Raw genomic sequence first — 70,939 nt, forward strand, 5'->3', positions numbered from 1 at the left:
TTTTACATCTCGTCCTTTTCCCTTTCTGATTGAACCCGAAATTAGGAAGGGAAGCAGCACTTAAATGTTCATTTTTGCCAAGTTACGCCACTTTGCGAACACGAGACACAACCGGATTCCTGGGGCAAGCAGCCCTTAAAATTTCAACAGCTCTACCTATAAATATAAGCCACCGTGAAAGGCAATCCGGCTTTAAAAGAAAAAAAAAAAAAAACAAAACAAAACCAACCATACTCTTTTTTAAGTCCCACTGTATCTGCCTGACTTTAGTGCCATGCGATGCATCTCCAGCTGGGTGGCGAAGCAGAGGCGGTGTGCAACATTAAGTCTCCTGATTCCTCTTGCTAATTTATGTGAAGAATGGGTGCAAGCAGAGAAAAAAAAAAAAAGTTTTAGTTGTCCTAAAAGATGTTTGGGGATGGGATGGTGGGGCTGGCTCGCTGCAGCCACACCATGGCCTTTTGCAGAGGGACCTTTGGTGATTGCTTGGTCCTGGTGAGTTCCCAGGAGCTGCTGCACTGCAGGGCAGTGCAGGATGGAGCCTGGAGCATCCCTTGGCTCTAAAGCAATGTCCCAGATGAAAATTAAAGGGAAGAAAAGGAAAGAAAGAAGCTGGCTGCCACCTCATTCCAGAGGTGTCTGGGCTCACCCACTACTCTCTGACGCAACCAGAGCAGCTCAGAGAGCTCGGGGGCCGGTTCTGGACATGCCCAGGGTTGCCCAGGGACAGGCTGGCCTCGGGAGTGGGTACAGCATGTTCTGGGCACTCCTCCAGGCCAGTGGGACCCCCCACCAGCCCCAGATGATGTAGTGGGGTGATGGCCACTGGCACATCCTGGCAGAGAAGACAGCGCTGACTGCAGGGCTTGGATTTAGGTGGAGAAGCTCCAAGGGAGGGTGGTTTTGCAGCTTAGTGATGCTTTTCAGTGTGCCCTGCGCTTGCATGGCAGAAATCCACCTTTGTAGCCAGAGCAGCTGGGTCACCTTGCAGTGCTAAAACCTGCTGGGTATGGTTGGGATGGGGCACAGGCTGGGAAGTGTGTGGGAGTGGGGCGGAGAGCTCAGCGCGGGGAATTGCTGCATGTGCACTGGGGTGAAGTGCTGAGCCTGGGCTGCGCGGGAGCTGCAGACAGAGCCCACACGTGACCGTCTGAATTTCAGATGATTGCTGGACCACTTTGCCAACAGCCTCTCGCAGCTCATCAGCTGCAATATCGCTTCTTCTTTTCCCTCTCTCTTTTTTTTTTTTTTTTTTTTTTTTTTTTCCCCACCCTGCCTGATTTCTAAAGCCGAAGCAGGAGGGATGAATACGACACCGAGGGTGGCTGCAGCTGCGCAGGGTTTGTATCCAAATGGTTTCCTGGAAGGCAAGTTTTTTGTTGTTGTTGTTTTTCAATCTTAAAAATATTTTTACAGCGAGTGTGTCGTATGGGGGCTGTTTGGATGTCAGGTTTAGTTTCCCATGACATGGAGTGATTAGAGGAGGGAGGGGAAGGAGGGGCTGGGTGCTGCTTGGTGTGCAGATCTCTCTGCAGCAGTATCCTTGCCTATTGATAGGAAATGTGTTCCCTCTCATCTCTGTGATAGTTCTTGGAGATTTCCTCTTTTACGTCACTGCAGTTAATAAGATGTTTAACTCGGAGCTGAGGGCAACGTGCTTCGTTACTGTGTCGCAAGGGATGAGTTCCCTCACAGACTTGTGCTGGGAAGATCATATCAATGCTGGGGAGAACAGCTGGCTTTGGAGTCCAACCATTGCTTTTCACCCTTAATGACCCTGACCTGGCTGCATCTCATTTTTTTTATTTATTATGACAATGATTATTTTCTTTCTAATACTGAGAGAAGCAACTCAGTCCTTTCTATCTGCTGTGTTGCTGGAGTCAAGGGTGCAGCTTGTGTCTGCCTGGCTGGGGACTTAAGCTCTTTTTTTCCCCTTTTCTGGGAACCACTGAAGCATTTCAGGAGAGCACCTGATGGCTTTTTGTGGTGATATTGCAGGTGCAGTAACTGCAGAGCTGGAGCCCTCTCCAGGAAAGTCCTTGATTGTGTGTTTTGTGTGTCACTGGTTGATTATAGAGTTAAGAGAGAGTGTTGCTGTTGTACATGCCTTGGCCAGGAATAGCCTCCCTCCTGCCACAGTTTGCTAGGCCAGCTCGTGGAGGGCAGGCGAGTTGGTCAATAAACGCTCTGAGCAGAGCCCTGGGGAGTTCTGAACCAAAATGGGAAGACTTGTGTCCTTCAGCTCCTCCTTCCTTGCAAAGTTGTTTTCTTCCCCCAGCTCCTTCTCTGACTTGCCACTCAAACCCTCTTCATTCTGCTGTGTTTCTCCACAAATGTTTTTCAAGCGTGACAGCAGTGAGAAGAAAGCCACGAGTGCTGCAGGAGGCTGATGCCTATCAGGACAGCCCTTCCTTGCCTGTGGCTTTGGGGACCCGTTCACTTCGGTGGCTTGGTGGCTGCAGGTGAGTTCACATCTGGCAGCTCTTGGGCTTGGAGTTGCCTCTGTCTGCCCCCAGACCCAACCCAGCCACCTATACCTATTCCAAGGCTCATCCTCAGGGCTTGAGTCAGGTGGGGTGACCACGATGTCCCTGTGTAGGTGTGGAGAGGAGAAGGGCTCCATAACCCTCTCAGGGAAATGGAGACACGGAGGGTTTGCAGGAGGAGCAACCACAGCTCTGGTGGTGGCATTTTCCAGCCTTCCATCAGGACCTGTCGCTCACAGTCCTGATGACATTTAGCTGCTGACTTGCTGTCGCTGATTTTGCTCAATAGCCCTTTTCTTTTTCTAAGACTAAAATGCTGCTTAAAAAACAACATGCCACCAATATGTTGGGATGTTGATTTGGGTTTTGGGAGGCTCACAGCCTCCCAGTTCTGCTTTTGCTCTGAGAAGGAAGCAACATGATTGGGTGCAATTTCCAACCCTCATGGGAACAGGGTCTTAAAAGATAACCCTACCACATCCCAGCTCACACCCTCACTGCTGGATGTGGGAGTTAGTTTTTCTCTCTCCTGCCATGCGCAACAGCCCCTTTTCTGTGCTTTTGCTGTGAGCTGGGACAAGGGGAATTTTGGGTGCAACTCCAGGCAGTGCTGGCTTGGCACATATCCCCAGGCGTCCCAGCTGGGCGGCTGCCCGGGGCCCCCTTCATGCAAACGGGGTCAGCAGCTGGGAAATAGCAGAGCAAAGTGCCTCCCTGGTAATTCCCAGCTGCCGTTAAAGCGGCTTTAAAATAAATTCCTTCAAAGAGCAATTCCAAGTATTTGAAGGTTTGAACTTTTCCAGAGAAGGGTTTGGGAGCTGCCAGCTACCGCCCTGCACCCTGGTACGCCGGGGAAAGGCGCCAGGGCAATTGCCCTGATTATCCCAACATCTAAAAAACACTTTTTTGATGTCTATATGATCTTTATGTATTAGCAGCATGTGCAACGTAACTGTTGGAAATGGGGCACTGCTGGAAGTGAAGTTGTGCTAAATTGGGAAAACGGGTGGCTGGGCAATGTCCTGGGCTGGAGGCAATGCCCAAGGCTCAGTGACTCTCCCCGTGCCACCCTACCTTGCCACCAGTGCTTACCCAGGGGTGCAGCACAGCAGCCGAGTGCCCCTCGCTGCACATTCCACAGCCAGCTCTGCTTGGTAACATGGGCACAACAGAAAACAAACTTTGCAGCAAGCTTTGCTCTCTCCCAGAGCCCCGAAGCTTGCTAAAAAAAAAAAAAAAAGTACTTCTGGAGCAATGTGGTCTTTTTCTCATGCTCATGAAAATTCTCATACCAAACCAGTAACTTCCACTGCCCTCTGTTCATTATTTTTTAAGGTGGTGTTAGGGGGCATTTAAGGGAAGGCTTGTCCCAGCCTCTGTGTCCCCTCCTCTCCTACATCCTGTCATGGCAAATTACAGCTTCATCCGTGCTTGTGTGGCAGGCACTAAAAGAGGGAGGTTTGGTCAACAAACTGGAAAGTTGGTCTCATCCCTGAAAGGCTCTAGATGTCCCTGTGCTGGTGCTCCCCAGGGTGATGCATTGCTGCATCCTGGCTGGTGCAACTTTTTGGTCACGGGAATGTCCTCATGGGGCTGAGTACGCTGAGCTGGGGACAGCAAAACTTTTCCCTGCACAGTGCTGGCCTCTTGCCCAAGTCCCCTCTCCAGGGCCCTGGCACCAGTGCATGTGCAGCCAGGCTGAAGGCTGGTGATTAAACCCATAATCCAGGTCACTGCTGCCCCTCTCAGTGCCCCAAAAAATAAGGATGTTGAGAGCAAGACTATATCCATCTGGGGATACTGCACCTCTCTCAGCGTTTCAGCGGGTTTGGGGATGAACTGAGCTAATTTAGGGTAAAACCACCCTAAAATAAACATTGCAGGGGGGAGGTTTTTCCCACACACTCTTCATTGCCATGGTTAAGCTGCTCGCAGTTCAAACTGATTTTGTTCATGGGCTGACCTTTACTCTGGAAGCTTCTTACTGAACTTTTTGTCATATATCTTATTTTTAATTGTTTTTTTTTTTCTGTGTGGACATGACAGAGGTGTCTCCTGAGGTGGCAGAAAATGCGTCTTGCCTCTTAAGGACAGGTAGGGAAACCTGCACATGGCACAGGAAGGTTTGCTGTGGATGTGACAACACAGGGTACAGTCCCAACCCAAAGTCACATCCCCTGGACCACACACTTAGCTCCATTTTTTTTTTTTTTTTTTTTTTTTTTTTTTTTTTTTTTTTTTTTTTTTTTTTTTTTTTCCCTCCCAAACTAATCCCTCCAGCCCCTTAGGCTTGTTGTTGTTGTTGTTGTTGTTGCTCCTCTCTGAATTCCTTCTAATTTGCAGGCTCACTGCCAGCATCCAACGCACTATAAAAAGGGGACTTGTTCTTCAAGCTTCCCTCTGGTACAGAGCATTTGCACAAATAGCAACACGCTTGACAAGTAGGTCTAATTCCCCCTGCTATTACTGAAATTCTCGTAGGGTGCTCAGGGAGTAGAGCTGCTGTCTCAAGACAAGCCAAGCTGAATTTCACACAGGGCCCTGAGCCCAATTCCCAGCCAGTGTTTAAGCTCCTGTCAGCTGGAAAAACGGAGCTGTGTGCTTTTATTTTCCTCCCCATGCAGCTTCCCTCTCTCCCTGGGAGGGAAAGGATGTGGTTGCATCCCTCTGTATCCCACCAGCACAGGTGGGATGTGGGCTGTGTCTGCAGCCCCATGTCCTGCTGAAGGCAGCCCCAGGGTCACCACCAGTTTTTGGCTGGTTCCCCCCTCCTCCCTGCCATTACAAGCAGCCGTGACACAAACTCCCTGCCAGCTTCCTTCTTAAAACTAATGAGCTGTTTGACCCTGGCAAGTCCTCTGGGAAAGCTGTTGCCAGAGCCTTGCTGCCTGCACGGATACAAACTGCTCTCGTTTCCAGCTTCAGTTTATTTGTGGATGACTCGTACCCATTTGGCCTTGTTCTTCTTGTACCAGCACTGGCTTTTAGCTCGGATGGCTCCTTTCCCTGCTCTGGTATTTATCCTCTGGCAGGCTCTACCAAGTGCCGTGGGTCTGCCAACCTTAATAACCCAGAGCTTCTGGTGGAGCATGGCTGGAGGGGGTGTGAGGGCATCTAGGCTTCCTCATTTCTGCAGTGGAGACAGCCCCAGCGACTTGATTTGCAGCTCACCCATTCAAAAGGAAAATCTACCATGCAGCCTCTCAGCATCCTCACTGGGAATGGTCCCAGTCTGCAGAAGGACAACCTCAGTTGTCCCCACCACTGACAAAGGCTCTCCAATATGAAACCGTTATCTAATTTCAGTAGCACACTTCTCTTTTGCAATGCAAACACCATTTTGGCAAAAGATGAGCTTTTTTCTTCCTGGTGCAGCCTTCAGTAGCACCTTTCCCTCTCCTTTCTGGTAGTGGCAGGGTTTGTGTGCCCATGCTAATCTCGGCCCTGGTGTTGTGGACCAGACATTTCCCATGCACAGCTGTGCCAGGGACTTGGCTAAAAGGCTGAAGTGAATTTAGAATGTGAAACTTCATGAGGTCAAAATACATGTGTGGCTCCTTACCACTGGTCCCCTTTTGAAGGTGTTAGACTATCCAGGATGGTATGGGAAGAGCTGCAAGGTGTTTGCTTTCCCCCCAGAATGATAATTTTTCACCATACTTTCCACTGCTGCATCTTTGCCATGGGTTTTCTTTGCCTTTTATGTGCTTTCTTTGGGAGCTCTGTGCTTATTCCTGGTGATGCTGAGATGCTGGCTTATCCATCCCAATTTAGATCCCTGCCTTCTCCTTGGCAGGCAGAATTTGACTGGTACCCTTGATGGAAGGAAGGATGCTCCAGGTGCCATCACTCACCAGCTCCTTATTTCCTCCAAGTTTTCCTTCAGTTAAGATTCTCTTTTTCTTTTTTCATTCTTCCTAATCCAAACTGCACCAGCATGTGTCCATTTGAGGCAGGAGTTTATATTCCCCTGCAGTGTCCTTCCATCATTCTGTGCCCTCGTTAAACCATGTGTAAATTGGCATCATCGAGGAGGAGCTGGCCTCTGCGGTTATTAGCAGGATTATTCTCATCTCCCACTTTCCAGTGGGGCTGCTGGGCTGGTGTAACACAATTCCCACTAATGCTCATCTGCATTGTCAGGGAGAGTGATGCTGATGGGGCACTGAGCATCAGCAGCAGACACCAGGAGGAAACCAGCAGAGACCCCTTTGCATCTTTCCACATTAAGTGATTTTTGGCCCCCAGCACCTCTTCTCCAGGCCATGGTTGTTTAGCACATCATGTTGGGCATTAACTTCCCCTCCTGAATCTTTTCTGAGCAGCCCGTGGGCTCCTTCACAGCTGCAGCTCCAGCATGGGAGTGCATCTCATCCTGCTCTCATTGCTGGGTTTGCTGTGTGCATCTCGATTTCTCGCTGCCTAAATCAGCATCCACAGCCTTCAGCACTCATGAGTGGGTACAGCTGGGCATTTTCTGCCTGCAGTCGATCTTCCTTGTTCCTCTCTCCCTGTTTATTTGATTTCTCACTGGATTTAAAGGAGAGGTCAGTGTGCGTTTTGCAACCTTCTCCAGTTACTAATTTCTTCGAAACAAAGGGGAAGGAACCACAAGCAATAAAGAGCCTGAGGTTTGAGGACTGGCCGTTTATTTGTCAAAGCTAGAAATGCAGTGACTGAAAAGGAGAAGAGAAAATCCTCCATGCAGAAGGACCTTATTTAAGTTTAGGCTTGTGTAGGTCAGGTTGGGGGGGAAGGTGTGGATTTTCTCCTGGTGCAGTTTTAGATGGAGCTGTTATCACTGCCATTACTGCAAACAGCATCTTAATTTTGCCTTCTGCACCTCATTTTTGTACCCCCCAGGCCTGACTTCCCTGCACCATGCCCATCTGATGCTGGGAGAGCAGTGATGCCCATCTCAGTGGCATCGTGGCACCCCATGCAGTGGGATTGGACTGTGTATGGCTAAAGGCAAGTGGGTGGCAATAAACCAGTCCTCAGGGTGCAAATGCTGCCAAGGAGGCTGGGACAGGCCATCAGCTGCCGGGAAGAGGGGATGAGGAGCAGAAGGGTGGCTCAGATGCCAAAGCCAAAGATGCTCAGAAGCCCAGAAGGGACAAAAATAGGTGTCTGGGTCAATCTAGAGGGTTTGAGGACCGCTTAAGATCTTTTCCCTCGGAAGCAGCAATTACCAGATGAAAGGGAATGTCTTCAAGCAGGCATTTTGGAGCATCTGGTTTGTATTTGGCACGTTCACTGGGGGAAGGCTGGAAGGCTGCTGGGTGGGTTGGTGGCTGGGCGAGGCAGAGGGTGTCCTTCAGGGAATGAGTCTGGTTGCTTATGAAATGCGTTTTGACACCAGGAGCATTCCCACATCTCTCCTTTTTGGACTGCATTGTCAGTAACTTCTCAAAGCGTCAGTGCTGGGTGTGAGCTGGATTTCTGCTCGTGGGAGGTTAAGGTCTCCACATGAAGTAGCAAATAGGGGGATGCACATGTGGTTTTCTTTTTAGGTTTTGCCCTTCCTCACTACAGAGGAGGCATTGGCATGTAATTACCGCCAGCTTTAATTCTGCCAGACCAACTGCCTTCCTGGCAAACCCAAATACAATAGGAGCCGAAGGTTATTGCATGCCCTAAATAAAACCATTACAGCCCTGGGGCCTCACCCAAGCCCAGACCACAAAGCATCCAGGGCCAGTTCCATTCAGTTTTTCTGAGTCTGGAAGATTTGGTTGGATGGCAATGACCCATAACTTTTATTTTCTTTTTACTTTTTTTTTTTTTAATTCTTACTTTCCCCCTGCAAAGCCACCTGCAGACTTGCAACTACTTGTGGCACCTTCCAGGAGTAGCACATCTGGTGAGTGTTAGCGAGCCTGCCAGGGATGCACTTGGTTTAGTCTTTTCTTGCTAAAATCATTAGTGGCTTTAATTGAAAGCAGAGATGGATGAAGGCACGTCACACAGACACACCACAGCATGCACAGCTCAGCCCAGCATGTGGCTGTGACCAGTGTCCTCTCAAACTGCTGCCAGATACAGCCCAATGTTCTTCCCACCCATGGGATGTATTGAGATTTCAGGTACACATAAGTACCTATGTGGCCTGGAGTAGCCATCCAGGAGCCAGTGCATCCCACTGTGCTCTTCTCCCAGTTACTGCTCCAAAATGGGATTTACTCTGAAAGCTGAGGGATCTTACTCTGTATCCCAGAGCAAATGCAGCCCAAAGTGATGCAAATGCACGACCTCACCCAGATCTCAAGAGGTAAATATTGCTTCGTGATGAGCACTCTGAGACACTCTGAGTCCATCCTGATGCAGGGACACGCCAGGCCAGGGAGGAGGTATAAGTTGGGAAAGGCTTTCTCCTCACCTCCCAGTTTAATTGTGGGTGCCTCATGTTTGCAGAAATGATGAACACTGGTCCTGCCTCTATGCAAGGCTGCTCTGGCTCCTGGCATCCCCACAGAGCTGCTGGCAGGGAGGAATTGCATTTCACAACCTGTCTTTCCAGGCTCCCACAAGATTACTGGAGGGAGAGGAATGTGCTGAAGAAAATATCCCAACTGCTGTTAAAAGGCATAGCTTTCCCTGCCCCTTTCTGGGATGGCCATTCCTTCACTGAACCAGACGCTCTCCTCCAGCTGGCAGCACCCACTGGAGCCAGCACTGTGTCACCTCCCCATATCACCCTGGGGTGACTTTGCCCTCCTGGCCTCCCCTTCATGGGCAAATAATCGAAATTGTGATAAGCAGGCTCTTTTATGAAGAAATTCTGCTTTCCTCAGAAGTGCTCCTGGGACAGAGCTCAGTCACTTCATATCTGGGCAATAAATCTCCAGGCTCTCCAGGGCACACCCACCACACAAGGCAGTAATGGGCCTGCCAGATGCTGTTCTGTCTGGGTGAAGAGCTTGCCAGCCAGTGCAGCATCTGTTAATCATTTGCCAGGAGAGCCCAGGCGGTGAGGGAGTCTCAAGTTGAATCCCTTTTGGCCAATCCTTTTGAATCACAGTGAAGGTTTCGGGGTTACCTGGAGCTGAAACAACCTGTGAGCTGCAGCAGCCTGTAATCCTGGGCTGAGAGATGCATCCCACACGTCTCAGGAGGAAGGTGAGAAATCTTTCTCCTTGGTCCTTCTTTTTCTAAGAGTTGTAATATCCTCACTAGGCTGAGGCTAAGGTTGCCCTTTTCCTTGATCCCACTCATCTGCTTTTGCTTATAAATCCTGTGAGCATCAGATGATGAGATGTGGTCCTGGGCAGTGAAAAACACTGGGGAAGCTTGAACTGGTTTGGTGCTGAGTCATCTCCTCCTGGGTGATGGCATATGGACAAGGCTAGAAGTGAGGATGGCTTTCTCTGATGTTTCTTCTCTGTCGAGTCTTCTTTCAATATTCCACAATCCCAGTCCACACATTTTGCCTCCACCAAGTGGAGCACCTCCAGGTTCTCTGCAGAAGGTCTTGTTGCATCTGGGGGCGATGGTCAGGCTATTGCACTCATTCTGATTTCTCTCCCAGGCTAATTACAAGCCTCTTGGACTCTCTCAGGTGGCTTTGGCAAGTGCTCTGCTTTCCTAGTGCCGGTGCCGAGGAGCCCTGGCCACAGCCATCAAGTCTTTCCCCAACCATTAAAAAGCAGTTACGCTCCTCGTGTGCCTTTTCATTGCCGGAAGCTGGTAAGTGGATGGATCCTACACAAATAAACTTCTCAAGGGCAGAGAGTCAAAATATCCCTGGGCTTGTTTGGTGGGAAAAGGTTAACCAGCGTGAAGTCTATGAATTGCTGCTGACCCGACTTTGTTGACAAAATACAGTGTTACTAATTGGGTTCACAGGCACACTGCCTGGGGATATTTAGAAGGAGCTTGTCCATTACAAAGGCTGAGATCTCCCTGAGAGAAGATCTGTCTGGGCTCTTTGGAGATGCGCCTAGGCCTTGGCCATGGCTCTGGTTTGGGATTTTGTTGTTGAGCATAAGATGTGTCAGAGTCTCAGTCTCCCACACTGGCCATGGGGCCACACAGATTCACCAGCAGCAGAGCTGTAGCAGAGCAGGACAGGAGGAGCCTGTCAAGAAGCCTGGGACCAGGTGACTGATTTACTGGAAGGTCTCCTTGCAGGACTAAATATAGAAAACATTTGAAGTCCCTGTCCAACCCAAACCATTCTGTGATTTTTGTGATGATTCTAATGAGGCTCCTAGGTCCGTAAATTCAGGTTTCTGCTCTCAAGCTGAATCCTACACAAGGCATCATTACCTGGACAGAAGCAGAAGCTTCATGATAAAGGTGAAGTTCTGGAGTGTGACCTGTGCTGTTGCCAGCGTGGTCCTAAATCCCAGCAGCTGTTCACTGCTGCCTTGACACTGGTGACGCTCAGTGTCACCCTACCCTCAGCCCAGTGGCTTATTTTTCACCATGACAGGGCAGTGGTCAGGGCGTGTCCCTGGGTGCCATCACATCCTTTCAGCCTCTGTCATGGCAGCTCCAGAGCTGGCTGCTCCTCTCGTGGCTGGCGAGTTTCTTCCCAGCACCTCAGGGCCCTGCCTGACGAGCAGCTTCCCTCGGCCGGGGAGCGCGCAGAACACCCACCCTGGCACCGGCCCAGGACAGAAGCTTTGGGAATCCTCCTCGACAGCATGACAACAAATGCTCCTCTCTAGCTGGGCCAGGGCTGAGAGGCTCCCAGCAGCAAAGCCTGTCCTGGTGCAGGAAGAGCTCGCCTTGGGCTGCAAGGTTTCCTGCACATGTGTGACTGAACATGCTGGAAAGCGCCTTCCCCGCGTGCCAGAGTGGTGGAAATCCAGCTGCCAGGAGATAAACGTGCCAGTGCCTGTCCTGCCGTGCTTTGAGGAGGGGGGTGGCACGTAGTGGAGGTGGGCAGGGGGCTGTGCCCTTTCCTCAGTTTCCCTAAAAAGCTGACAGTTGCCTCCTAGGTGAGGTGAGCCACATCCAGGTGGAGCCTCATACAGATTAACTCCTCCTCAAGGGTGGCCACATGCCTGTAGCCCATAGGTGAAGCTGCCTCTCTGGGATGCTCAGCCTTGTCTAATTCAAGCTAAGCCATGCAAACATGACCTGGAAGAGCCAAAGGGAGCAAGATTCATTTTCCTGTTCCTCTTGTGCAGCCTCTGGATGTGGTCTTGCCCAGGCTGAAGTGGCCCCAGGGATGAAATGGTCCATCCAGGCTGGAGTTCAGAGCAGCTTGACCGTTCCCTGAGAGCGGCCGTGGCAAGCAGCCCACGTTTCACAAGTGGGGTTTTCCCATCAGGCTCTCCAGCTGCTATAAATAACAGGAAATGTTTTGTCGTTTTCTGCTCCAGAGAAGGTCAGGAGCTGGATTCTGTGGTCTTTGGAGCTTTAATAAGGTTGGAGATTTATGCAGTGTACCCAGAACTCCCCTGAGACAGCTTGCCTGCAGCTGTTTGACTCCTTGGATGGAGAAGTCTTGAATGCCAATCTTTGACAAAGTTACCTTAGACACCCTTTATGAGCTGTCAGGTCCTGCTAAATCCTTAATGTGCTCTTCATCTCCAGACCAGATGCTAACTCCTGGATTACTGCCGAACCAGCTCACAAGAGGTTTAAACCATCCTCAGTCAGTGGTAGGAACAAGCTTTCACCATGGATCCCAGGATGGATGGATCTAGGGACACCAGCCACTAGTCTTGTGAGCTGGCTGGGAGCTCATTTTCAAAGGATCCTAGAATGTGCCCTTGTGAGACCCCGCCTGGAGAACTGTGCCCAGGTCTGGGGTCCCCAGCACAAAAAAGACGTGGACATGTCAGAGCGGGTCCAGAGGAGACCACAGAAATGATCAGAGGGCTGGAGATTCTCATCTTTGTGTTTGCAGCAGGATGGAAGCGCAGCAAATCTAGTGGAAGATCCATCCTCAAGGAGTTGTTCAGACACCTAGACGGCTTTTCTTGGTCCTGGAGAGCCTCAAGCTCAGGTCTGTGCTGCCTGTGGCCCCAGCAGCCACGCAGGGAAGAGGCAGAGCCCTGTCTGCCGCCTCTCCCATTTCCCCAGCAGATGCAGGAATGCTTTGATGTCCACTTCCCCAACCCCAGTGCCCAGCAACAGGATTAACCACCAGTCAGATGCCTCCATCGACTCCAAATAAATCTTCTAAACTCAGACAAGCACCACTCAGGGGGGTCCCAGCATTCCCCTCTTGCAGAAGGAGGGTTAAAAGTATTTTTTCCCCTTGCACCTGCCCCTCTGAAGCCAAGACTGTGTTTTATTTTTAAAGCCTAAGTTTCTTGGTGGTTGGCTCCTCTCCTGAGATGTACAGGCCAGGAACAAATAGAAAAATTGCCCGTCTGGGTGGTACAAAGAAGGTGGACAGTGTGGAATGTGCTCACATGGATTGTAAGAAAATCTTACCCCCCCCAATCACTTCTTCCTATAGCCAAGAGAGAAATGCAGCTCTAGGGATGATCCTTCAGAAATACACTGAATTTTGCTCCTTTTTGCATGTTTATGAGAGTGTTTTATTTGTCTCTAAGGAGTTTTTGGGTCAGTGTTAGCATGCCCTGTGCAGATCTCTGAAGCCTGGCTCAGTCCCACTTAAATGGTTTCAGTGAGGCTGAATTATTTTTTGTTAAAGCTGATGTGTTTACATTTCATAAGCTTTTTTTAAAACACATGTGTATACAAGAGCAGGCTTATTTATATGGCAAATTGGCCTGCTGTGTCCTTACCTGACTTAAGTGTCAAGGAAGCAGCTTTTTTTAACTTTTTACAAGCACAGTTTAAAATAAAATACTGGTTTGCTGTGCGCCAATGAATCTGCCCAAAAGAGGAGGTCAGGACAAGGTCTTGTTTTCCAACTGTAAAATGTTATTTTGCTTATTTACAGAGTTTCCTCTCACTAGCCATCATTTTAGGTTAATATGTTAACAACAACTATAGGTTAAAAAAAAATCATTTATGTTCCTCAGAGTCTTGGCAAGCCAAAATCCCAAAGTAACCAGGCTTCCCAGTGAAACAGCTTTTGAGAACTTTCCATCAGTAAAGCAGGATTTGCAGGGTGACCCATTCTACCCAGGTTTTTGGCAAGAACTCTGATTTCAAGTACCCCAGGGAAATACTCAAGAAAACCCTTTGTGGAGGGATCTTGGCATTTTCTGTTTGCCTTGGAGGAAGGATTTTATTCTTGATTTTAATCCTATGAACTGGTAACGCACCAGTCCAGCTGCAGGAAGGTGAGGGGCACTTTTGGTGGTGCAGTTCAGTGTTGGAGTGTGAGGAGATGTGTGTGGACCTTAAAGCAGGATGGGAAGGGTCAGGAGAGCCCCAGGGAGCTACAAATTTACACAAAGGCAAAGGGAAGTTTTGACTGTAGGACATAAATTCATGTTTCACAAGGGATGAGAAGCCCACGTGTTTTTATGCATGTGCTTGGAGAACTTTGCCTGTTTCTATCAAGTTTCCCTGTGGGGCTGGTGGATATGGACATGAAGACCTAGGAGGTAATAAGAGAAATGTTGACATTTACACCCAGGAGAGAGCTGGAGCAGACACAGGGTGAGGGATGGTTTTCCATCCAGAATAAACCAAAGCCCTGACCACTGGTGATTATTTAAAGACTCCAGCAGCACTTCCTGCCATGGGAAGGTGCTTGGCCCACATTCAGCCTGGGCAACTGCTCTCTGCAAAGCCAAATAAATAGGAGCCACTTGAACTTTCCACCTTGTGGGCTCAGCCAGATGCCTCATCCTGGGCCAGGACCAGGCACTGTGCCTTGGATGGGCTTTGTGGATGAGCCTCTTCGGAGGATCCAGAGTGATCACCACATTTTGGGGTTGACGGTGTGTTTGCTGTCTCTGAAGGACTCTAGTGAAAGAGTTTGATGCTTTTTGCAGCTGAGAGAGGGCATTTGGAAATGGAGATCTGTGTTTTCATACAGGTCCATGTCCTTCGGTGACTTTGGGCAGGGTAAAGGGAGGAAATTGTATCCATTAACTCTAGAAGTGTGCTTTAGATGCCACATCTCAGAGAAGCACAGTTCATGTAGCCAGGACCAGGAATCTCATCCATCAATCAAGGCCTGGTGGTAATGCAGGACTGCAATGACCATCTGATCTGCAGGATGTCCATGAGGGTGCCAAGGCATCAGAGGTGAGATGCCCATGATGCTCCACTCCTTGGGGAGGTTGGAGGTGGTCCTTTCCAACCTCAGCCCTCCTGTGACAGTTGATGTGAGATGTCAGGCAGTCCTCTGTAGGTATTTTGTTGCTTTTATTGAGTTGTAGTCAACATGATGCACATCCTTCCTCACTTCTGACCCTTGCCCGGTGAGCTGAGATGTTTCAGCAACTCACAGGAACCCTGCAGTGGGTGCTCCTCACATCCAGCTCCTCAGCATGGGAACTTTTGCAAGACTTGGCAGCAGGGCTGTTGCAGGAGTATTCCACACAGGACCCAAAAATATTGCTGTTGGTGCAGCATCAGCCAGCCTGGAGGCAGGGTCAGCTCCCTCAGAAATCAGACTGTTGATGAACAAGCTTGAGCGCATTCAAATGTTTCGTCTGATTTTCTTGGACTGCAGAGTTTCCAAGGGAGCCAAAAAGCAGGCTGCTCCTCTTGTTGACTCTGCAGACCAGAAAACTCTGCAGAGCCAGGTTCAGTGAAATAAGGAAGCTCACAATTTTTGTAGTGGTGTAGCAGAGAGGGGAAAAGCTCAGTTTGCAAAAGCTCAGATGTCTTTCTGGAGATAAATATAAGTCCAAGGTGGTGCTCTGTGCCTGTGCTCAGCATCAGGGATGATTGCTTGGGCAGCCCCAGGACCAAAATCCTTGCTTGACATCCCTCTGAATTTCTGACAAAGAAGCAAATCCCAGGACATTTCACTTGATCAAGTTCAAAAAGTGTCCACACAGGCTTTGGGGAGTGCAGAGAGAAGCTGTGCCAGCACTGAGCTGGGATGAGAGCACAGGAGACTTAAGGCAGGAGGAGAACATCACTTTAAACTGCAAATGAACCCTGAAATGACAAAAAACTTGAAGCAAGCTCACATTTCGGGTCAGGCTGGCCATGAATCAGCTCTAGAAAACGAAAGATGAAACTTTCTGACTTCAGTTCGAGTTATGAACTTATAAACTCATTTATCTGGTTTAATAGATACGAGCCAGAGACATTTTTTGAATTTAGTGGATGGAATAGCTTCCTGAAAATGAACTCATTGAAAAAGGCGTGATTTGGAGACAGAGTTTGTCTCAAATTCTCATATTGTACAAGGCTCATATTGTAACGTGACATGGAGATACCTTCTGTATATCCCAGAGCTGCTCTTGAGCATCCTCCATCCATTTAGCACTCTCTGCTAAAGTGTAAAAGCATGATAAATCACTTCCAAAAATGAAAGTTGAAAAAAACTAATCAAATTTTAAACCCATCTGAATGATGACAAATGTGCAGAAAGATTTCGCATGGGAAGGCCATGTAACCTTATTCCATTCCCCCAAGATAACAAGAACAGAGTGGCAGTGAACGGTGAACAAGTGGGGCAGCCCATGGTCCAGCTTTGTGATTTCATGGACCAGAGATGGGGGTCAGAATAGGAGTGTCTTACATGTTGGTGGTTTTTGTCAGCAAATCTTAGTAGTTCTTTTTCCAGAACAAGCCTATTTTCCCCCTCTCTGTTTCCCTTTAAAACACTGGGGATTTTTTGCCGTTGCTTTAAAAATGGCTGTGCATTCCCCACAACTGTCTTCAGGCATTACAAAAATCAGAATATCTGCCTGAAACTAGGCATAGAAATGCAACAGAGGCGTCATGCAGGCAGCTGGGCTAAAATTGGTGTCTGCTAAAGTTAGGAGAGATTTCATGGAGCCGTTGTTTGTTTTATTGAAGTGGACAGGTCGAAGACCAGAGTTTCATCAATGCCCTGACATCAGAAAGATGTGCTACTGGTCCTGGATGCTGTGGATTTTCCTCATCCTTGGTGCTATGGCTGTAAGCTGGAAGGGTGGCTGGGATGTGCTCCTGGTGAGGATTTGGTGATGTTTGTCACCAGCTTTGGAGGCAGCAATTCCGCAATGATGCTCCTGCCTGTGGTTGTGCTGGAGAAGTGAGTGAGCTCAGAGTTGATCATTTGTGTTAACTAAAAGCTCCTATTCCTACACTGTACCAGTCTCCTGGTATCAGATTTGGGGCAGGTGCTCCTCTGTGCCTGAGTTAGGTGATGGCTCCATGGGTGCACCCATCCAGATGCAGATCCCCACAGTCCTGCCAAGACTCAGACAGGGAGGCTGGGTCCAGCTACATTGGAAAGGTTGGTTTGCCTTTTCAAACCTTGCAGGGAAGTCTCTTGCTGAGGTTCCCGCAATCTTTCAGGTACCACTATCTGGTGGAGCTTGAGGGAAGTCCCTGTGCTGCATTTCTAGTAAATGGCAGCCCAGGACGTGCTAATGACAGCAGAGAGGATGTGCTCCATCTGCGTGATAAGTGACACTTAGGGGAGATCTGGAAACAGGATGGGGATGTTTTATCGACCAGCTGATAAAAGAAAATGCCAGAGAAATTCCCATGTGGGAGCACACGGCAGAGTTTCACCCCATGCCTCGGCATTGAATTACAGTGCTCATTTAGCAACCCTTGGCTGCCTGTCCCAGTGCTGCCCACAGTGCCCTGCCTGTACAGCTGCCTGCTTGTAGAGAGATGAGCTGGGAACAGATCAAGCTGAAAATAAACTTTTTAATTTATTTTTTAACTTCCCCCAAGGCAAGATCGACTCCATGGAGCCTTTGCCGAGATGGCTGTCGATGTCACAATGGCCTCGTGCTGGTGGAACTGAGCCAAACCAGTACCTGCTGACTTTGCACTGGAGCAGATGAGCCACATGTCCTGTGGCTGGAGCGGACATCTTCAGTGTCCTTTGTCTCTGCTCCCTCTGTCCCAGTGTGATCCAGCCCACACCAGGCTGGTTTTACTGTTGGTTGTCACGTGCAATGCCAAATTTAAATTATTTGTGAAGTAGCAAAAGATCCTTTGTGCTGGCTGCTGGAGTACTCTGTATATATCTGTGCCTGTAGGGTATTTCTTCTAGGATAATTGAAATAGTGTGAATTTCAGCATGGAGCCAGGTATATTAATAGGAATGGCCTCAATTTGCTTTTTCTCTGTACCAAGGGAGCTTACAGTGGGGGAACTAACTGAGCCCTAAGTCAGCACTGGGTCTTCTGCAAAGTCTCCATAGATATTCCTCAATGTTTTGTTTTCTGTTTGCAGCAGCCTGGCTCTTTAGGAAGTAGCATGAAAAAGAGATGGAGAAAAACCCTCCCAGGTTATGCTCGTGGCCAACAGGGTAAGGAATGTATGTCTGACTCCTCCCCAGGATGAAACCCTCTCACATATGCCCCTAGGAGCAAAGGGACAGGGGCCATATTGGATGGTTCTCAAAGCCAGTATTTAATCCAGACAGTTTTTTACTGGTGTTGCTTTTTCATTCACCTCCTTTCCCTTTTTCCCTGCTGAGAGGCAGAGCATGTGCGTGTGCATCCCCAGGAACATTTACTATCATCAGTCGGCTTCATCGTAAATGATGAATTTGGGCTTGCAGCTTCCTTTACCCAGGGAAGCTCATTTGCTTTCAGCTTGATTAGAGCTTGCTCCTGCACAGCAAGGGTGGCTGGAAAAAGCCACCCACGCTGGGGTGTCAAAATGCCTCAGAAACCATCCGGGAGCCAAGCGGAGCCGGGAAACCAAGCTGAGCTGGAGCAGCTTGCGTGTCTCCAGGCCATTAAAGATCACCCCTGGGGCTGGGGAGGATGTGCAGAGCACGGATGAAACGCCGCATCCTGCCTGTCCCATCCCTGCTGGATCCGGCCCTAGGAGCTGAGGAAGTTTTCCTGCTTAGCAGAGTGGGGAGGCTTCACATCTCAGCCTTTATTTAATTTTCAGGTGATAAAAGCGTCGCTTCTTCGCCTGGAGCATCAGAGCAGCCAGCGCCTTCAAACGCTCCCTTTTCTCCAGGGAATTTGCATTTCCCTAAAGACTGCACCAGATTTATGCAAAAATCTAGATGAAAGAAAGTCAAAGGCAAAGCATGCTCATGAGTAAGCTTTCCTGGGCACTTCCTGAACAGTCAGACCAACCTTTTGGCATTTTGGGGAGAAGTGATGCTAACTGCAGGTTCCTCCAGCTCCAAAACCACTTGGTGCTGACCATTTCACCTCCATGTTGTCCCAAGATTGGTATCAGTCTGGAAAGGTACTTCGAGATTGTGATATCCCACTGTTGGATTTGCTTTTTTCTTGGGTGCACCGTTCATGGGATGTGGCATTCCCTCTTGTTGTGGTGTTCAGGTGATGTTTCCACTCTAGACAGGATGGATTCCTTCCTCATCCTGCCATTCTCCTGAGCATGTGGTTCTTCTCCTTTGGTGATCTCCAGCATCACCTAGGCACAGTCCATCAAAGCCAGCTGGCTGTGCTGCATGACCTTCTCCTTGCTTTCCCTGACAGGATGGGAAGAGCACCAAGTATCATCATCTCACAGTGACTCTGACACGAGCTTTTTGCTCATGCAAATCATTGCAATTTCCCTTCCTGAGATGCCAGGGCATTTGCTGGCTTTTACAAAGCCCCTGCTGGAAATCCTTCCTGTGAATGACAGGAACAGGATTGGATGACTATTCGTCTTCTGTATCGAAAGACGGTTCATTTAAGTTCAAGAAGTGCCAAAATCTATATAGTTGGCCATCTTTTTTTAGCTGGTTTCACCTCCAGCAGTGGCTGGGAGCAGCCTTGGCATGCCAGACCATCTCTGTGTGACAAGTGAGGATGTGATTTAAAATGTGCTTGTCTGGGGCTGCAGCAGCTGCTCTCTGCTTCTGGTGTGCAGCCCAGAAAGGGACAGGCTTGATGGTAATTGGGGAGCCCAATTTTGCAGTCCAAGACCACGTTCCAAACTTCAGCACTGTAGGGCTCCAGCCCAAAGGATTTTTTCATCCCATTTTCCTAATTCTCAGAGTGTCCTGTTCCAGGAAGGGGTTTTTTTAATACCTTGGTTAAACTGGAATCCAGTTTGAGCCCTACTTGATGAAGAGGCAGGTGGGGAGCTGGGTGGAAGCTGATGTGGAGAACCCGGGGCAAGGGTCATAGTGACACCCAACCATCCTGGCCATCAGGCACTCAGAGAATCGTGGAATGGTTTGGGATGAAAAGGACCTTTAAAGATTATCTAGTTTCAACCATGCTGCCATGGGCAGGGACACCTTCCATTGCAACCAGGTTGCTCAAGGCCTCATCCAGCCTGGCCTTGAATTCTTCCAGGGATGAGGCAGCCACAGTTTCTGGGGGCAACCTGTTTCAGTGTGTCACCACTCCCGTCATAAAAAAATTTCCTTCTTATCTTCAATATGAACCTGCCCTCTTTCAATTTAAAACTGTTGCTTTTTGTACTATCACTACAGGCCCATGTAAAAGTCTTTTTCCATCTTTTTTTTTCAGCCTCTCTTAAATACATTGAAAGCCTGTAGTGAGGTCTCCCTGGCCACCAATTCCTGAGCTGGGGAAAGAGCCATGGCCACATCCTCTCCTTTTTATGCCCATCTGAGCCCAGCTGCAAGGTGAATTTCCAAGGGGCTTTGAGTTTCAGAAGTTCTGTAGTTGGGAAAAGGCCTCAGGCTGCAGGAGGGGAGGTTCAGGTTGGATATCAGGAAGAGTTTCTTCACTGAAGGAGCAACTCAGCCTTGGAATGGTCTACCCAGGGAAGTGGTGGAAACCATCCCTAAAGTGTTCAAAAATCAGAGGACTCAGGAATGTGGTTTGGTGGGCAGGATGGTACTTGGTTGAAGGATGGACTTGATGAGCTTGGAGATCTATTCCAACCTGAATGATTCTACATTTCTATGATTCTGATTTGCAGACTCTGAGCAATATGAGCTTTGAACTGCCTTAATCTTCTTCCTCCAAAGTAATGCTTGATCCTCCCTCCTCCTCCTCCCAGTTTAGTCTCCCATCTCCCATGTGGACAAGGTGCAAATGAGGTTGAGGACGTGAGGCAGTGCTTTACACACCAGGCAGGCTCTGCAGAGCGAGTGGAGATGTTGATGTCCCTCCAACAAGAACAGCTGTGACTTTCAGCATTTCATGCCCTTTGATCTTTTATTTGAAAGAAAACCACCTTCATTTGCTCTGTGAGCTCCCACAGGTGGGGGACAACTTTTGGCACAGCTCTGGGGTTTTGCGCAAGGGCAGCAGGACCAAAGGGTTTTGTCCCTGTTGCTGAGGGTGGCTGGGTCCAAGAGGGTGGGAGAGGGTGCAGGGGAGCAGGAGAGGGTGCAGGATCAGGCCATGCTGTAGCCATGCATTCAAAAACTGGCAGCTTGGAAGTACCCACCTTTGTCCTTACAGCTTTGTCAACGTTGCTTTTGCAGAGCACTTGTCCCACGGCAACCACGGAGCTCTGCTGTGGCTTTTTGCTAGAGCTAAGGAGTTTTGTGGAAGAGGGGTTTAGGGAAAACAATCTCTGCAGGACCTGGGCTTAATGGGAGGAGCCAGGAGCATGACGTGCTGGGGAGTCCTGATAACACTGCCAGACCTTGCCACATCCTACCTAAGAGCAGCCTTTTTCCCATCCCCCTTCACTTCCTCCATGGCTTTTAATTATCCTGGCTGACACTCAACTGTGTTTCCCCCAGGATCTCTCTGTTTTGTTGATAGTCCTGAGGGGACACTTCTCACCTACGTGCAGCATCTCTGTCCCATCCTGCTGGAAAAGGAACATCCCTGGAATGACTATTTCAAGGGGCAGTTTCTGCTGGTAAAGTGACATTGGCCATGGCTGGCAGGAGGAGGAGGAGACAGCCCAGGGGTTTCTGTGCAGCACTGTCCCCAGGGGCTTGGTGGCTGCCTTCAGAAGTGCTTTGGTGTCCACCACAAAGGAGAGGGCTGGTGGTGCTCAGCCCTCATGATATGCATGACCCTGTCTCCGTGGGGCGAAATGTGTAAACCAAATAGTGCAGAGCGAGATGGTTTGGGAGGACAACCCCAGGCAGCACAGGGTCTAGGTGGTGGAGGAAGCTCAGAGATCCACAAACATCATCTAAACCTGGTGCCATTGACTAGGAAGAACTGCCTTTCTGCAGAGCTTGGCTCCTCTGGACAATCCTGACTGTAGGTTGATGCCACCAGAGATCTTTCCATGGGACACAACACAGGCAGAGCATGTTCTGTCCTGTGTTGAATCCCCAGCATGTCACAGAGCACTATTTCAACATTATCTGCAGGTCAAAATCCACCCTCTGGGTAGATTTGAGTCCCCTGGAGCCCCCTTCATCTCAGCAAACTTCCATCAAAGCCACCGCAGCCAGTCTGGGCTGGGGTTATGCAAGAGGCACCAGTGACGCAGGCAGGGCTCTGGTGGCCTTGGGTCAGGGCTGCTGGTGGCCTGACGAGGTAAGACCAGGTAATGTAGGGACAACTTCCCATCAGAATCCCACCACTGAGGTGGGGACATGGCAAATAGCAAAGTTCATGTCTGGTGGGACACAGGCTCAAACTGCACCTCAAAAGGGAGGTCATGGCAACTCCTCCCTGCCCTTCCCAAGAGTGTGCTGCTGTTTCTCAAAAAACACATCCTTCTGCACCCCCCATCCCCAAACTTTGCCACCTGCCACAAGTATTGAATTTGCTCAAAATACTGTGAGAAACCACAAGAAAAAAGCTGGGCAGATGTTCAGCTGCACCAGAGTTTCAGAGTGGGAGAGACATGTGGCAGTGGCACTTGTTGGAGGACACCACAGGAGTCAGTTTGCCCGCAGTGTGTGTTTTGGGGCAAGGATGCTGCTTTGGGATTCTTTTTTTTTTTTTTTTCCAGAGATACTGTTGGAGAAGGCTTAAAGCCTGGAAATGCCCAATCACACACAGAATTGCTTTTTTTTTTCCTGATTCTTCTGGCCAAAAAAAATCCCTGAAGGATGTGAGGAGCTGGCCCCCAGTATTTGGAGTGCCTGACTTCCTTGTGCATTAAGCACCCAGAGTGTAGGGACCATCTGTCCCCAGGCAACTGAGCCTTTCACTCCTCCCCAAAAAAAACCTCTAGAGCACACCCTCTGCAGATTTGGGAGGTAGCCAGCCCCAAGCCTGTTATTACTTTTCCCAGTGGAGTTGGCCTCTCTTCCTCCCTCCTCTTTTTCTTTTTTTTCCTCCTTTCCCTTCAAATCCAAGCCAGGAAAAGGCTCTGACATCAGCACCATGGCTGCAAGCTCCTCGTGGCTGCTGGGGGAAGGCAGTGGAGGGGATATCCCGGATCATAAAACCAGGATCTCGCTGTGAGCAGGGCCACCGGTGGCTGCCTGTGAGTCCTGCACTGCTGGGGACAGGGGGGGAGGGATGGATGGAGGATGGAGTTGAGCTGGGGGGGTTCCTGTTCCCCACGGTGTGGAAGGTCTAGTGCCTTTTCACAATCCTCTGATGGTTGAATTTCTTCTAGTGCAAGAAGGAATTAGGTTAAAAAGCTGTCCATGTAGACCTCAAATTCTAGTTGCTTGGGGGCTGCATGTGAAGGGGAAAGATGAAATTCTTGTTAAAGGGCTGTTGAAGGGGTGCTTGAAGCATCATGTTTCCCTCCAGGGCATTGCCCCATGAGCTTTGGTGGAATCACAGGAATCTCAAAGTGGGCACAGGGTCCATGTCCAGGGCTTGTGAATCTGGGTAAGAGGGAAAAACAACTCCCAAAGGACCTTTGTAGACACTTTCAGAGCTGTGCCTCAGCCTCTCTTCAAAGACAAAAGGTGCAAATACAAGATAAGAAAGGTTTGATCATGTTACCAGTGCCTCTGGTGCATTCCCAGCTTGCATGCACAGTGCTGGGAAGACTCTGCTCTTCTTTTTATCTGGCTGGCTGGCTCACTGCCTCAGCTTCCCCATTCCTCCCTCTTTCCTGATGTCCTGAGTGCCTCCTGGTTGTAAATGTCCACGCCAACATCATGCTGGCATCTTTCCCTGCTCTCTAAATGCTACCACACTCCTTAAGTCCAGCTGGAGCTGTAAAATCAAGGGCTGCACAGCTCTCTTAGAGGAAATTTCATGTTAGTCTTAGTATTTACTGCACATCAAAAAGGATGTGGGGAAAGATGTGTATGACCTGATTTATCTTGCAGGTGTGTTTTCATGGGCTGCCAAGAGCCCCCCATCTCTCTCCCTCTGCACCTGTGCGTTTTTAATCCTCCTTGTTGCATTTTGCTCAGAAAACATCACATGCAGCAAGAGGAACAACCAGAAAAATAAAGGCCTTGGAAGAAAAACCCCACAATGCCTCCCAGGCAGATAGTGCCAGGCACTGCTTTGCTCCTAGCAGCAGGTACCCCACAGCCAAAGACAGTACCCAGTATGGCTTTTCCAGGACATCCCATCTGCTCTGTCAAGCTCTGCAGCTGGAGCAGGACGTGCCAGTGGCTGCTTACAGCTCTCCCCACAGATGGCCGCTCCTGCTGGGTGTTTTGTTTCCGTCGCTCTCCTCCCGGACCTTTCCTGTTTCCTTCCATGCGGATGCAACTGGAGGAAATCTCAGCTCATTGGCCGTGTCCCAGCTGCAGTCACAGGCTGGGGACGGTGCTGTGGCTCTCTTGTGTCCTGGGACCTGTCCTCCCTGTCATCACCGGTGATGGTGATGGTGGCAGCTGTGATGCTGCTCGTGCTGGTGGAACCCGGTGGTGGCAGTGGTAGTGTTGCTCATAGGGGTGGCAGAGGTGACACTGGTGGCAGTAGTTGGAGCTGGTGCTGCTGATGATGGTGGCAGTGTAGGTGTTGGTGGCAGTGGTGACATGGTGGTCGTGGTGGTGACAGTGGTGCTGCTCATGCTGGTGGCAGTGGTAGTGATGGCAGTGGTGTTCTTCCTGCTGATAGCAGTGGTGACACTGGTGGCAGTGGTGGTGCTCATGGCAGTGGTCATTGTGGTGGTTGTGGTCACAATGGTGACAGTGGTGGTGCTGCTGATTCTGGTTGCAGTGATGGTGGTGGTGACACTGGAGGCAATGGTGTCGTGGTGTCAGTAGTGATGCTGGTGGTGCTGCTCATGCTGGTGGCAATGGTGACAGTAGTGGCTTTGCTGGTACAAATCTCATCTGTGCAGCTGAGCCTCAAAGACCTGCTCCCCGTGGTCACTCGTGTCAGTGGTGGTGGATTGTGCAGAAACTTCTGCATGGTGATAACTGGAAATACTCAGAAACTTGGATTCAGTTTTCGGAGTGATGAAAGTGCTTGTTGGGAGCAAGGAGAGCAGGACTTAATCAGCCTTAAGGGGAAAGGGCTGGTCAGTGTCTCACTACATGAGCTGAAGGCAGGAGAGAGGTCAAGAAAGTGTGAGACATCTGGGTGTTTTGTTGGGTTTTTCTGAAGGTGAACTTTGAACAGGAGATGTGCTCACTCCGAGATCGCTATATTTATATACGGGTGAGATACACATTGTTTGGGTGAGTAGGAGCCTTTGTTCCCAGCCCCGCTGCTAAAGCCCATGTGGAGCAACACTTTGGCTCTGCAAAGCTTCCTTTTCCTTCGCTTGGGGATGTGGTGTGTTTGGGAAAACTTGACTCCACCATCTGTGTCCCGCTAGCTGGGTACCAGCAGCACAGCCGTTGGGTCAGGCCGCTCCATTCACTGGGTGAAAAAGATCTGACCTCTATTTTCCATCGAGTTGCCGTGAGGAAGATCAGTCTCATCCCTCTGTTGCAGGCTCAGTCTCCCTGGATATCTGGGATGAGGCCAAGACACTTGTAATGGTCTTGCCACACTGCAAGGGAATATTTCGGAAAGCCCTGTCATCCTCCCAAGCTTTGGGGGTGTAAGACAAGATGATGGCTCAGTGGTCCCCATCCCCCAGAGCAGCATCCTTCACTGCTCTCTTGTCACACCTGGTGCATGTTCATGCTGGATCTTCAATTGGTTTTGGCTGCAAAATTCTTGTGTAAGAAGCAGAAATTTCCACAGTCATGGTGAAAAGAAAATCATAGAATCATTAAAGTAGGAAAAGACCTCTGAGATCAGCTGTTATCCTAGCACTGCCAGGTACACCACTAAACCATGTGCCACATCCATGCCTGTTTTGAACACTCCCACTTGAAGTCTACCTTTTCCCTGAGCAGACTGCTCCAGTGTCTGAGCACCCTTTTAGTGAAGAAATTTTTCCTTATACCCAATCTAAACCTCTCCTGATAAGGCTGTTTCATCTTTGTTACATGGAAGAAGAGACCGACCTGGCTAAATCTCCTTTCATTGGGCTTCCCCAAGATGAGTTTGGGCCTGGCAGGCCAGCACTGCATTGCTGAGCATCCCCATCCAAGGCTTGTTCACTGTGTCCTCCCGTGCTTCCTCTAGATCCGCCGGAGCGCTCAAATCAGAAGGATTTATATTCCACTTGGCAGGTTATTTATATTAGCTGAAATTCCCTTTTCCACATTGTTCTGCCACGCTTAATATGGAGATCAGCATCGCAGCCTGAAACGCCGGGGATGATTTGTGATTGAATATCCATTAGGGATTTATTGGCTTCGGGGCTGAATTGCTGGGACGTGCGATTGCCAAAATACTTGAAACGCTTCCACTGGAGAGGAGACTTTGTGGGAAAGGAGCACTTGCTGTTCTTATAGGGAGGCGGTTCCCACTGAGCCTCCATTACTGGCAGTGAGCACACCCAAGCCAATAAAAAACCGTCCAGGATGCGGAGCACCGATGAAGCATGAACTCGGATGATGACGGGGGCAGCGCAGGCATCGGTGCTGGCAGCAGCTCCCAGTCCCACGAGGTTGCTCAACGGGTGGGATTTAATCCAGGACATGGGTAAACATGGGCACAGTTCATATTCGTGTCCCTGGCAGCCGGTTAAAATGAGGTGTGAGGTTGTTTGGAGGGAGAGAAGTTGTTTTTTGATTATTTCCCTTGTACACTTCTGGTGCTGGTGAGTCAAATCAGATTGATCATCGGGATCAGATCAAATCATTAGGACAGATGGCATTAAACACACTGGAAGCCTGAAGAGCAAAGGCATGAAAAGTAAAAGCAAAACATCCTCAAGTTCTTTGTTTCAGAGAAATTGAGCTTTCAAGATGATGGTTTGGGGCAATTCCTGCTTTGCATCAGCTCTTCTCTGAGCAGGCAACTGTGGTTGCCCATCTCTCCCACTTGCTATCCCTTTGTAGGATTTTATGCTCTCTTTTCCTTAAAATGAAAAAGATGAACCTTGCTGAGGGGATTGCCAGCTGGCAGTCCCCTTGGGAAATGTTCACTCACTGGGTGCTGGCCCTTTTTGTGGTTGTGCTGGCCGGCAGATTGGCAACTGGACATGTAGGAGCCACACAGCCAAAACCAGCCCAAAATTACCCTCCAGAAATACTGAACTGGTTCTTATGCAGCCTTGGTGAGATCGTCTTGGGGAGACGCAGACCCCACAAACAAAGTGATGAATGAGATCATCACTGAAGAAGCCTGGTGAACACTGGGGAGAGTGGGTTTCCCAGCCCATCTTGCAGCATCATTGCAGGCTTTGAGCAAAAATTCCAGCTGCTGTGGTCCAAGTGGGGAGGTTCAGCTACCCTGGGGCTTCAGCATCATCTGTGGGCTGAGCTGCTCTAAATCAGACCTAAAATGCTGCAGGGAGGCAGCTCCCACCTCACTCCAGTGCCTCAGCCAAGCTCTCAGCCTGCATCAGCTGCTAAAATCTGATTTCTCATTGGGATCTGGGAAGTCTTCCCCCCAAATGTCCCACTCATCCCCTGCAGCCCAGGCAGGATTTGAACTTTGCAGAACATACTTGCAGGGCTCTGGGATAGCATTTATCCCCTTTTTTATGGGAAAAAAAAAAAATTAGTCAGGTGTGATGGGACATAAGTGTTGGGAAGAGTCCATGATTTTAGCAGCCAAACTGGGCAAGCTCTGCTTCCCCTGGCACCTCACTTGGCTTTTTTCCTGTTGCTATTTAGCTTTTTCGTTCCTGGGTACCACTGGAGGAGTTGTTAAACGTTGTAAACGATGCTCAGGCCTGGAAGAACCCAGGTGCTGTGATGAGCTGGTCAGGGCTCAGCTCATCTCCCTCCTCCCACCTTGTCTCATTGCATAAGGGTGAAACAATCCAGAGGGGAAAGTTTCTGGCTGCTGTGATGAGAGGCAAGGAGGTGCCTGCTGGCCTGGCTCGGGTTACTTATGTGCTTATGGTCTATTTTGAGGCTCTGGCCACACGGCACTAAGCAGCCACTGACCTGGGGAAAGGACCAGCTTCAAAACAAGAGTCCAGTAGGGAACAACCTGGGGAGGCTCCAGCTGGGTTTCCTTCAGCTCTGTGGGGCTGGCAGAGGCTTTGCCTCCCCACTGGGCACATCATCTCATGGATTTGGGTATTTCCACAATGGGGATTGATTCCTTTTTTTAATTCTTCTCACTGCCATTTGAAAGCAAAGGTTCTGCGGGTTGGGGGGCCAGGCTCTGTTACTGGGAGTGATGTGCCGGCGGTGTGGGAATGTGGATGAGCAGGCAGGGAGACACATCCGTCACTAACCCTGGCAAAACCACACACACACAACCCCCTCCTCGTCCCCCTCCTCAAGATAGCTCATTTGCAGGCGGCTTAATTCTCCTAAGAGCATTAGAGGTGCATTTGGTAGACATGAGCCCAGTGCCAGGAGCATGTGGCCGATTAGCGGCAGCGGCAGCTGGTTTTGACCGCAGCGCGCATTTGGGGCGGAGATACTCACCGTGCTTTTTGGGGACACAAAGGTGAGGTCTGGGGGGTCTGGGTGGGTGTTGGGGGGTCAGCTGGCGTGGATTAGGTGCTTCAGCACCAGCAGGTGCAGCTTTTGGGTAGCATATGGGAGCAAGGCCTTCCCTTCCATGTGCTTTTCTGTTCTGCAGGTGAAATTTGAGTTACCCCCTCTGGCTTTACAGTGCCATTTCAGCTCTCCAGATGATATTTCAGCTTTAGCTTTAAATACCACCTTGCTTTCTAATCCATGGTCTCCTGTGAAGATGAGGATGGTCAGGTATGCTCGTAGGGGATGCAGAAAGTGATGGTGTCTTCAGCGGGCACCCACACCAGGCAGGGGTTTCGTTGGGAAGGAGGACACTCACCACCGCATTTCCCTTTCTCTCCCCCGCAGCCTCGCTCTCTGCTGGGATTTATGGAGGTGCTGAGGAGCAGCTGTGAGCCCCGCAGCCCCCGGCAGCCCGCCCTGTGAAGCAGCTCCCAGCCGCCTCTCCTCGTCTCGCCCAGCACCCCGACCCTCCGAGTCAACCATTCAAGGCTCCCGTGCATGGATCGCCCCAGTGAGGCACCGCTGCCGGACGCCGCCGACGCCGCCCCGTAGGCTCCCGGCCCCCTGTGCCGCCCCCAAGTACTCTACATACCCCGATGGGGTAACGTGACGGGGGCCACCCTCCCGCCACCACCACCCCCCATATGCAGAGGCCTTTCTAGAGCGCCCGGGAGCGTGCAGCAGGCATCAGAGGCAGCAGCCGCTCACTGTCGTCACACACACGCAGAGGACGCCAACACTACAGCAAAGGGATTTGGTTTTTTTAATTATTATTATTATTATTATCGTTAATATTATTTTTTTTTCTCCCCCCCCGCCATCTGGCTTTTTTTTTTCCCCCCGGGGGGCTTGTGGTGTGTCAAGGAAGCCGGCGCGCTCCCAGGAGTTGGGATTATTTGCACAACGTCTGTATATTGAGTTCTTGATCCTTTTTTTATTTTTATTTTTGAAGCGCAGAGGGGTTCTTGGGGTTTGGGTTTTTTTTGTTTTTTGCCCCTCCACACCACACTTTTCTTGGGGCTTTTCCCCTGCCACTGTCAGCACCACCTCACCTTCCCACTGTCCCCACCATGGCCCGGATGAACCGCCCTGCGCCCGTGGAGGTCTGCTACAAAAACATGAGGTTCCTCATCACCCACAACCCCACCAATGCCACGCTCAACACCTTCTTAGAGGTAAGGAGGGGAGACTGGAAGGTGGGGACCAGGGTCCAGTTGTACTTTTTGGGGCTAAAAGCTGATGTCTATGAGAGGGCAGCACATCCTCTCTGGTACCACAGCCTCTGGTGGCATCCTAGGGCAGTGAGTCCAATCATTGACAGCTTTTTAGGATGGGATGTTTTTCAAGACCCCAGGCGTGATGTTTGGGCACAGTAGAGATGGAGCAGTTTCCCCATTCCCGTTGCATCCCCTGCCAGATCACCTAGCACGTCATGTCACAGCGTTTTGGAGCAATGCACACAACCTGCCCTGTTCCTCCCATCACCTCAATAATGGCTTTTCATCCCAAATATCCCAGCATATTTCCAATACCCAGAGCCTGTTGGGTAGTGCTGGAGAGCCTGGTGTTGAAGAGCTAGCAGCTCTGTGAGTGCTGAGGAAGGTGTCTGTGATTTGGGGACAGCTACCCCATAGTCAGCACGCTGCACACAAGGAAACGGGGACCACACCAATGGGAAGGGAGAAAAATTCCCCATTCCTCCAATCTCTCAGACTTTTGGCCGGGCTGCTGAGGCTGTGAGGCTCACCACGGTCTGGTGAACGCACATGGGGAACAAAGGAGGTGGATCATTGGCAGGGATGATCTCATGGTGCCTGGCGAGCCGGCACACCGGGCACACAGTCCGGGGGCAATCCTCTCGCCGGGCAGCGAGCCATGCTGGAACCATCCCAAATCCCACGCCTGAGCCTGCAGCCTGTTGGAGTGATGATGGGATACGGCAGCGAGGTGGAGAAGGAGCCCCTGAGCCATCTGTGAGATACTGAGCTCAGCTGGTGGGGCATGCTATGACTCCCCCCCCAGCTGCTTCCATACATTTCTGCATCAGGAGTGTGACCTCACCAGGCACAAATAATTTCTCCCACAGAGGACTTGCACCCATGTCAGGGATGTTTCTTTGCCTGAGGTGTAAAATGCCTGCTGATGTGGCTTTCAAGGCTTAAAAATAAATGGTCCCATTGGTACTCGTGACTCTGAGGAGTCATGAAGATGCTGGTTAAAAATCCTACAAGGCCACGTGGCTTTGGTGTCCTGGGATTTCATGTTTCTTTCTGCCTGCCAGGCTGGATGGACCACAGGTCAAGGGTTCAGAGAAGGGGCACAGCACTGTTTTAGGGTCCATACTGCTCCACATGGTCATAGCAGGGCTCGGATGTGTTGGGGTTAACTGGGGTGCATCTGGCAGGATCTGTTCAGACCCCTCCTTCTCCTTCCCTCCCCAGGACCTGAAGAAATATGGTGCCACCACGGTGGTGCGAGTATGTGAAGTGACCTATGACAAGACCCCCCTAGAGAAGGACGGCATCACTGTCATGGTAGGTGGGCAGCAGGATGGGCACCGGGGGGGCTGCCCCAACACCACCCTTAAACATCTCACCCCTTGGGGCTGTTAAACACCCTGATAGCCCAACTCAGCATCACACTGAGGCAGGAGCAGGGTTGGAAGCCCAGCTGAGCTGAGCTGAGCTGAGCTGAGCTAAGCTGAGCTGAGGCTAGTGCTTTAAAAAGAGAAGTGCTGCCCACGCAGCCGAAACTGTGACTCACCCGGCTGAGTCGGCAGCTGCCTTCCCTGCCTGTTGCTCAGGCTCTGAAACATCCAGGGATGAGAGATCACCTGATCCCACGTGGAAGATGCGCGTGGTTCCCATTACTCCCGGTGTTATCTTATCCTGGGGGGAGGTGTGAGGGTTTTGTGCTCTTCCAGCAGCCGGCTGGTGCAGCTTGGGGGGGATGAAAGGGAGCAGGCAGCAAGCTGGGAAAGGCAGAGCAGGCAGCTGCCTGGGCTGTATCTTGGCTGAAAAGTAATTGGAGATGATGTCAGGCATGATAGCCCTGCCAGGGAGTTCAGCTCCAGCTGGGGAATGAGGCTCTCCTCATTATTTAGGGAAGGGTTTGGAAGTGCCTTGCGTCTTCTGGGGTGGTCCTCTCTGTGTAGGACCTCTTTATCTAGCTCTGTCTGTGTAATGTATATCCTAGAGAGAGAGGAGGCTCTATCTTAGATCCTCAGGGATATAGGTGGATAATCCCATGGCTCTCTAGATACAGATCCTCCAGATGCAGATGTCTCTAGATATAGATGCAATCTGTGTCTCTACAGGATGTATCTTGGAAAGATCATTGTATCCTATGTATATAGAATCCATATGTTGGAGATCATATCTGCTCACTTACACACCAAATTCCGCATTTTACCCCGTTTCTAACTGGAGCCTCCAGTCTGAGTTTCTATATCTAGGATATACATACCTCTTTACATCTCTTATCTCTCTCTTATGTGGAGAGATACATATCTAGGATATGTTTTATATAGAGAGTTAGAGAAACTATATAAGACACTGTATAGAAACTAAATAGTTTCTATAACCATATAGAAACTATATAGGGTAAATGAAGAGATATCTATAACCTGGTTTTCTATAGATAGATTTATCTCTGCAGATACAGAAATATCCCTATAATTATATCAAATCTCTCTATATTTTTGAGATATATATATATCATGGTATATATTCTCATTTGGTATACTCAGTTTGGTATATTTTTTATCTGTATCCTGATATATGTATTTGACATATAAACATATCTTGGTGCACAAGTCTGATGAGGAGCAGCTGAGGGTGTTCAGCATGGAGAAAAGGAGGCTTAGGGAAGATGTTATTCTCTCTATAACTGAAAGGAGGTTTGTAGCCAGGTAGGGTTTGGTCTCTTCTCACAGATAACAAGTGATAAGGCTAGAGGGCTTAACCTCCAGTTGCTCCAGGGGAGATTTAGGTTGGATATTAGGAAAAATTGACTCACTAAAGGGGTTGTCAAGCACTGAAACAGCCTGCCCAGGGAAGTAGTGGAGTCACCATCCCTGGAGGGGTTTAAAATAGCTGTACCTGTGGCACTTGGAGACATGGTTTAGTGGTGGCCTCGGCAGTGCTGGGTTAACAGTTGGACCTGATGATCTTAGAGAGCTTTTCCAACCTAAACAATGCCATGCTTCTATATATAGACCATACATAGGTCTGTATATGGAGAATAAAAGGCTCTGGGGAGACCTTAAAGTCCTCTCCAGTCGCTAAAGGGGCTGCAGGAGAGCTGGACTATTTACACAGGCATGTAGGGATAGAACAAGAAGGAATGTCTTTAAACTGACAGAGGGCAGATTTAGATGAGGCATAAGGAAGAAGGTTTTTATCATGAGAGTGGTGAGATGCTGGCACAGGATGCCCAGAGAAGCTGTGGCTGCCCCATCTCTGGAAGTGTTCATGGCCAGATTGGAGCAACCTGGGATTAGTGGAAGGTGCCCCTGCTGTGGCAGAGGGTTGGACTAGGTGATGTTTGAAGGTCCAGCCATCCCAAGTCATTCTACCACAAGATGATTCTGTGGTGTGGTTTGTCATTCCTGGTGTGAGCCCCTGGCCTGCCCTCTTGGCTACAGGGAGGACATGGCCTGGCAGGAGGAGATGGCCTTGCAGGACAGGCACAGGCTGGCCAGGAGGGCTGGCTCAAGCAGTACAAATAGTCCAGCGTGGTCCTTGGCTATCAAATCCCAACAGAAATCACACCACCTGTTCAAACACTGAAAGGAAGCAGCTTATTTTGCCATCTCACATCAAGGATGACTCCAGCACAGCAGCTTAGTGACTCACTCCTCAAAATCTAGGATTAGGGCCCGGTGCCCCCCACCCTTCAGGGCTCACCAGGCCACATCCTCTCCAAGTGATGCTGCCCTTCCTGTCTCTCTCTTCCAGTGCTCCATAGCCAGTGGTCATGCTCATCCTGACAAATCTGTTTTGGGAAAAAAAATCCCCATTTTGGGACACTTACCCCTCTTAATTGAGCCCAGAGCTGAGGGTGTCAAGTGCAGAACCCATTTGACAAACTTCCTCACCATGCTCCAGTTTTGAACCCCTGCAACTGAAGGAGTTGATGAAGCTCAGAAGAAGATGGGATTTTTTTTTTCTTTGTCTCTTAATAACCTTTCCTGAAGGATGGTATTTAAATGGCCCCATTTGGAGTGATCTCCCTCCCTTTGACTCTCTCTCTCTAGGGCTTTGTTAGTGGGTCCCCAAACCATTCTTTTGGTCTTCCCCTCCATGTGTTGCAGGAAGCTGAATTTCAGCACCACATCAAGTTCTGAGATTTCAACTATCTTCAAGCCACCTTTGCTCAAATCCCCTACAATGTGCTCCCACGCACTGGAATTAGTAGCCAGGGAATTTCTGTATGCCAGATGATGCCACAAAACCACCTATATCCCCACAGAGCTATGCTGTGAGCCCAGCTGTGGCACTTCTTTACATCACTGTGGCTGACACCCCACACACCATCACCCTGAATAAAAAACAACCTCTGAGAGATTTTCCCCAGAGACTTGACAGTGTTTCTCTCTTCCCAACCTTGCAGGATTGGCCATTTGATGATGGAGCACCTCCTCCCAGCAAGATTGTGGAAGATTGGCTCAACTTGTTGAAGACCAAGTTCTGCGAGGACCCCGGTTGCTGTGTGGCCGTGCACTGCGTGGCCGGCCTGGGGCGGTGAGTCCTGGCCCAGCACTCCAGCTGCCACTCCTCATGGATATAGGAGAGGAAAAACTATGTCAGCTCTCTTCCTTCCCTTCCCCAGCCCCACTTTGAGCAGGGTTTTGTCCCAGCTGCCACCTCCCCACAAAGGCAGGAGAGGGACAACCATGCCAGTGCTCCTCCTTCCTTTTCCCAGTTCCTCTTTGAGCGGAGTTTTGTGAAGCCTTAGTGGGAATAGATCAGTTGATGGGGAGGATCTGCTACCTGACCTTCTCCTTGAACTTTAAATGATGGATATCAGCCTCTGGGCTGTGTGACTGGGGAGTGACAGCCACTGCTTTTGTGTTTCAGTGCTCCTGTCCTTGTCGCACTGGCCTTGATCGAGAGTGGGATGAAGTATGAAGATGCCATCCAGTTCATCCGACAGTAAGTGGAGCAGTGTTGTGGTGTTGGGGCAGAAAGTCCCTCTTTGAGGGAATGGAGAGATCTGGCATGTCCCAGGGTTTGTTTTTTTTTGGTGACACTAGGGTTGCTTTTCTCTCCTTTGGGAGTGGGAAAACAAGGCATTGGCATGGAGCATCCTGTGCCTTTGCAGGAGGCTGGGGCAGCAGCATCCCTGAGGGGCTTTTGGCAGTCACCCCACCTCTGCCCCACAAGTTTCCTCCCCAGCTCTCCATGTGCTGGGACTCAAAGGGTGAATGAGAGAGGAAAGCTCCTGGGGTCAGTGCCTGTCTCCATCCCTGGAGGGTGCACATGGCTTCAGCCTCTGAAATCCCTTCCTGCTCCAGGCTGGGGGGCTCAGTACCCCGGCAGGGGTGATTTGGGGTGGGGGGGATCTCGTGCCACACCTCTGACTGTTCTGGCACTTCTCTGTCCCCACAGGAAGCGCAGAGGAGCCATCAACAGCAAGCAGCTGACATACTTGGAAAAATACCGACCAAAGCAGAGACTCCGATTTAAGGACCCTCATAACCACAAGAACAAATGCTGCATCATGTAACCTCAATGACCTCTTTGCCAAAATCCATGCACAGACCCCCGGGCACTCGCACACATCCCACCCCCTCACCTCCTTGCCCAGCCCTGCACTCCCCACGCTCTGCCAGGGCTGGGCTGGGGACATGGAGCATCTCCAGCGTGTTCCAGCACTCACAGCACACTCGTCTTGCTGGATCCCCAAAAAAGGCTGCTGTCTCCAGCTGTAGCCCCGAGGAGGGAAGACAGCACTGTCCTTTGACTCTTGGTGTTAGCAGGCAATGAGCTTGTGTGACTGTTCTTCATCACCATCCTCCTCCCCGCTTTCCCCTCCCGTTGCACTGAGAGGGGTGGGCAAAGGGTGCTTGGTTTGGGGTGATGCAGGCAGGGCTGTGCCAGCTGAGAAGGGATGGGGTGCAGATGTGCCAGAGCACCCCCCAGAAAAGCCTTTCCCCACCTCTTCTCCATAAATAAGGGCTGCAGCAGCAGGGATGAAGGTGGGGATGGCACAGTGGCCTCAGAGGGGAAGGTGGTGGTAGCCGGGAGAGGTGACAGGGGCTCTTAGCTCAGTGACCCTTGTGGCCGGGGGAAGGGCTGAGCTAAGACCCCCAGTACCATTCCCTTTCTCTTGGCCCCTCTGTCATGTCACCACCTCCCTGTTGCCTCAGTGCCAGCCGGGATGCTGCAGATAGAGCTCGCTGGGGACTTGCTCCAGTGAAGGCAGAGCCACTAGGAGCCTCGGGGACCACAGCAGGGCTTTGAGGTACTCAGCTTTGCTGGGATACTGGATCAGCACTGGGTCCCCCAAAGTGTGGGGTGCTCCTGCTTATAGCTTCCAAATTCAGTGCCCAGGGTGGTGAGCTCTCTGCTGTCGTGTCCCCATCCCTGAGCAGTGGCACAAACCCCAGTTCTGGCTGCAGTGCCCTGGGGACACAATGTTCCTCTCAAGGCACATTCGTGTCCTCCACCACCACTGACTGCATTTGCTGGCCGAGGGGCTGGGCTGCAGCTTTCCTAGGGGATTTTGGGTGTTCCTGGCAAGAGCACGTCACCTAATTTTGCTCCTGCCTTTTCCATATCTGCACCGAGGCACCTGGCAGCCCTGGCACACACCCAGGTGGGCTGGGCTCAGAGCTGGCCCTGAGCTGGGACATTAAACATCTCTCAACTTTCTGCTTGCAGCAGCTGGAGCAGTGGGCCACGTAGGGGGTGTGGGGGTGTTCTTTTTCTTTTAATGAGGATAAAAAGAAATTTGCTAATTAAAGGAAAGAAAAAACTTTAAAAAATACCCTGTTTGTCTTCCGAACATCCTCAGGCCTTTCTTTTTTTCCATCACTGCCCAGTAGAGCCCGGGAGGTGACCCATGATCCCCCAGACTGATCCCCACCTCTGTGTCACAGCTGGCTGCCATCCACTATCACCAGGACATCTGTGTGGCCCAGGGGATGCTCCAGGTGTCCTTAGGGACACTGCTGCTCACCCCTCAGCTGCAGAGGATCACTGTTGTTGGGACAAGGAGGGCTGATCATCCACCTCTTGGGGTTTTAGGCTGACCAGCTTAAGATGCCCGCAGTGTCCTGTGTTGGGTCTCTCCAAAGGTTTGTGTGCCTTCCAAACTAGATGTTCAGAGACCTTCTCTTCAGGGCGTTCATCCCTTGGGACAGGTGGTGAGGAAGGCTGGTTAGACACCTTCAGTACCTGCAAAAGGTTGGGGACTGCTTTGTACCACCACAGAAGTGGGCAGCAGAGGTGTTGGGAGCTGTTTCCAGCACCACTTCACCCATCCTGATGGGGGCCAACCCCACTGCAGCGCAGAGAAGGCCATCCTTTGGGATAAGCTGTGGTGCTGAGTGAGGTGGGAGTCTCTCCACAAGTGGCCCTAGAGTTGTCATACCACACACCTTGGGCCTGTCCAGCATTGTGGGACAGCCCTCAGTACCTTGAGTGTCTCCTGCTCTATCCCAGGCTCTTGATTCCCATGACTCGTGGAGAAGGCAGCACTGGTCAAAGGGTCTGTGTTGATTGGGAATTGCTTGGGCTGATAAAAAGGCCTGACCCTGTAGTAGAACACCCTGCTGGGTGGGTCCCTTCGTGCTTGGGTCTGTCCTCCTGCTGCTAAAATAGGTGCTGCTTCATCCCCAGCGACATAGGAGGTGGCTTGGCATTGTGGTGCTGACAGCTCCAATCCCTGCTAGCCAGGAAGCTTCCTGATCCCATGCCCTTCCTTGTGGGAACTGTTGCTTTATGGGCTTGGAGACATTTCTGTCCTGACAAAGATGAGTTTTCCTCACCCATGCTCATGGCAGCATCACCTGGAACGTTGCCCAGGGCAAGAGGTCCTGGGATTCAGCCCCCATGCCTTTGAGTTGGAGTCAGGCTGAGGACAGAGGAATTTGAATTCAGCCTCCTTTGGCCGCTCTTGTGCAAGCCTTCACTCAGGCCTCAGCCCAGGGTGCTGGCTTGGTGGGAACATGACGGGGACAGGCTTTGCTTTATGTAGCATCAAACCAATCACCTTAAAATTAGGGAGCTTCTGGTATAAAAGCAGTCCTTGACCTCGCCATGTAGCCAAATCCTGAGGGCATCTGGCTGGCAGAGTGACATCTTGATCATCCTCAGTTTATGAGTCACTGCAAAAAAACAAAACAAACCAACCAAATCATGCTGATTTAATTGTCCTAGATATTTTTCCTTTTTTTTTTTTTTTTTTTTTTTTTTTTTTTCCCATGGATATCTCCCCCTTAACCCTAAAATATGCTGCTTCCATGGAAAAGACACCTTGGCAGCCCAGGAGCTGCTGTTCTGCATGGAGGGCTGAATTCAAAAGTTTTTCTAGATTGGACTGTCAAATATTTGAGGAAATTTTTTTATATGGACTTGGGCTCCTTCCTCTGAGATACCAGCTCCTTGATGTTTCAGCCTAGAGAGGGTTACAGAAGCAACAGGCTGGGGAAATTGAGGGGTCTTCCAAGAGAGATTTGGGTTAGAAATCTCAAAGAAGAGCTCGAAAGTCTTGAGACAGGCAAGAGGAAAGGTTGAAGCTAAGTAAGACAACACCAGAGTGAGTCCTGTGCAGCCAAGGGCTCATGGTTTGGGCTGGTCTTGGCTTCTCTACTTGTACACTAATCCTCATTTCACCTCAAATGCCAACGTGCTGAAAGGAGGGCCTTAAAGCTCTGATGTATTTGCCAATGCTGTCACTGCTCTGGTTGTTTGCATTGAGTCCTGGAAGATGTCACAGGGAACAGACACCCCCATGGCTTTGGCTACACAGCAGCCACCTCGCCCTGCCCTTTTCTCCAGAAGCAAAGGCTCCAACTGGGTTTTATAATTTCTCACCCCTGTCCACCCCCTCACCCTCCATGGAAAGCCACCCCAGTTTGCAGGGACAAGGCTCCAAATTGGTGCAAGAACTTTGGAGACCAAAGAGATGGCAAAGCAAAGATGCCCCAACCATCAAACCAAGAGCCTGTAGCCTTTAGCCAGGAGTCAGTCGTGGCTGAGCCTTGTGTGAGGGAATAAAATAGAGCAGGAATTGGTAGCTGTGTCCTCTCACCAGTAGCACATGGCACACGTATGCCCTCAAATATCCCTTCTCTTGTTCCTTTTGCAGTCAGATGGAGCACAGGGAGGGGGTGGGATGGTGGGAAGGCAGGAAATGTGGCCATCACAAATGTCCAGCTCTTCATTGAAGAAAGTTCTGGTGACACACATTTAAAGGCTTGGCGTTTGTAAATTCATATTATGAATCTTGCAGTAAGACTGACACTGTGGTGCTTGGGCTGGGAGCTTCAGAGGTTTATGAGGAACAGATTTCCCGAGAAAGCAGAGTCTGGCTCTACCCACAATAGAACGAGTCGTTTCCTTTTTTATTTTTTTCATCGGGTTTGTTTGGTTTTTATTAGTCCCAGTGGGAAAGCACACAGGGAGATTCGTGACTTCCATGCAGTTTCCAAAGTCTTGTATCTCATTTGCTGCCAGCACTCCGGGTAGGTGCAGCTTGGCAGGTGGGTTTGGATGGGATTCTGTCTGGTGGGAGACAAATGTGGCTGGTTTCTTGGCACAGAGGTGGGGTCCTGGGCCGGGCTCTTGCAGACATTCCCGGGGAGGGGGCATTCCGCTGCTTCCCTTCAGATGATGATCTCCCAATGAACTCTCCACTTCCCTGCTGTTCCTTTCTGTGCAACAAAGAACTGCATATTTTCCTTTTTAACCCCTTGGGTGACCATAGTAGTGTGTAGATTAAGCCCAGATGACTTTTTTTTTTGTTGGATTTTGTTTTGTTTTTATTTTTTGTTTTATTTTTCTTTTTTTTTTTTTTTTTTTGGTCTGAGCCATAGCTAAATTATTGTACCCAATGCTTTTTGTATCAGATGGCATCACTTTGAATATGCAGATGAGGTATAGGATCTTGACACTTTATAACCTTTTTAAAAAGAAACTTGTCTGTTTTCTTAACATCTTGTGTAAAAAGGAAAAAAAAATGTATGCCTTTGGTAATCACTTTTTTGTTTGTTTTTTTGAGTTTTATGAAATTACAGTGGTTACACTCCAGCAGCGAAATAAAAAGCGTTCACTGTTTTGTACATCCTTGTGTGCCTGGTGCTGCTAATGGGAATTATCAGGATGTGGGAGGCAAAGGCAGAGCTGAACTCTGGCCAAGGGTGGAAGTGGATGGGGGAGTTTGTTCCAGCTGGAGAAGAGAGGGCTTCAGGAAGACCTTAGAGCACCTTCCAGTGCTACAAGAGAACTGGAGAGAGAATTTGCGAGGGCTGGGAGTGACAGGACAACAGGGAATGGCTTCAAACTGACAGAGGGCAGGTTTAGATTAGGTACAAAGACAAAATTCTTCCTTGTGAGGGTGGTGAGGCCCCAGCACAGGTTGCCCAAGGAAGCTGTGGCTGCCTCATCCTTGGAAGTGTTCCAGGCCAGCTTTGATGGGGCTTGGGACAGCCTGCTCTAGGGGAAGGTTTCTCTGGCCATGGTGGGGCAGTTGGAACTCTGTGATTTTGAGGGCCCCTTCCAGCCCCAACTATTCAATGATTTTATATCTACGGCCTAACCGTGACTGGGCACCCTGAAAATACACCCCGAGGAGACACTACACATACCCCACCTGATCTGCTCATGAAATCAGTTGGATTTTTAACTCTGCTCCTCAAGGAAGGCAAAGACCAGAGTCTCCGTGGAGGCTGAGGAGTTGGAGCTTGCACAAACAGGCTGGTAAGCAAGGAAAGCTGACACAAAATGCTCAGGAAGGCTTTTAAGCCAGATGCCAGCTTAGAAGAAGATAGAGGTGAAGCAGAGTGGTGTGGCCAGAGCTGTCCTTGGATTCCCCCAGCACTTCCCAAGTGCTCAGCACGGCAGATCCTTATCTCTTGCAGGCTTTGAACCGCAGCTGCAAGGGGCACTGCCTCCTTCTTGTGCAAGAAGCAACTGGGCCTTCAATCAGCCTAATTGCTGCCTCTCCTCTCACGCAGGAGGGCCAGGGGGACTGCTGAACATGGCGTGTGTGCTCGAGAAACACCCACCCACGCTCCTGCCTGTACATGCTCTCTCTTACCTGCTGCATTCCTCCTTGCTCTCCGTCACCCAAAAATGTGCACCCCTCTGCAGGCCAGATCCCAACTCTCCATGTTAGGCTGCTACTCCATGCACAAGTCCCTGCTCTCCCTAAGAGGAGTACTACGAAAGTTCATTAAATTGGGGGGTTCTGGAAAAGGCAGACTTGGCCATTCACAGGGATTGGCCCAGAAAAGCTGTGGATGTCCCATCCCTGGAAGTGTTCAAGGCTGGGTTGGATGGGGTTTGGAGCAATGTGGTCTGGTGGAAGGTCCCTGCCCATGGTGGCAGAACTGGATGATCTGTAAGATCCCTTCCAGCTCAAACTATTCTGTGATTCTATTCTATGATTCTCTGATCTCTCCCCAACTAGTCCTATGGTCCACAGTGCCTTAAACCATTCTCAGCAGAGGATGTTGGTACCTGCAAAGCCCATCACAGCCCCATGTTGCAGTGCATTCAGTCCTGCCAACAAAAAAATCTGTGAGATCCTCCCCCCACCTCAAGGTGGACATCCACATCTTGGATTCATCCCTGACTCCTCATCAGATCTAGGGACGACACCACAGATTCAGGAGGGACTGATCTCAGACTGTCATGGACACTCCTTTCAGAGCTCCACCACCACAGAACTCCCAGCTCACACAGACACATCCATACTGGAGATCCCAAAGCCTTGGGAGATGGCCCATGGCTCACAGCTTTCCCTCCCTGTCTGTGCTCCCAACCCACCTCAGCAAGCCGGGTCTCCACAGAGCAAGGAGGCAAAGGCTGCAGGGTCTTCAGTAAAGTCTGAACCAGCCACAGTCCATCCAGCCTCATAAGACAGGATTAAAAAATGTTTTCTGAGGGCTGCCTTGGTGCATTCTGAACCGTGATGAAACCTTCCTTTGATTATTTTGGACTGCTGCTGGCTCCCATGGCCAACACTGGCTCTTCCTGGGCACTGCACAGCTCTCATCACTGACCCCATCTACCTGCTTGGGATCAGCCCTTTGGCAACACCTCCACCTGAGGACATCCTGCTGCCTGAAAGGGTCTCCCCACTTCCCTCTGTGCCCAGGGAGCCTTGAACCATCAGCTGTGCAGGGGCAAAGGTCTCAGTTTCCCCAGGAGCTGGCAGAGCCCGTGGGTCTGGGCACACGGCGCTGGGAGGTGGGAGGTGCTGCCCTGCTTGCATTGCAGTATCTGGAAACTCCCATGCTTGTAGGGATGAAAATGTAGGGCAGGTCTCGGGTTGGAAAGAAAATTATAATGTTTGCAACAAATATAGCTGAAAAGTCAAGTGGGGAATTAGGCACTGCTTGGCAAAGGCACAGGAATGCGGATCACCAGGGGTGGGTTTTGCCCTGGGAGCTTTCCCTGGGAAACAGAACAAGGAGGGGAAGGAGAAACTCTTTGCCCAGGCTCAGAAAACAACCCCGACGGTTCAGAAAGGGAATCCTGCAAATCCCTGCTCCATGCCATGACCACAGCGAGGAGCCCGCGCTGCCTGGTCTGAGCCGCTCGCTGGGCAGAACCTCGAGGCAGAATTTGCTTTAACCATCGGAGAGGAGGAACACTTGAGTGGCAGCAGGAGAAGAGGCTTGGAGGGAGCTTGGAAAGGGCTGAGTCACTCGCTGTCGGCGTCAGCAACTGAGGAGAAAAGCGTGACTGCCAAACAGCCACCTGGAGCTTTGTCAGCTCATCCTTTAAAAAAAAAAAAAAAAAAAAAAAAAAAAAAAAAAAAAAAAAAAAAAAAAACACACTCCACTGCCAGCCTCTCCCGCATCCCACCGGAGAGCCGAGTGTGCGGCACGCAGCCGGGGAGCTCCGTGCAGGAGCAGTGCCTGTGAAAAAATGCCCTTCCCTGGCTGCAGGTGCCGGGTTCTGTTGCAACATCTCCCTCGGGGCTGGCGGGGCAGAGAGAGGAGGCGGCGCTGCTCCCCCACAGCACCCGGGCACCTCCAGGGACGTGTCCCGGCCAAGCCGGGGCTCGGTCCAGGGGCCGGGGGCGGGGGCGATTAGAGACACCTGGCGCTGGGACAGGCACGACGCAAGAGCTGCCTCCGCCCCCAGAGATAACTGCGGCTGCTTCAGCCTGACTCACCTGAGCCAGGGCATCTCGTCTGGGTATCAGGTGGAGACGGGGAGAAGCGGCGCATTTAAATGAGCTTTGATCTTTAGAGCAAACAACGCCGCCTTGTTTTGCAGCGCTCGGGCAGACGGGGGTGACGGGCAAGGACGGCCAGGCTGGTTTCGGGGGGCCCAGTTCAAGGCACTCTGTTGTCATGGGTGGGTGCTCAGCACCCAAAACAAGGACTGTGATAAAGGCCTTATCATGGAAATTCACCTGAAGCTGGCAAACACCACCCTGTGCCTCTGTCTGCAGGGCAAACCTGCCAGGCTGAGCGAGACACCGCAGCTGGGGAATGCAAAGAGGCACGACTGTGACCAGCCCAGCTGCAGCCAAGTGACACACCTGGGAAGAGGAGTCTAGTCCTCCTGTTTGCAGTTCCTCAGTTTGCTCTATCCTGTCTCCATTCTGGGAATACTTCAGGGTGAAGCTGGAGGGAACTGGGCTGAGCCCCATAACTGCCTGGCTTTGTGCAGGAGACTTCCTTCCAGCCGGAATCATCCTGTGGTCCTATGGAGATCCCAGAGAAGAAAGGATCACTTATAGCTCATGGAGCGCAAAACTGGGTCACTGAAGGAGATTCCAGAGAGATACTCCCCTTGGGGCATGTAACTCCTGACACTGCACCTGTCTCCTCCAGCTCCGTCTGTTATGGTTAAAATGTCCATAGCTGCAGAGAGAATTGTGTCCAGGCTGCCTGCTCCCCCCACAGACAGCTCAGTATCCTCTCTAAAGTGTGATAGCACCCAGTTTTATCGAATCCTGGGATCACAGAATGATTTGAGTTGGAAAGGGTCTCAAAGATCATCCAGTTTCAACTTCCTCCCCTGGGCAGGGACACCTTCCACTACCCCAGGCTGCTCCAAGCCCAGTCCAATCTGGCCTTGAACACTTCCAGGGATGGGGCACCCACAGCTTGTCAGAGGATTTCAATATCCACAACTGATCAGATGTGGATTTCAGACTCATCTCAAGCAGTTAAATCACTTTCCTACATGTATAACTCAACCTGTCTTCTGTTTTCTCTTGAGAGTGTTTCTATCATGAGATGCAGATTTACCACACTCAAAGCCCTGCAGAGAGATGTCTCTGGCTCCATCAGCTGTTGCCACATGATCCTTCATGTCCTGAAGAGTCTGAGCTGGGTCCCTGTTGGAATTTTTGGCTCTTTCTAGCTCTTGAGAATTTGGTCCCCTCACATTTTTATCCCTCAATCCACTATTGAGTCCTTTCCAGCTGGATGGGCTGAAGTCTGCACGGAAATGCAGGTGCCAAAGCATGTCCAGAAAAGGGCAGGGGGGCTGAGGGACGTCTGCAGAACAACTCTGATGAGGAGTGGCTGAGGGAGCTGAGGCCTGGAGGAGAGGAGGTTGGAGCCAGGCAGGGTTTGGTCTCTTCTCCCAAGTCACAAATGGCAGGACAAGAGGAAATGGCCTCAAGTTGTACCTGGGGAGGTTTTGATTGGATATCAGGAAAAATTTCTTTTCAGAAAGGGTGATCAAGCACTGGAACAGGCCAGCCAGGAAAGCTGAGCAGTCACCATCCCTGCAAGTATTTAAAAGGCGTGTAGATGTGGCACTTGGGGACACAGTTCAGTGGTGAACACGATGGTTCTGGGTTAACGGTTGGACTTGGTGCACTTAGAGGTCTTTTCCAAGCTAAATGATTCTATGAGTCTGTGAAATGGTTTCATGCTAAGAGGGACTGACCAGTCCCTGTATGTGTTTGTCCTTTTCAACCCCATTTTCCTCCCCTCACAGCTTCTTCAGGAGCAATTTCACAATTATTTTCAGCTCACTGGATGAAAAGACTGCACAGCTTTGGGCCAAGGATTTTCCACTGAAGAAGCAGATCCAGGCCCTGATGATTGCCCACTGATCACTACTTTTTGAGATCTGTCAGACAGCCAACTCTTAGCTCATTTAATATGTGCTCTACTGGTGTGTGGTGCTTTTCCCCCTCACTGGAACACCACACTGTACAAGTCTAACATTTTACAAGCATGTTGCATACCCAGTTATGTTTATGGGCCAACCTTATGATCTAAAATAATGACATCGAACTGGCACAACAAGACCCTTGTTCCTAAAAACCACATTGACTGGCATTTTTGAATGTTTCTGTTATTTATGCTTTCGTGAATCAGATTCTAGATCAGACTGTTTTTATTAACAATCAGCCTGTTGTTATTACTAGCCTGACATCACCCCTAGACATGTCTGGCCCACAAAGGCAGTTTTGCTGCTCAGCAGGCTCCTGAGGCTTAGCACCATGTTTGCACTGGTACCAGAGACCAGGAGAAGATGTTGGTCTTTGCATCTTGCAAAGATCTGAACTCCAGCCTTGCTTGGGTTGAGCCCGAGGCAGCAGTTCTAGATCCAAAAACTGCTTTCCTTACTTCATCCTGAAGTTTGTATGGCAGTCAGATAGAAGACAGATATTATGGCAGGCTCTAAACTCATGAGGGTTCATTGTGTCTCTTTGCACAGTGGCCAAGGAGAGAAGGTGGCTGTGAGGAGCCTGGCAGGGGACACCAGGTGAGGCCTGGGCTCACCTCCCTGAGCTGGAGGAGGGCACAGCCACAGTGACTCTGCAAACCCCTTTGTGTGTGACAGCAGAGTGCTGTGGTCTTTGACCCTCAGGCAGAGGGACAGCAGGGATCAGGCCAGGTGTGATTATAGAATCATAGAATTATTAAGGTTGGAAAGAAACCCTAAGATCACTGAGTGCAACCATTAACCCAGCACAACTGTGCTCACACCTAAACCATGTCCCCAAGGACCACATCTAAGTGTCTTTTGAACACTTCCAAGGATGGTGATTCAGTGGAGGGCTCACAGCTTTAGGAAACTGACCCTGCCCTGAAAAAATTAGGAAGCAGCAGCATCATTTCAAAACCATCAAATCCTACCCAAAATCAAAGGTGAAGCAGCTGATCTGCTGAGACCACTGAAACACATTGTCAAACCTTGCATGACCATTTCTATACAGATCCTCCTGTTGCCTCATCTCAGGCTCTTCCTGGGGCTGTTTGTCCTCATTTTATTCCACATATGCAGTTTCCTCCATAGCATGGGCTTAAAATCCTGATCTTCTTGGTCTCCTGGAAACCTCTAAAACTTCAGTGTGAAAAAAAAGACACTTCAGATATTGCACCAAACCAAATCCTGGCGCAGAGTTTCACCTCCTGGCCCTGAGCTCACTCACACCCAGCCCAGCCTCCTCCTCTCGCAGCCTGTGCTCCAGCAAGATCATTTGCACACTAAAATCCCCGCCAGATAAAGCGCCAGCCGCCCACCCGTTATCTCATTGCAGCCTGCCACAGGCGTAGAGAATCCCCGTCCTTAAGGACACAGCCTTGAACAAAAGCCAGGGAAATTTAAAAAAAAAAAATAAAATAAAATAAAATAAAATAAAATAAAATAAAAAAATAAAATAGGCTTCTCTGCAGCCTGACCTTTTATTGTCTGAACGGGGCTGCCAAACCAACCCAAACCAAACCAAACCCGCGCTGCGGGTCCTTCCCGCTCCTTTCCTTGCATCCTCCTCCTCCATCCAAGGAGGGCCTGGGGCTGGCTCGGTGCGGGTGGGACCCGCAGCTCCTGGCGGATGAACAGGGAGCCGAGGTGGGAAAGCATCCGCAGCCTCGCGGGGTTGGCAACAGGAGAAGGACCAGAGGGGACACGCCAGGTTTAAATAATCTTCTCCCCTCCAGGGCCCATACAAGATATTTCAGGATGAAAAAAAAAATTAAAAAGGAAGAAAAGATAATCCCCCTGTGAATGCCGGCTGCCGGAGGAAAAGCTTGGTTCAGAGCTGTGCTTGCCCCAGCAGAGCCTGTCTCGCTTTTGCTGCGCTCCACATTTCCCCAGCAGCCCCCGGGAGCTCCTGAGGACACTGAGGACACTCCTGAGGACACGGGCTGAGCTGGAGCACCCGAGAGCCCTTCGCAGGACGCGGCAGACCCTGCCCTCCCTCCCCGCCTGCCCCCCGGGCCGGGGCTCCTCCACATCACACAGCGCCGGCTGCCTCTCGTTAGGGCGGAGGGATAAATCCAGGGGGAGATGACAGCTCGGCGGGATGAATTCAACCCTTTCAGTTCTCCTCCCATCACACATGGCCGGGCTCGCCTGGTCCCACCATCCCCAGATGGGGAATGAACCCAAACAAATGGAGCATTTCCTCTGTGTCCTCCTGTTGGGAAGCAGAGCTTGTCCCGGCCTCCCTGTGCTGCTGGAGGTGAAGGGAGATGCCATGAGGTCTCCCCTGTTAGACAGAGAGGTTCAGCCACCTTGTCCAGCACAGACTTGCAATGCCAGCTGGCCTGGAGCACCACTTTGGTTTGAGAGGCAACTTGGGATGAAAAACTACCTGGGCTTGTGGTTTACTCCAGTGTCACTGTCCCCTCTTGAAAAACAGGCTGTGGCAGTTGTGAATGAGATTTATTGGAGCCAGTGCTCTGCCGTGAACAGCCAAAGGAGGTGGTGCCCAGCATCCACCCCTCACAAGCCTTGGTCCAGCCTGGCACAGGAGACTGGGAGGGGCTTTAAGAGCCAATGTGCCATGGATGAGGATGCCTGCTTGGAGCCTGGGTAGAGGCAGGTGGTGGAGGGGCTTCCATGGATCATTGAATCACAAAATGGTTTGGATTGCAAAGGACCTTAAAAGGTCACCTAGTTCAGACCCCACCAAACCAGGCTGATTAGAGTCCCATCCAACCTGGTCTTGAATGTTTCCAAGAATGGGGCATCCACCAACTCTCTGGGCAACCTGTGCTGGTGTTTTACCACCCTCACTGTAAGAAAACTTCTTTCTAACATGAATCTAAATTGACTGTCTTTGAGTTTAAAGCCATTGCCCCTTGAACCATCACTACAGACCCTGCTAAAAAGTCTGTTCTCTTCTTTCTTATATGCCCCTTTCAGGCACTGAAAAGGTCTCCTCCTGGAGCTTTTTCATCTCCGGGCTGAACAGCCCCAGCTGTCCCAGGCTGCCTCCAGGGCAGAGGTGCTCCAGCCTTCTGATCATTTCATGGCCCTCCCCCGGACCCACTTCAACAGATCCATGTCTATCTTGTACCCGGGTTGATAAAAGGCATTGCCCCGACCCAGGGGCAGCACCAGCACTTGGCTTTGTTGAACTTCATGAGATTCCCATGGCCCACTTCCCAAGCTTGTCCAGGTCCCTCTGGAGAGCACCATGTCCTTCAGGCACATCATTCAGGGTGGAGAGGCACAGCTCAGCCCATTTTTGCACCAGTGATTCTCTGTTCTCCATCCTGCCAAGCACAGGGAGGGGCCTCTCAGTTCCACAGTCCCAAGGGCAGGGGCTGCAGATCTGGAGGGGGAAAAAAGTCTCCTTGAGGGCTCTTCTACTCAGCATCATTTGGGTTGAAACTGCCTGGATTACTCACATAAATCTTGCTTCTTTAGGAAAATAAGGGAAAAAAGCTGGGCTGTGGTGTCAAAGCACTTTGCTGCGCCAAGAGCATCCCTGCTGGATTTGCAAAGCCTTCCCTGGGGTCTTGCAACCCCTCTCTGTCACTGGCACTTTGGGGAGACCACAGACCATCACTGGCCTGTCATGTTTTTGGGGACTGCCAGCCCCAGGGGTGGTGGAGAATGTCCTCTCTGCAGACCTACACAAACTACTCTGAGCCCAGCCCTGCTGCTGTCCAGGGTGGACAAACAGTGGATTTACCCCCTTCTGAGGAAAAAAAAAGGGCTCATGACCATTTCTCAGCTCTGACCCCTGAAAAGAAAGGGGAACCCTCACTATAAGGCTGTGCAAAAGCTCCCCAGAATTGTGCTTTGGTTTATGGTGCATTTCCCATGGCACCAGACTTGTCTAATAAAAAGCGAGAAAAGATGTAGGAAGATGAAAGCCTTGGGTTTGGGGTTAAGTCAGGGTGGGATACATGCTGGATTGGGAAGGAGGAGCTGTAGGATGTGGCTTCATGATGCTCAGTTACATTTGGGAACACCTAGTTCCTTCTGGAGGCATCTCAGACCCTGCCACCAGTCTGGGGAGGAAACCACCGCTGTGGGTTGGAGGATGAGGCACCAGATGAGGACATGGATGCAGAGACAGAGAAGGCTGGAGGCTTGAGCTGCAGCCTCAAACAGCCACTGATCTGCTGGTAAATCAATTCTCCTCTTTTGGAGCAGCCTGACTCCTTTTTGGAGCACAGTTTCACTTGGCTGTTGTGTGCAGTGGCACAGTGGGGTTGGCTGGGACAGCCCAGCCCAGAAGTGGCCCAGCCACTTGTGGGGTATCAATGACCTCTCCAGGAGCCCTGCAGCACCGTCACACCCTGGGCTTCCCCACATGGCACAACCAGGGAAGGGTCCTAAGGCAAACTCCGTGGTCTTAGAGCAGAGAAGGAGGCAGAAGAAATGTAATTCATGACAAGGTAAACTCACTTCTCCTTCTTTCCTCCCCACTAGCCTCCCTGGAGAAAACAGCAGGGGAAAAAAAGGCTAAATAGAATAAAACAGACTAAATAGAACAGAAGAGAACGCCTGGGAGCAGGTCTTTGTAACTCCAGCTGGAGTGGACTGTTCCTGAGCCAAGCCTAAAACATTTGAAAAAGGCCAACCTGGCTATCCCCCAGGCAGGCCATGTGAATGACAAATGCATCAGCCCTGCTGGCAGCTTTCTTGCATGAGTTTCTTTATAGAGAAATATTATATAATTAACTGCAGGCCAATTAAACACATCAAACAGTCATTGTTGATAACCTCCACCACTCTGTGCTGCCAGGAAATCTGAGAGTGGTAAAACAGGTCTGGCCCTCAGAGTGGGAGTAACAACTGGTGTGGCTGGAGGATGTCAGGGATGGGCCATGGCTGGTCACCTGGACACTGGAATGTCACCAGGCTCCTCCACATCTCCTGCCTTCCTGGCTCAGGTGGGTGCCCCCAGAGTTGTTAACCAAACCTCCTGGCACCACATCTCTGGCACACAAGAGAAGGCAGACACATATCAAAATGAAACCAAGAGCCCTCCACAGGCTCCCATCTGGATGGCCAAGGCCTTTTCCAGCCCCTGACGCTCCAGAGCTCCCAGCTTTCTGCTGTAGTACCCACAGCAGGTTTGCAATGAATTGTCTTTATTGTTTCTCCCCTGCTGCTCCAGGCTCTGGGAGAACTGCAGGCACTCACAGCAAACTGGTGCTGGAAAACCTACTGGTGTCAGAAAAACAGCGCCAGGATGTCATTGTTCCAGACTGTGCCATGCACGAGCATAGAAATCTTCTGTGGGCATAGGTCTGCTGCTCCCTGGGTTCTGCTCTGCAGGAGGGTCTTCTGCAGCCTGGAGGGCAGCAGATTCCCTAGGGCTGGGAGGCAGACCCTGTGCAGAGCAAGGGATGTTTCTGTCACAATCTTTACAGGAGATTGTTAATGAAATAATCTTACTGCTCGGAGCAGCTGGACCCAACTCTTCTTGAATGAACTCTTTCAGGGCCAGTCCAAGGAATTGCTCCTGGATCCTGGCTTTTAAGAAACCAGCAGTCTCCAGAGCAGTGGCCCTGGGAAGGGTGCACCAGGGAGAGAGAGTGCTCTTCCAGAGGCTTTCCAGGAGGAGAACCACAGCATCTTGAGAACACCTTACTTTTACTAATGCCACACACCTCGCCTTGGACATTCAGTGTGCCCAGTTAAAGCGTTCCTCAGGAGTGCAAAGGCTGGGGAGTGAGGAGCTGTCTCCTGGTGGGCATTTCTCGGTAGTAATGCATAGAAAACAGCTTCCCCAGCCCAGGATCAGACACAGCATTGGGTGGGTGCACCCCAAATTCAGCAAAATATCTAAGCACCCTTTCAGCTGACAGGTGGGGCTGGATATTCATGGTGCCTCCATCAAATTGGGTAAAGGGAGCTCAAATCCCTGTGGTACCTTGTGAGTGTTGGCTCAGGGTTTTCCTCCCCTTTAGGTCATTTGTACTCATTACTATTGTGCCATTATTTTAGGAGCTGACACTGAAAAAATGGTCCCATCACAAGGTGAGACAGATAGATGTGAGAGAAGGCCTTTGATTTTTTGGGGCTTTATCTTAATTACACAGTTTTAATGCTTTTGGGAGATTTTATCTACTTTTTTTTTTCCAAAGCAAAAGGAATGGGCAATAATGTGCTCATAGGCAGCCATATGATGTGCTTCCTTATTGGGCTAAGAATTACTGGGGAAAGATTAATGAAGGGCAGATATTTGAATAGTTAAGTACTTTTTATTTTTTTGTGCTTTTGTTACATGAGGGAAAGGGTTGAGTGCCTTGACTGCTACGCCAGCTACTCATTGGATCCATCAGCTTTGTGTTCCCTGTGTTCTTGGGCTAAGTTAACAAATATTTACAGGCTGGGGCTGTGGTTCAGCAGAGCACTCTCAGCTGTGTGCTCAAATCTCCTTGGCCTCAGTGGTGCTTAAATGCAACCTTGTGCAACGTGCTAGATGTGGGGACCTTGGATTTTTGAATAACAAAGACAACATTTGTCATTGCCAAGCCAAGGGTCACTGAGTCACGTTGCTGACTAGCACAAAGCCCTTCATCCCCTTTGTTCTCTCTGAAATAGTGAAATAGTAGCTGACTAGGTAATTTTCACAAGTGTCTCCTTTTTTTTCTGTGTGGGTTTGTGTGTGAATGTTGTTGATTTTTGAATTATCTGCATGAAAATGTTTTAACCTGGATCCTAAGTTCACACTTGATTTGCTTTTTTGTGCTGCTGCTGTAACATAATCAGGAGATTTTCTCATATCCACCAGGAGAAGAAAGATTACTGAGAACGTCTGATGTCCCTTTTTTGTGTGAAAATGTAGAAGGACTCACTCAGCAAGTGGCCAGGAGGGTTTCTTCTCCGGAAGAAACCTTCTTCTTCCTCTCTTCTCTTTCTCATTCCTCTTTGAGCCAGGCTCATGGAGCCCCTCAGATCAAACAGGCTCACGTTCAGTGTGTGCATTTCTCTTTTCCTTGCTCTTGCACTCCCTCTGCTGATCCCAGGGATCTGTTAGAAGAAAAATGCTGGTGCCAGAGATAAGCAAAGTACAGGGGGAAAAAACAGCTGTATAGCAAAAAATGAACCAACTCATCCCAGATGGAGAATACCTGAAGTTCAGAGGGCAGAAGAAAAAAAAAAAAAAAAACAGTGATAAATGAAGAAGTAGCAAATACAGTTCCTCCTATCAGTTGATTTCTTCCTTCTGGTGACCAGTGACATGACCCAATGGAGCTGTGTCAGGGGAGGTTTAGGTTGGATATTAGGAAAAGGAACAGATGGGATTAACCCTCCTACCCCCTTTCCAAACCATAGCCCAGGTCACCTGTCTGCCTCTCACCCACCCTCCTCTGTAGATTCCTCTTGATCCCTTCGGGTGAACTTGAGCTCTACTTGCCTGTTGAGTGCCTACACCTCAGAAAAACCAAACCCAGAATTAGAAGACTCCTTGCTCAGAAAAGCTGTGGCTGTTTCATCCCTGGAACTGTCCAAGGCCAGGTTGGATGGGGCTTGGAGCAACCTGGGATAGTGGAAGGTGTCCCTGCCTGTGGCAGGGAACAAGATGAACTTTAGGGTCCCTTCCAACACAAACCTCTCTGTGATTCTGTGATTTTTATCATCCTGCTTTGAGGGCCTGAAGAAACACAACCCACGGGGAGCTCAGTTAACCTTTCCCCAGGCCTTGCCTTTCATTAGCCAAAGAGATAAAAACTAATGGGACTGCTGGGCAGCAGGGAAGAAGCACAGAATTGCTCTATGTGTCCTTTGGAAGGTCCCAAAAGGAAAAGGTCCTTGACAAGGAGTTTATTTTCATTAAAAATTAGAGGCCCAGCTCAACCAGTCAAATAAACAAAGCGAGTCTGTAAAACAGCAAGTGCAAAAGGTCCTGGGTTATTTATAAAGGGCTTCTAAGTATATTAGGCCTAACACCAAGATAAATCAACCTCGCTAGGATTCCAGAGGCATATCACATGTGGCCCTAGCTGTTGTCAGCTTTGTCCTGGAGTATGTTTAGCTGCCTGTTTCACTACAAGCCTTCGTGGGTTTTTCCCTAGTGACTCCCCCTTGAAAATTAATACTTTGGTACCGGACACAGGTTTCTGTCTTCAGTCACATATTGACTGGATCAAATCCTTCATGGAATCACGGAATATTTGGGGTTGGGAAACATGAGAGATCGTCTTGTTCAAACTCCTCTGCCATGGGCAGGGACACCTTCCTCTATCCCAGGTTGCTCCAAGTCCCATCCAACTGGCCTTGAACGCTTCCAGGGATAAGGTATCCATGGTTTCTCTGGACACCCAGTTCCAGTGCCTCACCACCCTCACATGGAAGGATTTCTCCCTCATACCTAGTCTAAATCTACCCTCCTTCAGCCTAAAGCCACTCCCATTGTACACTTTCTGTATGCCCTTGTCAAAACCTCTTCACAGCCATTCAAATCCACTGCACTGAACAGACATTTTGCCAGCCAGTGTGTTATAGAATGGTGAAGGACCCTGTTCAAGACCAGGTTATTGGATCCAACAGCATTGGGGTTTTTTTCCTGAAACAGGATATTCAGTACAGAGGGTCACCAGCATCTGCCACTGAGAACTTCAGTTCAAATAAATCTCAGTGCTTACTTCTCAGCTGATCAGAAGGCAGATGAAGATCTTTGGGATCTTGTGGGATTTGTTCACATGGTCATTTGAAGACCCTGGGCAAAGTCAGTGCTAGGAAACAGCCGTGTGCTGCTCCAGCTAAACCTCCCTGCATTTCACATCACTCCTCACAGTGATCTGGCACAAACCCAGAGCTTCTTTTTTGGTGCTTTCTTCTCCAGCCCCACCAGAATCAATCTGCACCTTCCCAGGGTCCAGACCAAGTCCAGCACAACATGAGGTGTCCAGGACTGCACAGAGGGTTTGACTGGGGATTCATGGTGTGATTGTTGGGACTGTCCTGTGAAGGGCCAAGACTTGGACTTGAGATCCTTGTGGGTCCCTTCCAACTCGGGATACTGAGTTGCCTATGGAATTGTCTACATGGACTTTACTTTATGCTAAGGGGGCAATTTAGTGTCCTAACACAGGTTTTTCAGACCAGATGGGGTGTTCCCATCAACCTCCAGCTGCCACAAGGGGATATGGGTGTCTCAAGGGCTTTGTGGCCTTCCATAACTATCTGTGGGGTACCCTGGAGTATTTTAAACAGCACCAGATGTTTAGGCAACTTCATAATTCTCTGTAAACCCCCAGAAACTTGGAGAAAACTTATGTCATTTAGTGCCTTGCACTGTAAAGTTAGGGATAGCCCCATTTCCAAGTCTCATTTCTGCTTTTTATTCCTCCAGCTCATGTTTGGAAAGAATGCCATGTGAGGGAAGGGAATGTTTTAAAGGGAAAATATTCCTAGAGCAATGTTCAGACGCTCATGATTAGGATCTGGCTGGTTTTGCATCCCTGCTGGAGCAATCTGAACAACTGACCCACCCTTCCAGAGAGGATTCAGGACAGGCTTTTCTGCCTCACTCTGTGATGGAGTCAGACACATCTGTGATCCCCTGCCCAGGAAGGTGATGATGTTCTTTCACTGTCACAAGGCCAAGGACAACATCACAGGTAAGTTTTCTGAAAGGGAAAGCAGAGAGGGAAGTACCTGGTTTGGGAAATCCTTTGAATTTGATTTTTTTGATGCCAAATTCCTCAGCTGTTTCCAATCTGTTGAAATTAACTCTAGTTTAGTAACACCCAATAATTGCCTAATTGGTTTGAACGAATTGATTGCATACAGTCCAGAAGATGCCAGCTGGTGATCCCATGCCTTTCTGAAAGGACTGTAGGAATTGTCTGCAGGAACAATTGCTCAGCAGGAATGGCAAGTTTTGCAAAATCAAGTTTTGCTGTGAGAAAAAAAGCTGTGGTTTTGCTCAAATAATTCCATTTTTTTGTTTGTTTGTTTTTCTTTCCAGAAAACTCAAATAAAATATCTTCATTTGAATGAGGTTAGTGCCAAACATTTGCTTTTAACCTTGTGCCATGACACACACACAGAGCCCCAGATCCTTATTTCAGCTGAGCTGTTCTGGTGGTGCCTGAGAACACAGTTTTGCTTTCTCCTGAGACAGAAAAGAAGCAGAGGAAAACACTGAGACTGAGGAAAATAAAAATTTGGCTACTTAGTTATATTATATAGCAACTGCTATAGTTATTTGCCTCCATTATTAGAAAATAAAAGGGGAGGGGGGTTTGGTGTGAGCTCAGATCTCCATTTTAAATAGAAAATATTATCTATCATAAAGATAAGTTGTAAAATGTTTAGCAATCCCATAAACTCAGATGTTCCCTATGAAAAACAGGGGTCCAGCCTCCACTGCCCATTACTTTTCTTTCTTTCCTCTATCCCAGCACTCATCAACACGCTCTTTGATGCCCCAAATGTTTCTGAGGGGAGGATCAGGATGAAAATGCTGCAGATGAATGCCATCTCTCCCTGATGAGAGCAGCAGGGCCGGTCTGGGACCAGCAACCTCATCGTTGTTCTGGTCGGTTTTTCAATCCCAGGCAGGTATTTCCATGCTGGAGCTGCTCGGTTAATTCTGGGAACTTGCACCAGGTGGCGATGCCAGCCCGTTTCCAGCTTCATCTCTGAAAAGGCAAACTCTGAGGCATCTCCGGATTGTTTGGGTTTGGGGTGGTTTTGTGTGTTAATGGCTGATACCTGCTGAAATCCCTGAGACAGGCAGGGGTCCCACTGCAATATTTCCTGCTCAGGTGTGCTCCCATAGGAATTCGCTGCTGTACCTTGCCATCATCCTGTGAAGAACAGACAGGCAGGAGAGAAAACAGCCTTCACCGTGTTCAGGACAAGGAAATATTTACAGGGATTAAAGCATGGCTAGATATAAGGGGTCAGAGCAGAGGGGCATGGGAGCTGTCAAGAGCAAAGGTCAGGGCTGAGCAGCACGAGCCATCAGGAAACTGTCCTGTCTATTGGCCCAGTAGAATCAGAATCACAGAATATCCTGAATTGGAAAGGACACACAAGGATCATCAAGTCCAGCTCCTGGCCCTGGACAGAGAACAGCCCCAAGAATCCCACCGCGTGCCTGAGAGTGTTGTCCAAATGCTCCTTGAGCTCTTGTCAGGCCATGATCACCCTGACCTCATACAGATACGTGGGTATTCCCACCTCAGGGGGTTAAAAGCAGCTTGCAAAGAGCCCTGATAAATGCACATCTCTGATCACTGATCCCCCACATGCTGCAGCATCGACTTTGCAGTGATGTTCAGCAGACTTTGTAGTCTCTGAGGTTTTTTTGGGGGTCCCTTCCAGCAGCTCTCAAGGGCTCACTCTCAGAGGCAGATTGCAGCCATCCCAGTCTGCCTGGCCACGAGCACTTTCCCCACCCTGATGTATGTTCCCAGTACTCCCAGAGTCTGTCAGGGAGCTGCTCAGTAAAGGGCAATTGGATTTACAAAGCTCAATCTTGGATGGGAAGTACTGCCAGGGTGACAGGACAGACCCTGCCTGTGCCATCTTATCTCTGTCCACGTGGGATCACAGCCCTGCAACCCAAAGGGTGGGAGGCAGAGCTCCTGCCATGAGCTCTGGAACTCATCTCCTTCCAACACTTGGCCTTGGTTTGGGATGCAGCACAAGCAGGGCTGTGGGCTGCACGCAGAAACACCTGCATGGACACAAAACAGCCTGATGAGGACACAAAACAGACCTGTCAAGACATACTCTGGAAAAACTGAGCTGTTTCTGCACAGACCTCTGACAAGCTGACCTGAAAAGCAGCAGTCAGAGAGAAGGGACTGGTCCCATTATCACACTGGGGATGCACAGGCTGAAAGTTGGTCAAAAGATGCAACTTCCCAGCCTGGCCCATCTCTGTCCATCTTTTTCTACAGATTATTTCTACCTGAACAAGACTGTGAATGTGATTTACCATCTGGCAGCCTGGTCTCCCTCCTGTGCAGAGAGGTGAAGGAAGGCTCTGTGGGGAAGCAGGGAGAAGGTGGCAGGGTGGAGGAAACCAGTCTGGCCTCACTGGGACATGGCATTTGCCATTGCTACTGCAATAATAACTGCCTGCTCTACACTGCCATGGCTTAAAAACCCAGGTCACAGCCAGTAAAAATTTCCATTCCCCCACTGCCCCCTGCAAGCACAGCCTGACCCCAGGGGAATTCTGCAACAGAACCAAAATATGTCTAACATTAACATGTGCAAAGGTTTAGACCACAGCTGTCAAACAAACCCTGATCAGTAATTGTTTAGCAGCTATGGATCCAAGCTGCATAAATTGGTGACAGAGCTCACTGGGAATTCATCCACCTTTCTCTTCTGGAAGTTCTCAAGGAATTCAGCCATGACCCAGCTGATCTCTTCAGTCAGGCAGATGTGTTTGCAGGTGGTGTCAATCCCCCGCATGACAGGATAAGCAACATCTGAGCATGGGAAGAGCACAGAGAAGAGAGATGAAGGATGAACTGAGAGCAGGACCAAGGCAGCTGGGAGGTAGATACTGCACAGAGTTGTCATTCCCCTCTATTCCATGGAGTGGTAATCATCTATATCATGATTTCCTTATTCTCAGAACTTCTGACTGAGGAAAAAAAAGTTAAATCACCGTTTTTATCCCCAGAAAATTAGAGGGAATAGGACAAATGTGGTTACTTTGGCTCACCCAGCTCACAGACAGGTCACTTAGCAGTGTTCACATCTCTGTTCCACCCTCATCCAACCCAGCTGCCCAACTTCCAACCACTGCCACAAGGGAAACCCTATTTCCCCCTGTTATTCCAGAATCCCACAGTCTGGAAAGCTCTTTACAAAGAATGAGCTTTGTGAATCCTTTCCCAAAACTGGCCTCAGAGCCTTGCCCAGTCAAGATAACAGAGCCCAGTCCATGTTTAATCACCACTGCAAAGAATCTCCACTGTAACGCCTGTGTGGCTCCACTTTCTAAAAGCTGATATTCACAGCAGCAGGGATTTCAACCACTGTGATCCCTGTGATGTGGGATTTCCACATCCTCCAGGCTCAGAAAAAATGGCACACAAACTCCTTGTCTCTCTGGTTTTGGCCCTCAATTCAGACCGGGACCTGAGAAATTTTTCTCAACTGAGGTTTCATTGAAATGGGTATGTTCCCATGGAAACTTTCAGTTTCAATTATATCAGCACTTTTTATGGGGAGGAAAAAAATAAACCAGAAAACATCCAGTCATATCTAGACAAATTTGCTAATATTTACCCAAAAAAGACACTTGTGGCAGACTTGTGTCTCATTATCAAGATGTTTGGGCTTTCAGGTTATACCCAGACATCTTTCTGATGTAGAAACAAGGTATGAAAGGCTTTAGATTGATGACTTTAATATGTCTGTCTTTCCTTGATTAGGAGTGTTAGTGTTGGCCTGCCTTTGTTCTGCTGAAAAGCCTTTTCTGGATTCAAAGACATATTTATTGAAATCTCTAAATTCTTCAACTAAACAGGGAAAGGAGGCTGAATCCTTAATAAAGACTTCCTTCCTCACAGTGTTATTTATTCATTGGATAAAGATAGACTAAAATAAACACAAATTACTCGTAGACTTAAAAACTTCAGAGATTAAAACATCATTCTCCTGTGAACGCTCCACATAAATTTCTTGATTTCTAGGACACTATTTCTCAGTTCCTTCCATTGAGCCTAAATTGTCTCAGATGGCAGACAAAGCCAGTCTTTATCATGAATGAAGGTTAACAGATTTTTGGAACTAAACCCCTGTGTGCTCTGTGCTCTGAGGTGGAATTCCTTAAACTGGGAACCAGTTAGGGCAAAATATGGACAAAAAAAAAAAAAAAAAAAAAAAAAAAAAGTTTTCTGACTGCTGATCATGCTAGAACCCAACCAGTATCAGTCAGGCAGTCAAAGGGTTTGATACCAGCAAATGGAAAGGGCTTTCCTTCTACACAATCCATGGAATTAATTTGTGGGGCTCATTACCAAAGGAGGTCAGGAAGGCCAATATTATGCATGAGATTACAAAGGATTTATTAAAAATTGTGGAGTATTTCATCAGGTTAATTTAGCACAGTGATCTGGCTGTGACTTCTACATCGGGAAATCCCTAAAACACTGAAAAATAAAGGCAAGGTCTGCCTTGGTCTGCACATCTGTGTTTCAGATCCACTGAAGGGGCAGCAGACTGAGGTGCACTGGTGGAGTTTAGCAGCTATTTATTGACCAGGGTGACAAGGAAAAACTGGGGATTAAGGACATAATTCTATATTTAATAAGATGTGGAAAACAGGTTTTCAACTGCTGTAAATCAGTTTGTGTACCTGGTTTTCCACAACACTCAGGAGATTTTTCCTTTCCCATGGATCCGGTTCCTCTTGTCTTTTACTGACTGTGAGGACATCAATTTCCAGCTTGTCCAGAACATTGCAAAGGGTCCTGGCAAAGCTCTTGAGACACTTGCTGGAGTTTTCCTCGTGTCCCTTCAATCTCTGGATGTTCACAGGACCCTGACTGAAGTGCTGAGCCCACACAGCCCATGCAGGTGTCTGTCTGATGGAGTACAGGCACTTCAGCACCATCCAAATGCAGGGGAGCAAGCCAAGGAGCATTTCTCCAGTGCCAAGCCATGGATCTTACTCTCTTCTCACTTGATCTTAAACCTTTTTCTCTCCCTTCAGAACTGTCTTCAGCAGGGAGGGGAGGATTTCTTAGGAGAAGTGCCCCAAGAGCAGCTAAGAGCTGGTTTGGGAGGGTTTTGATAGAGTGTGGACTTCACTTGGCAATGACCAATATGCACCTCTTGGGATCCACCAGCCACTTGGACTTTGAGAGACTGGAGAAAGGTATAATCAAGTCCACTAAACAATCCATGATAAAAAAAAAAAAAAGACAGTCCTCAGAAATAAAGGCAGAAATGCTCTTTTGCTAGCAGAAGGAGACTGTGCATACTAAGCACAGAGTGGGCATTGCTAGGCAGCTCCCAACCCTTCCCACAGCACAGCTTCATCTCTTCTGACAGGATTTGCCACCACCTCAAAACATCTTGAGGTTTTTTTCCCTGTCATTCTCTAAATAAACTTTTCTAATATCCACAAGATGAACTGATCCCAGGTTCTCCAAAGACAGATGGCTCTGTCACAGATCAGTATCAGACACTGATGTAACACTCCAGAATTTTGCCTTCCTCACTTCCCACCTCTTGTGATACCCCAGCCAGCGGCCCAGCAGCTGAAAATGCTATGCAGAGAAGAGATCTGCTCCTGCTCTGAAGGATTTATGCCAGCTGATTCAGTTTCTGGAGGCAACTAGGAAGAAAGATTGCCTCCAAACAAGAATAATTTGTCTGGCAAGTTTTGCAGTTCCTGCTGGTTGACACAGACTCAGCCTGGGATGGTGGCAGCCCGTGGAAAACAGGAGATTTCAGACCTTTCTCTGCTGGTTTGATTAGCACAGATCCCCCACAGAACTGACATCATATGCCAAGCTATTTGGGATGAGAGACAACATCCATCTCTGAGCCAGTGGCTTTCCCTGTGTGAGTCGGTGGGGTTCAGGGACCAGCCTCACCCAGAGAGCAGAGCTATGGCCCAGGGCAGGCTCAGAGGTGCACCAAGGCCTGCTGCATGCCCGGAACTCATCACACTTGTTTTTGCTAGGAGTCTGATGCCTGGGAGGTGTTCTGGGTGTCCTGCTTGCCTGGAGGTGATGCTGGGAATCCCTCTGGGTGCATGGGGAAGGCTATGCCAGAGCCCATCCACACCACAGGGTAAGGGCTGCAGGAGAGTGCCCTAAAGCACCACAGTTACATGAGGCAAAGTGGGAAACATCATCCTCAAAGGCATGATCCTTACTGTGCTGCATGTCAGCTTCCCTTCTGCCTCCACACCAGTGAATCCCACCCCCCTGCAGAGCCCAAATTCAGACAGAAATGCCACATACAGCTCCTGTCCCCTCTATGCTCCCATCACCCAGCCAAGACTACTCCATGTGAGTGTGACAGAGACAGATTTCAGACTTAAACATCCTGCAGTTCAGAAGGGGCTGCCAAAGGAAAAAAAAAAATTAGTTTCCTTCCTTTCTTTACAATTTTCTGGCTGGATACACCTCAGGGTCTTCTCTGGTGTTCATCAGTCTTCTCTCCCCTGTCCCCACTGGATGGATGCACCTCCAATCCAACACAGGCCAGGAGCACAAGTCAAAACACTGAAAATCCAATGCTTGATACCAAGAATCACTATCATTATCCCTAGTGCCAGCTCTAAAGTCCAATGCTGTGTGATTATGGAAGCTCTCACTCCCATTTTGGCGTCTCAAGACAGCACTGCTGTGTCCTCTGAGAGCACCCCCTTTCCCAGGCATGCTTTGGAGCCCCCTCCCATCTCTGAAATAGAAGAGTCAAGTCACTGGGTCAAGCCTGGAGAGAGCTCTCAGGTGTCCTCACACTCAGTTTTGTCTTCAGCATCAATTTCCAAGGAATTGCACCAAAAGAAACCTCACCAGGAAGTTGTTGTCTCATGCCACCCAGTTTGCTCTTTGGTGTATGTGAAGTGAAAAAGCATTTCACCTCCCTTTGGGCTGGTATCTCTTCTGCTCCTTCTGCTCCCAGCTCTTGGTCCTTTCCTTGTTCCCAAACAGAACTGGAGAAAACGGCAGCTTCTCCTGAGCCTTACACCCTGCAAAGGGCTCAGAGAAACCCCAAAAAGCTGGGCCAGTTTAACAATACACTTTTTTATCCATTTAACTAACTCAGCTTTTTCTTCTGAGATTTGCTTTTGCTGACCCTGCAGGGCAGTTTGCTTCCCTGCTCTGCAGCCCAGACCATCTTCCCAATCCCAAATCCCTGCAGCAATCCTGCTCATCATCAGAGGAAAGACCCTTTGTAGCAGATGGGCAGCAGCAGAGGGGTTTGCTGGCTCTGCCTGTGACCCTGGGAAGTTCCAAGCTCATTCTTTCACCCCATGGTATCCTCTCATCCCTGTGGGTTCAACCTCTGTCCCATGGTAGACACTGGCATGGACATGAGCTCCGTTGAGGAAAAGGAAACCAAGGTGCCAATGGATCTTATAGCCCTGACAGCTGGATTTATACTTTGTTCCTCTGCCTTCACAACTTGTTGCTCTGCTTTCTGTCCAGCCCTGCTTCTAATCCCCCCTCCCTCCTCTCCCTTTATGTATAGATATTTTATTGCAAACACTCTGGCTTTTACGACCGGATTTTTCACGCTCTGGACCACTTCCCCTATCAATTCTTTTGTCACTTTTACTGTCAGCTGCTCCTGGATAAAAATAACAAGAAAAGCCAGGTTTTGTGAGCTGGCCTGTTCTCGGGGGGGGGGAACCTACCAGAATAACCTGCCAGGATAAGCAGTTGCTAATAATAATATGCCGAGTGAAGAGCCCTGTGCATTGTAACTCATTATTTAATTGAAATTATGACCTCCTTTGGGATCTTCATCTGACCAGAGTGTTCATAAGTCAGCCTCTCACAGTCCACCCCAGCCTGCGCTGGAAGCACACAGATGCTGCTGTAGCTCCCCTGTGAGACCCTGTTGCCATCAGAGCTGAGCTTTGTCCTGCTCCCACCCAACCATGGCACCCACCAGCCCCTCTCCCAGGCAATCTTTAGGGACTGATAAAGCATCATGCATTAAGTTAATTCCAGAGGGAAACTCATCCATTTCCAGCCCCCTGCACCTTGCCTCACAGTCCCATACCAGCTGTGTCTCATTAGGAATGGGGAAAGCTCCAGAGCCAGGGAAGGCTGCTGGTTCTCCTTGCTTGCACCTTGTGAGCTTTCCAGCTAAGAAAGTAGAATAATCCTTAATTGCACACCTGATGTAACGAATGCTGGTTTTCTACCACCTTTGAGTAACTAGAAAGGGACTCTGCTAGAGAGGGATCTTCATCAAACCCACAACAGCTCAGCCAAGCAGAGTTGATCCTGCTTCTGTTTTTAGCCCAAGCTCAACAGTCCCTATTTCTATGTCAGCAGGGAAACACCCCTGGGATCACACTGGAATGTTATGTTTTATATTGTCAAACTACTGACACAGACAGAACTCTCCTACATGATTCCCTAACACAAAAACCAGGAGTTAAAGCCAAGCTTTCCCACCAGACAAGTTGCATACAGCCACCTTGTCTTGGATGTAAGGAGTGTTCAGCCATGCCCTGGTCATTCCCACAGAGCTCAGTGTAGTAGGAAATTCCCTGACTCAGGAGAATTTACTGTTGCAGGCATCAGTGGCCTGTGCAGATGAGTTGGCATTGGATCTGCTGCCCTTCTTGCCCGAGCATGGCTCAAACTGTAGAGCTTGGTAGGACTATTCCTAATGGGACCAGCAGTCAGTGTGGCAGCCGGGAACTTTGCTCCATGTTTGCCTGCAAATCCAGCCACTGGAACTCATCCTTCACAGCTGTTCCCAGCTGCTGTGACCAGCAGATCTGTTCTCTGCTGGCCTCTGTGATCAGAGAAGTTCCATCTCTCTGCTTGTCCTCCTCCAAATTTGTTCTCCTGGCTTCCCACCCACCAACACCCAGCCCTGGTTTTAGAAACTCAGAGACACCTCCCAGCCTGCGCCTTTCTGCACCTGCACCTTCTGCTCCTTGTGTTGTTTGAATTCCCCAAATTAGCTTCATTTTAATCTTTGCAAAACAGAGGTCCTTTGGCTGGTTCTCAGACAGGAAAGAGGGGGCATAAGTGGGCATTTTTCTTCTCCACAGCACGAATCTGTGGGCTGCGGTTTTAGCTATTTCCCTTTGCTTTCCCAAGGTAGCGTTGACTGCGCTTCTCACAGCAGCCCACAAGAGCTTCCCAAAGTTTCACAGAATCCTTAAATGGTTTAGATTGGATAGGACCTCAAAAATCAGCCAGTTTTGAACCCCTTGCCATGGGCAGGGACACCTTTCACTATCCCGGGTTGCTCCAAGCCCCATCCAACCTGGCCTTGAACGCTTCCAGGGATGGGGCAGCCACAGCTTCTCTGGGCACCCTGTGCCAGGGCCTCACCACTCTCACAGTAAAGAATGTTTTGCTAATATCTAATCTAAAGCTGCCCTCCTTCAGTTTACCCCTTATTCTATCACCCCATGCCATTCTCTTTCAGTACATTGCCATTTTCTGGTAGAATAAAAGCCAACTGCAAAAAACAAACGAAGCACTGCTGCATTAACAAAAGAGAGAGCAAAACTTATTTCGCTTTACAACAGGCCTCCAACAGTCAAGCATTAAAGATGAGTCCATCATTTAAGTTTTTCTCCTCTTAGTATCTGAACAGACCATCCCATATTGCAGCTGACTCTTTTCAGATGTTAATTATTTCTGATAAAAATACCTTCCTATAAAAATGAAAGTTTCTCCTTTAGTGTTTGCATATCTGCCATATAAAAAGGGTTACAGTAAACAAGGGATGGCTTTGGCATAGAATTCATTTCCTTGCAGGGATAGAAAAATATGATTTAGAGTCTAATAGTTTTCTTTTGAAAATGATGCTGAAAAAAACCAATTTCTCAGGTTTTTTTCACAAGCAGAGAAGGGAATGTGGCACAGCAGCTCATAAACACCTGGAAGATTAAGCAGCTCATCTCCAGAGATATGAATTTCATTTGTATTACAAATGAAACAAGGGTACTAAAGTTGCACAGGTTTTCTCATATGCATTTGTGAGACTGAGAGTTTCACAGACAAAATGACACAATTGTGACTTTAATTGGCAGGAGAGAGCAGTTCCCAAGTTGACAGGAAAAAAAATTTCCTGTCCAAATTGGATTCATGTCAGTAAATGCCTCATTTTTTAGTTTCCTACAAACTGGAAAGCTTCCAACCATGGTGCACACCCACCAGAGTTGGCATTTTATCAGTTCCACATCAGAAATTGATACCAACTGTGCTGCAGTGCCACGGGCAGCGCCCACATTCCCCTGCTCCCCTTTCATCCCTCTGTGAACTCACCCAGGGCTCCAAAACTGGTAGGTTCCAGCATTCCTGGCCCATAATCCTGGCCAGCTTCCACTGAAGCCTAACCTTGGATGCAGTAAAATCACTTTTAACCCGGGTTTTAATTTTGTGCTTGCTGAATTGGTATTTTCCCATGACTTTTAAGTAAAAAAAAAAAAAAAAATAAAAAAAAAATAAAAAAAATTAGTATTTATGTGCCTGTCCTTGATTTTACATGGACATCTGTGCAACCTCTCCTGCCCAACCAAGGGCCAAGTATGCATAATGTAACCACATAGCTAATAAAAGTGGTTATTTCAGACAGCCTGGAAACAGGAGATAAAGCCACAGATTAAGAATAACTTAAACCCAGATGAAGTCAAGATTGAAAACTTATCAACAACTTTCAAGTAAGCAAGTTACAGAGTGCAGGTGCCAAAAAGACAAAAAAAAAAAAAAAAAAAAAAAAGCATTGAAAACACTGGGAAATTCCTTTAAGTTTAAATTTAAAGAAATCCAACCACTTCAATGTAAAGAAACACAAAGGTAGGACAGTGAAAAATACTAACTCTGTCTGTAGGAAGCCCACATTTCACTGTGATGTCTGCTCTAATTCTATTTTAAGTCATCATACAGATTGAGCTGCCCAAGGTCATGTTCGATCCTCTCACTTTTCCCTTTCGTGATGCAATTCAGACAAAATTAACAAAACAGACATCAAGAGCCTTAAAAAAGCGGTTTCTGCAGAAGGATATGTGGGCAGTGGAATTTTCTTGCAATAACAGACTTCTTGCTGGAGTAGTTTAAATCTGGATGAGGCACTTGAGAACGCAGAGAGGAGACAATCTCGTCCCGCTCCTGCCGGGGCATGTGGACAGGATGACCTAACAAGTCTTTCCCATCTGCCATCCCTGTGGTTCTCTGAGAAATGGAATCCCATAAGACCCAGGGCCTGATCCTGAGAGGTGAACCCAGAGGACCAGACTTCACCCTGCTTAAGCTTTGCTATAAATAAGTTTGTGTTGGGGCCAATTACTGGCATTTGCCTCTTTCTCAATCCTTTCAGTCAGAACCTCTTGGCATTTAACAATGTGATTTTTCCAGCAATATGTGAATTGCTTTCACTCCTGTGTTTTTTCCCAGCTGTCTGACTCAGAAATATGAGCTGAACAAGGGTGCCAATGCTAGAGAGATGGGATGGGCAAAGATGTTAAAAAAAAAAAAAAAAATTGTGAAAAGGAGGAAGTGAATCTGCCTCTCATGAGTCTCCCCTTTGCTGAGTTAATAGTGAGAATAGAGGATGGCTTTTCTGGCAGGAAAACTGGTGTATAAAGCACACATTAAGTGAACACTCAAAAATAATTCAAGAGGGTTAATTTTCATGGTGTAGCCCATCCTAAATGTCATTAATCTCAACAAAGATCAAAAATTCTGCTGTTTAACCTGTACCCTGCAAAAAGTTAACCAGATATGAAACTGTCACTAACTGAGAAATTTTTACCACCACAAGATGAAAAAATAATATCCCATAATATTTACAATCAAGAAAACCTTCATCCCCTAGAGGACAAATTAAAAACAGAAAATGAGGCTAAATTCCTGGCATGTGTTATTTAACTGAATTATGTTCTCAGCCTTCATTTCATTCTTTTCATATGTGCCTTCCAATGTGGGGAAATCATTTGACAGCATTTAAGGACTATTCAAATATTTTGGTGAGAAACTACATATTTGCATGAAATCCACCATTTTCTGTCCAACTGGTAATTTACACAAGAAGTTTCCAATTTTTCTGCAATAATTTTGGCCTTCAAAAATGCCTTGAGGTAGACATCTCAATCCATCTAATGGATATTATCAATTTAGTCACAGAATGGCTGAGTTTGTAAGAAACCAGTCATGGGGTTATGTGGTTCAACCTCCTCCTTCCAGAGCAAGTTGCCAAGAACCTGAAAATTATTTTTACTCAGCTTTCAAACATGGAAAAACTGGAACTTCAAATATTCTAAAAGTTGTATGAAGTTACAGAAAACGGCTTTTTTTCACATACTCATCTGTGGGCAGAAGGTGGCCTTCTAGCACATCCAAAGTTCTTCCTCACATGCTGGCTCCACTAACAAGGTCAGCAGCAGTGCTGATGCCAACCTGCTGTGTCCTGTGTCTGGCAGCTCCAAGAACTGGCCATCTCCAAAGTTGCCCCTCAATTCTTGAAGGAGAACTTCTTCTCCTTCATGCCCCACTGGGCCAAAGGCCCAGGAATCGATGGTGGAAAAATGATGATGAAGAAAAGATGGCACCTGATAAAGATAAGAGCTTCCAAGTTATGTAAATATCATAATTTCTGCAGCAAGAGTGGCTAGAGAGTTCTTCCAGGCCTTTTCTCACCCACAGAGGGTCCTGAATCCTGAACAGGACTTACTGTATCTGCTCCATGAGAGTCCTCCATGATTCAATAATGAAACCTCCATCCAGCCCAACTTCAGACCAGAAAACTCTTCCTTGACACCCCAGAACGAGATATAAAGGAGTCTTTTGGTGTACAAATTGGTGATTTTCTCCTTCTGATTAATTCCCTGGTTTTCATTTGCCATTTCCTGTCCACCCTTCACAGAATCACTGTCCATGGTGAAGGTGAGGGTCAGTATGGGGCTGCCCCAAAAGGCCACTGAGCAGCAAGATCAGAGGTGAAGATGTCCAAGTTGAAAGAAGAAAATGTCTTGGTAGATGTTGGTACCTTGACAGATGTCAAGGACTGGGGATTGGCAGGGGGATTTTAAAGGTCCCTTCCAACCCAAACCATTCTGTGATTCTGTGGCATTCCTGGCTCTCTGTACCTTTTTCAATACAGATTGATCTGTGTCTATCTTGGACTGAACCACATCATGCACCTGCAAAAAAGGCAACAGAGAGAATGTCCTCTATGCCCTGCTGTGTTTATATTCATTGTCCCTATCCATCCACCCAAGGCCTGGTCTGGTGGGTCCTTCTTGGTGGAAGAACATGGCATTTTCTTCTCATATCCACGTGGTCTCAGCACTTGACATCTGGACTGTGTCCTGAGCTTCCACCCCGCCTGATTGGGCTTTGGAAGTTGACAACCCTTCAGCAACACAGTCAATCTGTAATAATCAGATTGGTTATCAGTGATAATGTGAAATGCATTTTTGGGGAAGGCCGGGCCACACTGGAGAATGACTCCACATGAGGAAAAGACAACAGCATGCTCCTTCTCCCAGGATTTTCCCTGCACTGAGCTGGAACCAGCAGGTCACCAGGCAGGCAGTGAACTCAGGAAGGACTACTTCCAGTGGTGGAGATGACTGTGGTGTACCTCTGCAAAGGATCTGGCTGTAGGAAGCTCCCACCAGCACAGATTTCTCAACGCAGTCCCAGGAAAGCCATCTCAGGAAGCGCACAGTGCTGCCTGGTCTGCCCAAGCCAAGGCATAAACCTTCTGTCCACAGCAGTCAAGTCTTCAGCCCAGTCTATGCAATGCCTTGCCCTTACCAAAATGACTGGTTCCAAGGGGCAGAAACTGAGACCTCTTTATCTGAGCCCTGAGAAGAACAGAGTCAGCAAAGGTAGAAGGAATTAGGGCTGCTCTGTGCCTGGTAGGTTTGTGCTTCTGTACCTCTAGCCATGAATGAAAGCTACTCCTCTTCAAAGCAAGATCATGTTCCTATCTCAGCTGACAGCAAAACATCCAGTGGTTCCAGTGGCAGCAAAAAACAGCTTTGGGGAAAAAAGGGTAAAGAAAGGCAGCAAATTCAGTGTTGCCATAAATGTACCTGCACATCAGCTTTCTATCTGCAAAAGCCTTGTGTGAGCCAACCTCCTCCCCATCACCACAAGCCTGAGTGTGGATGGTCAGGGCAGCGTCACAGCAGGGTGGGCACACATCAAGGAGCTGCAGAGATCAGAGCCCTGCTCTGCCCAGAGAGAAGGCTCCACAGGTTGACATGGCTGACATTAGGTAGTGCTCAGGAGACAAGTGGATTTTGCTAATCCATCATGCTAGACCAAGGAGACAGATGAGAGAAATCAGGCGTGGGGCTGGGAGCCTCCCAGCATTGCCACACACATCATCATCATCCAGTGACTGCTCGTGCCCTGTTGATTTCAGAGTCTGTCCTCATAACTCCATGCTGCTGACACTGTGCAGATGAAGGTGACAGTACTGGGAAGGGTCTTTGAGGTGCTGTTTTTTTTCCCAGGAAATGGAATAGAGGCCAGGTTCCAAGGCAGATTGCCAGGAAAGCATCCTGGAATCTCCAGCTCTGGCCATTTCACCTGTGAAGCATCCTGAAGGTCCACTGAAAGCTCAGTGTGCCCAGGACGCCCCACATTAAGCAGCAGATAAACATGGCAGGAACCAGGCAGACGTGCACTACAGTCCATTTTGCTTGGAGCTTTATCAACCCAGCTGGATTTGCTGGCATGTCAGTGCCATGCAGTGCAAAGCTCCAAGGTATGGGAGGGTCTGGACTATACTCCCACCATAAGGGTAATTATTCTTTATTTGTCTAGTTCATCACTTAGGCAGTTTTCCTGGTGGGGCAGAAATGATTTCTTATTTCATCTATTCACAGCACCTCCTTTCTGAAAGTCCTGCAGAGAAAATTAGAACACGATAGAATTGTAGATGCAACTTTTCTCTTGGAGACACAACTATTCTCTTGGAGAAATGCCAATTTCTTTTTTTTTTTTCTTTTCTCTCTTTTTTTTTTTTTTTTTTTTTTTTTTTAAGGGATAGAAGTGTTGACAACCTTTTTGGGGGAAGGAAGAATAAATATTTTATAAGATGAAAGAAGGAGGCAGGTGTGACATGAGCTCTCATCTTACAGAGCTGTGGCCATAAGGAGGAGGATTAGGGCAAAGGTTTTTCAGGCATTCATCTCCAGCTCTTGTATAAACAAAACTCTTATCCATCAAGTGAAGGCTTTATGTCCCAGGGAATGTAACATTTTTTTCCAGAGAGCTCTTCAAAGGAAAAGAGAAAATGTAGTTCCAGAGCTGCACAACTTTCTGTAAGCCATCGTCACAGTTGATGTCACCATAAATAAACAAAGGAATACTGGGGCCAACCATGACAAAAATGTCAAATTCTTCCCAGAACAGTTACCTTGCCTGCTCTGAGAGCAAGGCAAGCTCTTATCCTGCTGGACAGAGGGGTCTTTGGAAAATGGAACAAAGCCTAGAAAGGCCACAGAGACCTAATTGCTGACCCCTATTGTCACAAGTACCACCATTTTTATCAGTGGACAGAAAGGCCCCAAGAAAATTGTACTGCAGGCCAGTCCTTCCTCATCATCCCTCATTTCTGTGGCCAAGGGTTATATGTGGAGGATAGGGGCATTATGGGGCATTATCATGTAACAAAACAAATGTTTGTTCTCTCCTCCCAAGTTTGCCTGAGAGGAATGAAAACAGGGTGAAATGGTTTGCATGAATGACATCTAGAAGGCAGTGCAGGTTGAGACTCCCTCCAGGTGAGGAGTGAGACCCATGTTTAGGTGCTTCCATGTAAATGTGGTGTCTGAATTGCCCTAATAGGCACTGAAGTTATAGTCAACAACTCTAGGACTTGATCCAGCCCAACCTCCAGTAGATATCCAGCTTGGGGTAGATTTACTTGCCTGAAAGGAGACACCTAGAAAGGTGTTGAAGAATATCTAAGTCATCCACATGAGGGTTTTTTGGATAAGACACAGAATCTACTTCAAATGAGGAGTGTTTCAGCAACTGAATCCTATCCACATCTGCTCCAAGGGGGTCAATGACATTGGCAAATCAAGTACAGATCTGTCCCCCAGGAAATATAAATGCTGTGTTTGCCTTGTGTTTGACCGAATGATTCCACAAAGTTTGGAGACAGTGTTAGGCAACTGTGCCATCTTTCCTGTGAGGTCTGAGAAAAACAAAGCTTTCAGCTCCCAAGGGTGCCAGAGCTGCATTTCCCCTGAGAGCTCTGAGGACATACCTCAAAACAATCACCATTCTCCAGCTCAATGGCATGTTGTATTAATGCAACCTCTTGATTTTCAGAAACATTCATTATATTTAGGGCTTCTTACTGTGTATGCACCACTTCCCACCTAGTCTTTGCAGTAGCTTCACCAGTGATGGTGGAACCTCTGTGCTAATTATGATCATCCTGTTTGACAGGAGTTTTTTCATCCTACAAGGCTACATCTAAATGTCAGTCATGTCAGCCTGTTTCCACTAGCTCAAAAATAAGGATTGAGAAGAAAACCTGAGTCACCAGGCTGTGTTTGAACCCAAGGTCTGAATCCTCTGGGCTATTTCAGTGTCTCTATTTGGTGTAAATGTCTCCATACTGTCAGTTCCTTCAGCATGGAGACTGACACAACAACAGAACATAACTGC

General features: G+C 48.9%; 1 protein-coding gene across 1 annotated transcript; it reads left to right on the forward strand.

Moving 5' to 3' along the window:
* The first annotated feature begins 28,590 nt into the window (after positions 1–28,590).
* PTP4A3 (protein tyrosine phosphatase 4A3) lies at positions 28,591–39,734 on the forward strand. The gene is made up of 5 exons (XM_083867138.1): positions 28,591–29,423; positions 30,690–30,782; positions 33,862–33,992; positions 34,329–34,403; positions 34,860–39,734. Exons 1-5 carry the CDS (start codon positions 29,319–29,321, stop codon positions 34,975–34,977), a joined length of 522 nt encoding a protein of 173 aa, XP_083723264.1. The 5' UTR covers positions 28,591–29,318; the 3' UTR covers positions 34,978–39,734.
* Positions 39,735–70,939: the final 31,205 nt, after the last annotated feature.

This window comes from Zosterops lateralis, assembly GCF_965231275.1.
Source record: "Zosterops lateralis genome assembly, chromosome: 1".
In the NCBI taxonomy this organism is placed as follows: domain Eukaryota; kingdom Metazoa; phylum Chordata; class Aves; order Passeriformes; family Zosteropidae; genus Zosterops; species Zosterops lateralis.

What these genes read in the sequence shown, in the direction of transcription:
- PTP4A3 (XM_083867138.1), top strand. Translation starts at nt 29,319, where the DNA reads ATGGCCCGGATGAACCGCCCTGCGCCCGTGGAGGTCTGCTACAAAAAC. An exon ending in AGGACGGCATCACTGTCATG is followed by an intron (nt 30,783 to 33,861) that starts GTAGGTGGGCAG and finishes CCAACCTTGCAG; the next exon opens with GATTGGCCATTTGATGATGG. An exon ending in GCCATCCAGTTCATCCGACA is followed by an intron (nt 34,404 to 34,859) that starts GTAAGTGGAGCA and finishes CTGTCCCCACAG; the next exon opens with GAAGCGCAGAGGAGCCATCA.